This window comes from Pezoporus flaviventris, unplaced genomic scaffold (assembly GCF_033815535.1).
Source record: "Pezoporus flaviventris isolate CSIRO_AGI_PZ_B2104156 unplaced genomic scaffold, CSIRO_AGI_Pfla_v1 ptg000007l, whole genome shotgun sequence".
NCBI classification, from domain to species: domain Eukaryota; kingdom Metazoa; phylum Chordata; class Aves; order Psittaciformes; family Psittacidae; genus Pezoporus; species Pezoporus flaviventris.
In genome coordinates this window covers 86,340,866-86,411,144 of record NW_026892555.1, presented here as the reverse complement: position 1 = coordinate 86,411,144, position 70,279 = coordinate 86,340,866, and the positions used below count along the sequence as shown (strand labels likewise).

At 39.0% G+C, this 70,279-nt stretch overlaps 1 protein-coding gene and 2 long non-coding RNA genes across 6 annotated transcripts in view; 2 read left to right on the top strand and 1 right to left on the bottom strand.

Moving 5' to 3' along the window:
• Positions 1-11,232: 11,232 nt before the first annotated feature.
• PRPF4B (pre-mRNA processing factor 4B) lies at positions 11,233-36,615 on the bottom strand. 4 transcript variants are annotated; one of them, XR_009742678.1, is made up of 19 exons: positions 36,447-36,613; positions 31,442-32,635; positions 28,019-28,192; positions 27,579-27,734; positions 26,740-26,821; positions 25,473-25,683; positions 23,024-23,097; positions 21,446-21,536; positions 20,944-21,091; positions 19,253-19,390; positions 18,532-18,685; positions 17,448-17,562; positions 16,784-16,935; positions 16,242-16,328; positions 14,520-15,290; positions 13,965-14,010; positions 13,356-13,441; positions 12,483-12,528; positions 11,233-11,418 (listed from the first exon to the last, which is right to left on the bottom strand). XR_009742678.1 is itself a non-coding variant. In XM_061449373.1 (15 exons), exons 1-15 carry the CDS (start codon positions 36,482-36,484, stop codon positions 15,087-15,089), a joined length of 3,018 nt encoding a protein of 1,005 aa, XP_061305357.1. In that variant the 5' UTR covers positions 36,485-36,613; the 3' UTR covers positions 11,233-15,086. The 4 variants fall into 4 exon arrangements, 1 of the variants encoding a protein (XP_061305357.1); XR_009742679.1 differs by having other exon boundaries at positions 13,356-14,654; positions 15,013-15,290; XR_009742680.1 differs by having other exon boundaries at positions 13,356-15,290; positions 36,447-36,615.
• A 1,678-nt stretch (positions 36,616-38,293) lies between these two features.
• LOC133267241 (uncharacterized) lies at positions 38,294-62,613 on the top strand. Its single transcript, XR_009742682.1, has 3 exons — positions 38,294-38,405; positions 46,139-46,265; positions 61,917-62,613. It is a non-coding gene; the product is annotated as an uncharacterized LOC133267241 (long non-coding RNA).
• A 4,010-nt stretch (positions 62,614-66,623) lies between these two features.
• Positions 66,624-70,279, top strand: part of LOC133267243 (uncharacterized) — a 4,059-nt gene continuing 403 nt past the window's right edge. The window contains exons 1-2 of the long non-coding RNA XR_009742684.1: positions 66,624-67,451; positions 68,190-70,279. The exon at positions 68,190-70,279 is cut by the window's right edge and continues 403 nt beyond it. This is a non-coding gene — a long non-coding RNA (uncharacterized LOC133267243). The remainder of the gene's footprint in view (positions 67,452-68,189) is intronic.

Here is a 70,279-nt window from a genome sequence, read left to right as displayed (position 1 = left end):
GGATCAGAGCAAAAAGAAGGAGAAGCATGGGTATGCATCATTTAGCTATGCTACAGAGGTATTAAATATATTTAGGGTTCTCCTTTAACTCTCTGATGGGCTAACCATAACTCTGTGGTAGATGATGCTGCCATACATGATTACCAGTGAAAGCAAGTCTGCTGTCACACACGGAGGATGGCAAAAGCAGGACCAACAGAAACATGGGAGGGGTAGAGAGGTAGAGGGGAGAAAGAAGGCAAGTCTGCCAGGGAGACCTGAGACCAGCTTTAGATCTAACTGCAGGAAAGAGAGGGGAAACAAAATGATGTCTTATTATGAAACAACATGGACAAAGGGGAGGGCATGCTTCCAGCAGATGTTAAACAGCCAAGGGACAGTGGGGCTCTTCCCCCTTCCCTCCCTGTGCCCGGAGAGGGGATGTGACCCAAGCCCCTAGAGCATGGTGGTGGTAGGAAGGATGTCTCTGTGGGGTGACACACTGCAGGGTTGGTGGGACTTGAGGGATGGCTGAGGTTCAAGGGATGGTGACAGGAGTGACAATGGGAGAAGAAACTTGGGCAGAGATGTAGGGGGGAGGAAAGCACTGCTGGCAGGCGAGGGAAGCTCAGGGCCACCATGATGCCCCAGCCCTGCGTGGCAGCAGGCTCTACCATCCTACCTACGTGCACCCTGCTGTGGACGGGACAGCCATTGGGCAAGGAGCCATGCTGAGGCAGCAGGTTGGCTGGTGGGGCCACACTGGCTCTGAGCAGGCATTACCAGGGCACCCCAAGGTGTGAGGCTCGGTGCTGGCTACAAAATGGCGGCAGTTGCGTGAGGTGAGGAAGCGGCCAAGAGCTGTGGCCCTGGCACAGGGGAGCCCCTGGGCTGGGGGCAGCGCAGAGGACCGGAGAGTACAAGATGACTTTGTCTTGCCAAGGCATTTGTGGCTCTCGTGTCTTTTTGTTGGTTGTTTTTCCACACTGCTCACATGTGCCAGAACTGCTTCTGTGGGGTACTCTAGCACTGTGGCAGTGGCGTAATGGTGGCCATTGATCACATAGCCAGGGTTAAACATTTGTTTAATGTTTCATTAAACATTTGTTCAGTCTTCTTAAAACTCTTCATTAATGTTAACTTTTAGTAGATTTAGAAGCGCGTGAGCTATGTCATCAAGTGTATTTTGTATGCTTTTATATTTCTAACATTGAATGTACAGCTCAGTTGTAAATATCCCATAAAAACTGCTGTGTTAAAGTGCCCCTCCCTTGTTCCAGCTGAATGTGAATGCTTCCATGAGCATTATGTAAAAGACCTCGGATCTAAACATGGACTTCTAAAATTTTTCAAACAAGTTAGAATTTACGATGAAGAACTCTAAACCTTGGCCATTCTTAAAAGGCTTCCCACACGTACAAACTCTCATAGGTGCTTACGGTCACACGGTCATGCACATGTGTAATCTTGTAGAAACAAAACCAAATACTTCCATTCACAAAGATTTCTTGGAGCTTTAGGTTTTCTCTTTGATTTGCAAGAGAGCAACCTTTAAAATTAACTCTGTCGCCTGTAATAGGTGAAATGTAGTGTCAATATGTTTTAGCCCTAAGTAGGTGGAATAGGTAACATGTACAGTTGAAAGCAGGTTTTATAGAGTGTTTAACATGATATCACTTTAATTAGTTGCAGTGGGACACACCTGTGATAGCAGTTCAGCACCTTCTCATAGAGAAGCTTACGCAGCACAAGATGAGCACTAACAGAACTGGCAGCAAAGCCTGCAGAGCTTTGCAGAGCAATCAGTTTGGGGTTTGCAGAGGGCTGGAGCAAAAAGGCTAAGATTACTGCTGTCATATTGTCTGAAATTTGGGGATTAAAACATAAATCTGTATGACTGAAAACTCTAGCAGCTTGTCAGGTAGTACCTATTCTCTGGTTCAAAGGATGGAAGAGTCCCTCTTCTGACAGAAACACACAGGCTCTTTCCAGGCCTTCTCTCATTGCCACCCAAAGGTGATGTTGAGAGCTGGTAGGTTGCTGATGAGGACCTCATGTCTATTAGTCTGCCACAGGTGGGTATAAGTGTCATTTGAAGGAATGCCTAGCTGCGTGCAGAGGGTCAGTCATAGTGCTGCTGCAGAGGGGATGCAGTGCTGTGTTTGTCCCTGCATGAGCCCTCCAGTCATTCCTCAGGGATGCCCTGAGCTCTGCACTCTGGGCTGAGATGTGCTTTCTGGGACTTGCAAAGCTCATGAACCAGCGCTTTTCATGAGTGCAAAGTTTACATGCACCTATATTATGTTAGAGACATGTGCTGAGAATATAAGTAAGGTTTGTAGGAAGATATCCTTTGTTAGAGTGGTTACTGTAGTGTGAAAATATTATTTTTTTCCTGGCACGTAGTTCTTTCTTCATGTGTCCTCAAAACCCCACTTCTTTTCTCCAACTACTGCAGTTAGTTTTACCGGTTATTTTTCCCTATCTAAAACCCCCATCTTGTTCAAATGCAGACACAATATGTGAGGTATGTTGTTAAAAGCCAAGTTCAGCTCATTGAAACTAATAGACAGATGATTGCAACAGTTTTCTGGGAAAAGATCAAAATGAAAAACTAGGTGATAATTTCCAAGAAGTGTTTTCACATTCACTATATCCCAAATTGGTTTGTTCTTTTTGCAGAAACCTTACAGACTTCCAGTAGGCCTATTGTTAGATTTTAGGTCATCTGAAAATTAGTGTAGCACAACAGAGGTGGACTTTGTTTGCCAAATCATAGAATCATAGAATAGTTAGGGTTGGAAAGGACCTTAAGATCACCTAGTTCCAATGCCCCTGTCATGGGCAGGGACACCTCACACTAAACCATGTCACCCAAGGCTTCGTCCAACCTGGTCTTGAACACGGACAGGGATGGAGCATTCACAGCCTCCCTGGGCAACCCATTCCAGTGCCTCACCACCCTAACAGGAAAGAATTTCCTCCTTATATCCAACCTAAACTTCCCCTGTTTAAGTTTTAACCCATTACCCCTTGTCCTATCACTACAGTCCCTAATGAAGAGTCCCTCCTCAGCATCCCTATAGCCCCCCTTCAGGTACTGGAAGGCTGCTATGAGGTCTCCACGCAGCCTTCTCTTCTCCAGGCTGAACAGCCCCAATTTTGTCAGCCTATCTTCATAAATGAGGTATCCTGGTTTATTTTGTATTCCTTGCACTCATTCTAAAATATGTTTCTCATGTTTAAACAAAACTATCTTCCTTACTTTAGCAATTAAAAGTATCATTAAAGAAATAATGTTTCATGCTTGGAAAAAGACACATAGTGAAAGCAAAATTGCAGTGAGCAGGTAAAATAATGTTTTAATAATTACATCAACTTAAATTGAGTAGTTAATGTCATAGCTATCCAACCAGGCTGAACAGGTGAGGGCAATGCATGCAAAGACATGTTGTCAATCTGAATTAAATATCAACAAGTAATTATCAGCTTATATGTTTCATAACTGGAGCACTAAGAAGGCTTTTGTTAATTGATGTAAATTTGTTTTCATTAAAGTTAAGGGAGAGCACTTGGGAGGTAACAAACAGTATGTTCAAGTAAAAGCCTTTAGTCTCTTCTAGAGCATATTATTTTGAACTGTAGTTACACACCCTGAGGATGCTTGTAGGTATTCAAGTGCACAATTAATTAACTCCATTGTTAGTGAGTGCAGTGTCTTCAGCAGATTCTCTATATACTCTGTCTGATGCAGGTTTCATTATTAAAGGAGTAGTATGGTCCCTTCCAATCCAAACCATTCTACGATTTTTGTTTGGCTGGGTTTTTTTTATCAGTACTGAGCTTTCTCTTGGTGTGAACCAAATCAGTACTTTCAATTGAAACCTACTTTTCTTATACACCACCTGTTCTAATGTATAGGAAGTGTTTATGCAGATTGAAAACTGCAACCCGACCTTTGAATTATTCACTTACATACCTTCCCTAAATGTCTATGTAGGTAAACTGATAGTATCTCCAGTTTGTATCCCCCAGGATAGCATATGTTCACTTTAATTAAACTTTTGTGATGCGTAGGGTTTCATATTTTTCACTCAGTGAAATATCTATTGCAAATGTATTTTTTAACCTGGCATTTTAGATAAAAGTAGTGCGACTAATCCAACAGATATGAAATAAGCAATCCTTTACCTATTGTTATAAAAGTTAATTTAAAAACCTGGAAAAGATTTGCATGGATTAAAAAATTTACCAATTGAAGTACTTACAGAAATTTGGTGGGGTCTGTAAGAACATACCTAAAAGAAGATAACAAAGCAATCTGTAAGCTGTTACAATTTGCATTGATTAAGGGGTATTTTTGCTGTCTCACAGCACTGCTGAATATTGCTCTATTTCCTTTTGACATTTAAAGTGATTAGACTTGAGTGACATTTTAAAACCTTTTTTTAAAAAGTACCCGAGTAACAAAAGGGCAGAAGCTAACTCCTGATCATATTGTTCCATTATTCCTTATCTTCTTCTAACTTGGTGTGATTTTACCTTTCTTTTGTGGTACAAGTACAGAATGTGAAATTTTTCATCAAGGTCTACTGTTGTACAAGGAGAAATAGCAGAAGGTACAGTTAAGTACATGCAGTTAGTGAAGAGAATTTCTTGGAAGTCTCCCTGCTTTGCAATCATAAAATGGAACAAAACATAGTTTGTATATGTCAAGGACAAACAATATCTAATTTCCTTCATTAGTGTGTCTGGCTTGGTGCGTAACTGAAGAGTAGTGAATGTAATTTAAAGTTTAGTGAGGTTTTTGTGCTGTTTTGCTGTGAAGCTGCCATAAACAATTCTAGGAAATGTGATCTGGATTAAATCACAAGTGTAGAGTTATAGAATTGGCTGAAACACTGTACTAAGCAGTAGTCACCGGGTTATCAAAGTGAGAGGGCATAGGCTGGCATCTGACAGTTTATTCTGGTGTTGCTTTTGCTCAGTGTGTCCATGAATGTTTTGGACGCCAAAAGAGAGTATTGTATTATGTGGCTGACACCAAGATTTAAGAATGTCTTGGTGAGTTGGATTGTTCATGATGAACAGGCTGAATTTCAATAATGAGAAGCACCTTTCCACTCATGCTACTGCTGCTGAATCTTCTTTTGGCGATTCTACTGGTGATTACATTATCTGCTATTGATGCTGAAATTAGATACACTAAAACCTGACAGAATTGCTCTAAAATTGTCACCTCAGAGCTATTTCAATAGCAACTATTCTTTAGCAAAACCTGGAAGGTCAGCTAGAAAGAAGCAGGGAAACCCAGAAGGTGAGAGATACATAGTTTGTTACCTGTGTTTTGTGCTCTTGATTTATGTTAGTGCTCGCTTTGTTCTGCAAGTGGTGTATTGGAAAAGCAAAAATACGTACTGTGCTGTGAATCCAGTAGGAACAGCATGGGAAAGGCCCTCTCCCTGCCCCAGCCTCTCCTGGCCCTAGGAGCACAAGAAACTAAACTGGGTATGCACCTTCTTGTGGGAGTCCAGTTGGAAGTCTGTTCCTCAGGACTGGTTTCAGTCCTTGGAGCTGAACATAGCTCACGTAGACTACAAGGATGAATGTTCCCTTTGGGAACACCCATTTTCATGTAGAAGGTAAAGAGCAGAGGACTGAATTTTTTTAGATAAACCTCACATTAAGTTTTTACATTTTTTGACAATAGAGTGGATGAGTCGCACAGAAGATGGGTGATTCTATGACTCAGGTGACATTCAGCTTTTGATATTTTTAATAAAAACACCAATCTTGCATTTGTGCTTGAGTGAGGGAAGTAGAGTTGATTTTTAGTTGCTTGTAGGCATTGAAAAATAATTTGAGCAGTTAGTCCACATTTATTATATGCTTAAATCAAAATATCAGCAAATTCCAAATGAATCTTATGGAGTACTGCTTTCCCCTCTTGTGACATGGAGTATCAACAGCTGTACCCTTAGGTTACAGAGTACAATGATGGTCAAGATCTTTACTACATTCAGCAGGGCAGAACACACAGGAATGAAAGAAACTGAAGAAAATAATGCATCTCTGAAAGTGAAAAGGTAAGTGATGGTTTGCCCAAATATTTTAAAGCATGAAGTTAAAGCTGTAATCAATAGAAACTAATGGAGGATCTAATACCCAGACATGAAACCAAAATATTCCTCTTTCCTCCCTGACCCTCTATTCATTAGTCTTTACAAAAGGTAGTCTTTTTCAAAACAGGATAACCACAAGTTAGGGTTCGATCTCTCTCCAGAAGGCTCTGGAGGGACACTGTTCTCTCAGCTACAGGAAATGGAAGGAATGAAGTCTTTGACTACATTCCATGAGAAGACCAAGACCTCGCAGTTTCTCCCCCTGATGGCTGTCAGCAACATCCTATTTCTTCAAAGCCCATGCATTGCTCAGCCAGGGCTACCTCCTTCTTCCTGTCTTCAGACAGCTTTTAAGTGACAAAACTTTCCAGCTACTGTGCATGTGAGCATAGCTGTTCAAAATGTGTTCACACTCCGGAGGGATGGGCAGGTGCATAATGGAACACCCAGCACTGGCAGTTCAGCTGCAAGAGAAGTCAGAGCATCCCACAGTGCTCCCATGAGCTCTGAGACACCCACAACACAAGCCATATGCCTGTGAAGAGAATTAAACATAGCTAGAGGTATTAAAGATAACAGGAAGGGATTCTACAAGTACATAGCAAATAAAAAACAGACTAGGGAGAATGTAGGCCCCCTCCGGAAGCTCTCGGGAGAACTGGCTACACAGGATTTGGAGAAGGCTGAGGTTCTGAATGACTTCTTTGCCTCGGTCTTCACTGGCAAAGGCTCTGACCAAACCACCCAAGTCTTGGAAGGCAGATGCAGGGACTGTGAGAATGAAGACCTTGTGCCCACTGTAGGAGAGGAACTGGTTCGAGACCATCTTAAAAATCTGAATGTGCACAAGTCCATGGGTCCCGATGAGATCCATCTGTGGGTCCTGAAGGAGCTGGCAAATGAAGCTGTGAAGCCGCTGGCCATCATATTTGAGAAATCATGGCAGTCAGGTGAAGTTCCCGACGACTGGAAAAAGGGAAATATAACCCCCATTTTCAAGAAGGGGAAAATGGATGACCCGGGGAATTACAGACCAGTCAGTCTCACCTCTGTGCCTGCCAAAATCTTGGAGCAGATTCTCCTGGAAGGCATGCTAAGGCACATGAAAATCAACACGGTGCTTGGTGACAGCCAGCATGGCTTCACTAAGGGGAAATCCTGCCTGACCGATTTGGTGGCCTTCTATGATGGGGCTACAGAACTGATGGACAGGGGTAGAGCAGTTGATGTCATCTACCTGGACTTGCATAAAGCGTTCGACACTGTCCCACACGACATCCTTGTCTCTAAATTGGAGAGACATCAATTTGATGGATGGACCACTCGGTGGATAGAGCTGGCTGGATGGCAGCACACAAAGAGTTGTGGTCAATGGCTCAATGTCCGGCTGGAGACCAGTAACGAGTGGTGTCCCTCAGGGACCAGTGTTGGGACCGGTCTTGTTCAACATCTTTGTCGGTGACATGGACAGTGGGATTGAGTGCGCCCTCAGCAAGTTTGCCGATGACACCAAGCTGTGTGGTTTGGTTGATACTCTGGAGTGAAGGAATGCCATCCAGAGGGACCTTGACACGCTTGTGAGGTGGGCTGATGCCAACCTCATGAAGTTTAACCATGCCAAGTGCAAGGTCCTACACCTGGGTTGAAGCAATCCCAGGCACAGCTACAGGTTGGGCAGAGAAGAGATTCAGAGCAGCCCTGTGGAGAAGGACTTGGGGGTGTTGGTTGATGAGAAAATGAACATGAGCCGGCTTCAGTGTGCGCTTGCAGCCCAGAAAGCCAACCGTATCCTGGGCTGCATCAAAAGGAGCGTGACCAGCAGGTCACAGAAGGTGATCCTGCCCCTCTACTCTGCTCTCCTGAGACCTCACCTGGAGTATTGTGTGCAGTTCTGGTGTCCTCAACATCAAAAGGACATGGAACTGTTGGAACAAGTCCAGAGGAGGGCCACGAGGATGATCAGGGGACTGGAGCACCTCCCGTAGGAAGACAGGCTGAGGAAGTTGGGGCTGTTCAGCCTGGAGAAGAGAAGGCTGCGTGGAGACCTCATAGCAGCCTTCCAGTATCTGAAGGGGGCCTCTAAGGATGCTGGAGAGGGACTCTTCATTAGGGACTGTAGTGACAGGACAAGGGGTAACGGGTTAAAACTTAAACAGGGGAAGTTTAGATTGGATATAAGAAGGAAATTCTTTCCTGTTAGGGTGGTGAGGCACTGGAATAGGTTGCCCAGGGAGGTTGTGAATGCTCCATCCCTGGAGGTGTTCAAGGCCAGGTTGGACAGAGCCTTGGGTGATGTGATTTAGCATAAGGTGTCCCTGCCCACGGCAGGGGGGTTGGAACTAGATGATCTTAAGGTCCTTTCCAACCCTAACGATTCTATGATTCTATGACTAATTATGTGCAAATAGGAATGGACTTGGTATATCAGCTTTCATGAGCTAGCAGAGCAATTTGAGACAGTGGGTGTCTCTTTCCCATCCTGTCAGAGCACCTGGATGTTCTGTAAAAGAGGCAGGGAACTCTGCACATCAATTTGTTTTGCAGATTTATGTAATTTAAGCCTTCCAGGGGAAGAAAAGGGATAGGCATCATGCATGTTTCAGATTTAACTTAAAAACTCACCAAAAGAATGACTAAACTGCCATTTTCCTGCATGTAGGAGATCATTCAAAGGAATAGCGATTGCAGGCACTCCTTCATTCAAGAGGCTGAAGGGAAAATTGCCTTTCCTGGATTCAGCCAGCTGGCCTCATCAGTGTCCTGATGTTACAGCTGAACTCAGGACAATCAGTCTGGATAGTAAATCCAGACTAAATTTTATATAATTGTTTATGGAATTCTCTGTGTGTCACCTTTATGGATGTCTAGTAGATACACAAGCAAACATGGTATGAAGGTCAGCTTGGCTTTAGCTGAGCAGAACTTTGTTCTTTCCCATGGAAAGTCTGCAGTCCAAATGTAAAGCTGTTCTATATTAAGTACCTTCTCTGTTTTAGGATGAGCTTTATTTTAACATAGGAGATAGATCAGTAGAATATCTGAGCTACAAGTGTATTTAGATAAAGCTCCTTTTACAGGTAGCATGTGACATTCAGCTTCCTCATTTGAGAACAGGAGCAGAAAGAGAGATATTCACAGTGCTCAAAGTCATTGTCAAGAATACTTGCAGAAAAAACTCATTTTTGTCAAAAATCATGGATATTAGTCCTGCTGCTCCTGCTTGTGTTTACCACCATTCTTATGCTTTGGCACAGTTCAGCTTGAATTCAGATCACTACAGCACTGTGATTCCCAGCAGGCTACCAGCCAGCCTACCTTCTTCAGGGTGTTTTTCCTTCCGTATTACCTGCACAAGAAGCTGCACTAATCCAATTTCAGACCCCTATACACCCACCAGTAAGGATGCAAGTAAATGGCTGTATTTCCTGTTCATGCTAACTAAAACTCGCCCAACATTTAGGTGGGGAATTTCATAAGTGGCAGTTAGAAACTGTTAGAAAAGGGGATATGCAGAATGCCAAAACCTACTAACATTTATTCTTCTAGACAGCAGATGGCTTAAAGTGGTTATGACGTTCCACCAATGCAGAAATTTACCTGCATCCTCTAAGAAATTGTACTGCTACCTGTTAGGTACCAGGTTCTGTAATACATTTACCTATCCACGAGACAAGTCTGGTGTAGCTGAAGCTCTAAACAGGCTTTCAAAGGCCTGTAGAACATGTCAGTTTCACTAGCAGTCCATGGGAAGATCCACTTCCTGTAATGACACACAATTAGGGGTTCTGGCATGTTGCTGGAAACCAGAGTGCTTTTTTTTTGTGAAGAGGAAGACTGGTTTGCCCCTTGCGACTATAAAGCAAGCATGGTAGAGTACATCACAGGCTCCAGGGGCTGCCATTCCCTCCTTGCTCTTAACAGGACCTCTTACAGTGGAAACTGCAGGCACCTTGCACACACAGCTGAGGGCAGGGCAGAAGAGCCAAGAGCTTTCTTTATTTTGGCATGACTGCAGACATGTTCCTGTGCCAAACAACCTCCTTTACCAATTTTTGTGTTTCTTTTTAAAGCCATATGGACTTTGTTTACCCACAATTCTTGGTAGCAACTATAGGTCCCATTCTTTCAATAGGGTATACTTAGCTGCCTTCAGTTAACACCCACCCAGTTTCTTGTTAGGAGAACATAAAGCCACACTTGTTGCACTTTCTCTTCAAAAGTAACACTCTCAAGACTGAACCACAAACGGTAACAGAATAGACTGTGACTGTTATCAGTATTTACTTTCTGGGTTATGACCTATTTATTTCTGCCTACCCCTAAGTAGCTTTTCGTTATTTATCATAAACTGAACACTGAATCTTTGTAAATGTTCATGCGTCTTCACTATTTCACAAATTTTTAGCTCATACCTACTTTATAGAAAGATCTGGGCCATAATCATCAAAATCAGTGTTTAGGAGCAAACACTTGAGACAATCAAGAATTCAAAAGGCATATTATGGAAGCAAGGGCTGAGTTTTTAATTTAGAGAAAGTAACTATCTGTCACAAGTTTAAATTGAATTTTAGTTATTCAAGTACTTAGATGAGCAAAACTGAAATGTGGAAGTCTGGTAGTTTTGCTTCTGTACCCGCATAATAACAAATATTCTGAGATTAATAATTTGATACATCATTTGCAAGGTAAGAAAGTAAAATACACACCCCATCCCATTTTAGCATCCTGCTTCTCCCATCTGACTAGTCTCAATTTCTCTCTTATAAACATTTACCTATTAGTATCACTGGCTTCCCTTCATCACTATATAAGGTAACTCTTTCATCCCCTAACTCATCTGAGCAAGCTCTCCTTATAAAGGCTATAAAGAAAGGCATAGGGAAAATCAAAGTGAAATCCACATCAATTCTTCGGTGATGCTGGGGTGAGATGCAACTTCATGAAAGGCAACAATTCCATTTTACACATAATTCAGGAAGACTTTTTCACAGATCCTTTAACACCTCTGATACCCAAGCAGAAAACCCCCTTCAAAGAATTATACTTGGTTTTAATGCATTTTAAAATTGTTCAGACATTCAGCACCTTTGCAGTGTGACTTTTATAAACACAGCAGAAGACAGAATGCAGGTCAGTTATACAGGTACTTTATTAATTTCAAGTGATTGCCACTTCCCAACATCCTTCCACCCAAGTCACAACATTACACATACTGGAGAAGGTTGCTCGACCTCCAGCAGTGTCACAGACTGGTCTGCCTTCTGCATGCAGGTCAATACAGACACAAAGGTTCTTCAGAGGTTTAATGCCACTTACCCTATGTATGAAGATAAAGTATTATTAAAAAGGTTTTAAAGGAATCATTATTTTGATTAAAAACTCTTAAACAGTTTTAAATTATAGTAGTAGACAGCAAGGCAATAAACACACATTCTAACTGCACAGGGCTGATATCCTGTGTTTTGTGAATGCTTGGCAAACTAAACATGTTAAATATGAAGCAACTTGTCCCCATGAAGGAGAAAGAAATAGAAATTAACACAGTAGATTTAGCCAAACTTCATACCTGTAGGGCCTTGCTCAGGTGAAGATACAAATTACATCTTCATGTACTGAAGGAAAAGTTAAATTATCCTCCCTCTTAGATCAGCTGAGAAACAGTTCAACACAAACACCCTGTTTCTTGCACAGCTCTTCTATTTGCACCAAGCTGCAACCACTGGAACTATTTAGCTGACTGCAGAGGGATGAGCAGCTACTCTGCTCTCCTCACAGACCACAGGCTACTGGGATAGATACTGCCTAAAACTTAACAGTGTCAAAAAGTTCTCAATTCTGGAGGCCTTTGAAGCCAGACCTAAAGGTTTTTTATTGTTGCCCACAAGAACTATCAGCTGAAGCTGATACTGGACAGAGGACTGAAACCCATTGGTTTTGAACAACCCATCAGTTACTCCTCTGGATCAATAATAGTTTAGCAGAATTAAAATAAGTTATGAACGTGCTGAAGTTAAAGAGAAAAGGTGCATTGTCTGTTTAGATATTTGCTAGTTAACACACGGGTATTTTAACCAAATACAATGGCAGATTTTTTCTTAAAATTTCACAAGTTTTGTACTGATCATTATTCTAGCATTTAAAAAAAACTTCATTTAAACAGTAATGCTCAGTTACCTACATTTAATCACAATAAAAGAAAAGTATCTTCAACCGCAAACAAAATGAACACATCTATGTAACAAATTCTAAATCAGAAAGTATGCTTCAGGAATTATCAGTACTGCAGCAGTGTTAATCAATTCTAAATTGGAATGCTGGAAACCAAAAGATTAAGACAGAACTACATGAAGAGTATTTTTGTATCTTTTATAGGACAGAAACCTTTGTTCATGTCTTCTGGTAGCCATCATCTTCTTTTGAGCTGCACCTACAACACAAAGAACAAGTGAACGAGCAACTTTATGCTTCTCCACGATAGCTCAAAACAGTTCTGTAGGCATTAAGGGGCTTCTTTTCTACTGCTCTGTTTCACCAACTCATTTCACTGTTTTATATCCCTATTTTAAGAATAAAGTACAAAGCAACAGAGAGACTAAGCTGTTACTACATCTGTGTAAAACTGCCCTCAAAAGTGCTGCCTATCTTGTAAAAGTGCAAGCTACTTTCTGCATTTAACTAGCAAGCAACTAGTGTTTCATTAAGCATGAAAGCTAATTTATCATTTCCTGTATGAACAAATATCTTAATACATGGAATTAAGGAGAAATTTTTTTTTTTAATTAAGAATTTGACAATATAAATTGAGAAGAGACAGGCTGAAGGTTCCAAATAGGCATAAAAAAAACCACCCATCTCCTGGTTGTTTTCGTAGTTAGTTCATTACATCTCCTCGGTGGGGTATTCCCCACCAGCAGAATGACTGCTTTGTGTCATTTTTCCACTCTTGAGTGCACTAAGAGTGCATGACTGTTGCCATTATGTACCTAGACGGATACAAAAACCCTTCTTAATTCAAAGTATTGTAAAGTATGTGAAACTGGTGGGGTTTTCACAGCTTGTCCAAATATATTAATAAAAATTAAAAGATGAACATTGCCAAAGAGAACATTAAAACAGCAGTATGGACCAGGGTTTATACCACGACAACCTGCAAAGTCTGATTCTGTTTTCCTCGCCCTGCATAACCAACTCAAATGTTTCAAGACCTTCTAACTTGTTGCTAAATGTTTATCTACACATGCTGTCAGAAATAACCTTGTTAGGAAGGTGAAGTTGGTGTCTCAGCAAATCAGACCCATGGAGTAGGCGTTGAGTGGCCTGTGACTCGCTTTCCTTTTTCTCTTTCAGCACCATCAAAAGGAAAAGTGAGAAAAACAGCACAAACATTAGTTAAAGCCTGAAGTTAATCCCATGTCCTACAGGAATAATTTCATTACAATGAAAGCAGACAGACATTATCTGAAGGGGCTTTTACTTTGTTTTTCTTTAAGCAGTGATAATTATAGATCTAATTTACACAGGCTACAGCTCCCCCAAAGATCATAATGTTTAATAATCCCTTTAATTAAATCATTAATAGGAAATGCAGGGGTGGATCTTACGAATTACCTGATTTACCATCACTGAAGACAGATTCTTTTAAAAATGGCTACAAATGCCTTGTTCACAAAAGACTTTATTATCTAATGATGCATACTGAAAACATACAGAAATCTGCATGGTCCACTTTACATGCAGCAGAACAATCTTCACTTTACAATAAGTAAGTGTCAACTGTTTTATGCAAGAGACAACACTTTAAAGTCACATTTCTTAAAGAAAAGCTTCATTTACAAAAGAAATAAAAGGTAAAGAAGCAATTACCGCTTTTAAAAAGCAGCTGCTTTGTTCAAGAGTGGAAGGTTTATGCCTGTATTGAAAGACAACATGATCACAAATAATGAAAACAATGAACAAATGAAACACTTTTAGCATAAAGCAGTACACTTTCAAAATGACATACAAATAGTTAAAAATTTCCTTATGTTGTCTATCTAACCTTTAGATATAAGGTCTTTTGAACGAGATCCCAACAACTGTAATTACTAAATGAAAACTCTCCTGTGTCTGTTCTATGTCATAGTGAACTGTATTTAACAAAATGTATACAAAGTTTATAGCAAGTTGATTAAAAAAATTAAAGTAATAAGAAACAGTACACTGAAGGCGCTCTATCCATCAGGTGCGCACTCTCCAAGTCTTACATGTGATGAACAGAACAGAAGTTGTAACTATGCCACGGTTACAATGCCAGAAAAGAAAACACGGTCATTTATCAAACATGCAGGGAATTCTGCCACAATGCTATTGTCTCTCATTTGTCAGTTGTTCCAGTAAAATAACAGCTTAAACACCAGTGATGTTGATGGGTTAGCTTACCTTCAGTGTACTGAAAGTTGTACACAACCTGCTTTAAAAGAGGAGACCATCCCTGCGGGCAGGCTCAAGAAGGAACAGACCCCCTTCGGCACTGACTACACCAAGGGCATGCTGCTGTGGCCTGCACACACACACCTAGGAAAATGTGAATATAAACAGCATTTATGCTGGCCATTTTTTAAAGACAAAAATGAAGCCAAGTCTGCTAAAAACAAATCAACCACCCAGTATTACTGCTCCTTTCTTTTTTTCTTTTTTTTTTTTATAACAGATGCGTTTTTCTTTTTATAATATATACGAACTGCAACCATATACATTAGCATTGTACTTCTGTGCAGTCTTGGCAATTAAAACAGTTCTACAGTGAAAATTTTCACATAAGACACAAAACAGAATTACTCTAACATTTCTAAAAGAAATATCAGCCTTGATGTTAATTCAAATGTATCATTGCTTCCTCAACTTTGCAGGGGAAATATTTATGTTTATATACATTAATAACTGCTGTGAAATTTCTTCAGTCTTTGTATCTTAATTACTCAAACCCTTTGAACTTCTTCATCTGGTTTAAATTTTTTCCTGGATGAAGGCGTGTTGCAGAGCCTGGTTGATGCTAATCCGTTTGGCTGGGTCTAACATTAGAATCTGGTCCAACAAGTCCTTTAGCTGGTGTACTTTTTTACGCTGGTCTTCAGGGAGTCGTTGGCACCCAATCAAGTCTGCTAACAGGTCCTTGGTTGGATTAATGGTGCTCATAACAGTAACTTTCTCCTACAAATGCAAAAATGACAACCTTGTAGAAGAGAAGGCATGAAACCTCTTATCCCTTTCAGAGAGGTTTAGCAGCAGCTTTTCTGCAGGGTTATCTCATATCTGATCAGCAATGCTCTTCATCATCATACAGCTTCGTAAATCCTCATGCAGACAAAGGAAAAGAGTGGAAGCAATGCTGTCAGGGGTAGGCCAGACTGTATCTTCTGGCAACAACAGGTACACGTATGCAATTTATGTCCCAGTAAACCAAGAACATAATTTTTAGCAGGGCCTGTTGCGATAGGATGAGGGGTAATGGTTTTAAACTGAAAGAGGGGAGATTCAGGCTGGACGTGACAAAGAAATTTTTTACAGTGAGGGTGGTAAAACACTGGCCCAGGTTCCTCAGAGAAGGGGGAGTTGCGCCATCCCTGGAGACATTCAAGGCCAGGCTGGCTGGGGCTCTGAGCAACCTGTTCTAGTTGAAGTTGCTCATTGCTGGGGGTTTGGACTAGATTACCTGTCAACGTCCCTTTCAACTCAAACTATTCTATGATCAAAATTCCACATAGAAAGTTCCCATAAAGTTCTGACCACTAAATTCAGCGATTCCTGATGAATATACTACATTACAGTGTTACAGAAAGTAACAGTGACCTCCAACAACTTAAGCATATTATACTTAAGTTGAACAAACTTCTCTAAAATGAAGGCACAATTTCTTTTATTAGTAATTTAAGGACAGACTACGTGGAGATATCCTGTATACCTACCAAGACTAAAGTTAAGATTTTTCTTAAACGTACTCCTAAATTGTAGGAAAAATCCTCTGTTGCCAGTTCATAACTATGTAACCTGTCCACGCTGCTGCAAACGGACATTCAAATAGTTTTAAAAAAATCATGTTTTTAATTAAGATGTCAAGATATATTTTGAAAGACTGTAACAGTCGACATAGTAACGACTTACCCTTTCTGTCACTTTATCTACTTCTATATACATAAAGTTGAGATTTTGATCAAAGTGCTGATCTTTGAACACACCTTTTCGAATCATCTAGAAAATAAGGGAGGCAAGTTTCAGGCTAATTCTCTGTGTCACAAATTTCACAATTAACATTAATGTCTAACAACTTACTGCAACATGAATAATTTACTACTAATGAAAAATATATCAAAAAGACAGTAAGAAATGTCCAGATAGAATAAAAAAAAATACATCTCAAACCATCTGAAAGGACACTGTATCTTCCATTGACTTACGTATTCTTTTCAGGTCACTGCTTAGGTTTCTGTTTTCACCTTATATTTAGTCTATGAAAAAGAAGCTGTATACTTTCACTTCATAAGATTTCAAATCAATATAAATTATACTGTCAGAGAGATGTCTGATATTTACTTGCTGTTAGGAGATATATAAGATAAGAAAGAGAATTGAGAGAGAAAAAAAGTATATTCTACTCGTCACTACAACAGTTTCAGACAGTAAAAACATATACTTATTTTTCTTACCTTATTTGGCATCTTTCCTTTGAGATCCATGGCTAGTTTCAACATATGGTTATTGGTTTTGCCAGGAAAGAGTATTTTTCCTGTATAAAGTTCATATAATGTGCAGCCTACAGACCACATATCTATACCATAGTCATAGGTTTTTCCTATAACTGAAAGAGAGCAACTTTAGTTAACTCCATAAAGCTAGCCTCCAATTATATCACAAAAGCAGACAGATGAAAAAAAAAAATCTGATCTGTCACTATGTTGGTGCTCTTCCTCTTAGGAAGAAAAAGTTACCACAGAAGAAGGATGCAAACCTTTTACAGGATCCTTATTTCAGAAAGGGAGGTTTTTATCTAATACACAAACTAATCAGCATGAATTAAGTTAGTAGTGAGAACTCAGAACAATACCTCTAAATTAAAACGTAACTATAATAAACCAGAATGACTTCTCCCTGTCCTTACTGAGCTGACCACCAACATACACAAAGAGTCACACAAGCATGCTCTCAAAGTCTGAATTTTTGACTGCCACCATATTTCCAGAGTGATGTTTTGCTAAGACCAAACAGAGAGTAAATTCAAGTTGAATTCTTATCTGCTGGGACTGGTACATCCTGATACTGCATAGTAAATACTGCTTATGAGACATGTAGCCAATCCAAAATGAAACTTACTGATTTCTGGAGCTCGATAAAATCTACTAACTAGATACGGTGTGATGTCATTATCTGCAACATGCGAAGCTGATCCAAAGTCACAAAGCTTTAATATTGTTTTAGATTCATTCACCTGAAAGTTAAACAGAAATGTCCATTAGCACTATTTGCAGTCAGAATTGCCAACAGCACTGTGAAAGTGGCAATACATTTAAGTTGGAGATAAGCATTCAGTCTTTAAACTGGAGGTTCTTCCCGTATTTCAATCCTTCCTCTCTGTATTCTAAGGAAATCGTAAAACTTTCTTAAATTGAAAGTGACAGATTGTGTCTTCAGAGTCTACAAAACATAAAAAGGTCAGCTTCACATAGTCTCTGCCCTTATCAAAATATCCTTGGTGGAGCCAGATTTCACTCCTGATACTAAAATTCTATCAACTTAGACTTCCAACTCTGGTTTCCAGAGTACCACTCCTAAAACAGCATAATATTCACACATCTCATGCTTATATAGTAAGTTTTACTGCTGTGATGGCTAGAAGAGAACACTTTTGAGTAAAATAAAAATCTAAGTTTGTCACAGGAATGACCACCAAGAAAAACAATGGAAAAAATGTTTGATTCCTCTGATGTAGCTCTCATGGCCTGCTAACCAGAACGTTTAATGGAAACGCAAGAGGAAAAAAAGCAGTAAGGATTTTTCCCCATTATCTCGTTCACATAAACAAAATCTCCATCCACAGTCAACCGCCTTCCATTTTGCAGAAAGCATGAACATTCTTCAATTATTGATTGGAAAAGGTCCCAAGATTTCTCCTAAGAAAGGATACTGTCTTAGTTCAGAAGATCTGCTTTCTACAGGATACAAGTGGATGCAGGTTTTTCTGAGAAACATTATACAAAATAGAAGATTTTCTTTAGATGCTGTATTATATTTCTTACTATTTATACCACAACAGCATTTTATGTCAACGGTAAACCCTTAACGTTTTCAGTTATAGTAAATTTTGACTTCACCTAAACTAACGGAATATTGTTAATTTCAAATACTTCATTTCACACTACAGACTGTGCAAAATAAGTTTCAATTATTCATTACTTACCAAAATATTATCTGGTTTAATATCTGCATGTAGGATATTGCATCGTTTAAGAAGTTTTAAAGCCAGGAACAACTGCTGGCTGTAGGAACGCACAGCTTTAATATGGAGCCCAACATCTTTCCCGTACTTCTTCAACACCTCTCGTAAATTCATACTATTAAAAGAAAGAATGCGAGAAAGAATAGAGAAAAGCTTAAAAAAGAAAACTAGTTGCCTCCTAAAACTGTAAGATAAACTTCAACAAACCAGTTTCAACAAACCACAAAAACAGCTGTAGCTGTTTTTAGAGAAAAGCAGCATTCAACATACATACCCCTCTGTTAGCTATAGTAACAAAACAAAAATACTCAACCAGATCTATCCTATATTGTATAATTACTTAGTAGACTAAGCTTACTTATTTCAGAACACATTTAGAATCAAGATCAATTTGAGAGGACTTATTTGCACATGAACAACATTTTCTTAACAACTGTAAAGCCTCTGTCCTTGTTTTCTTCAGAAATAAGTAACGAAGTAAGATACAAGTTGAGGAGGGGATTTTTTGGCAAGTTCAACAGCAGATAAAAAGATAACAATTCCAGGACAAAACTAAGCTCCCTGCATTCTTGAATCCTGTCAACAGAACAAGTATCAAAACAATAGTAAAAAACCAGAAAGGCAGTGATCACTCAAAAGTACTTTACTTTTTTACAGAGAACCCCAACATTTGACATTTTACCTGAGTGGCTCAAATACCAGACAGAGATGTTGTTTGTGGTAGAAATGTCTGAACAACCGTAGACAATGAAACTTGTCATCAGGATCTGCATCATTGAGCTTCTTCAAAAATTCCAGTTCTTTTAGACCAGTTTTTTGCCTGTAAAAAGAAGAAATGGTGGTAAAACAAAATCAGTGAAATCTTAATAACTTTTTTTAAATCTAGACATTCACTCGCATGGTTGTAACTATCCAGAAATGAAAAAGTGTCCTGTCATTACTTAATGTACCACGGCTTAAAACGAAACATCACAACAGTGGTTTGTTGTCAGTATCCACACACTGGGAAAGTTTATTTAATTCTTGTTCTTCAGTGTGCCTTTGTAAACACCTCATCCTTTCGCCTCCCTCCCGGCTGCATATAGAGCTATAATTAGATTTCCTCCTGTAATGTGACACTTCAGTTTCAAAGAGCACTCAGGAAGTTCACTTTAAAAAAAAAAAACAAACCACCAATGAACAAAAAACCCCACAACAAAAAACCCCAGAAAGTATTTAAACACATAAGCTATTAAAATTTTCTAAGCTAAACTATGTATCTAGACTGACTGATAACTGCCTTCTTACACTGGTAACATACCAAGCTGAAATAGTTATCAACCCCCCTTGAAAAAAAAAACAAACCACCACACAAAAAACTTTCCTAGACACCTATTCATATAACTCAAAAGAACCCAGTTACACACACAGCAAGACATCTTTTAGAACTTCCAAGGTAAAATGCATGGAGAAGATTTTCATTTGTCTTTAATGCAAGAGGACATACTATGTGACTGTAGAAATACTGCAGCAGGTACCCAAAATGAGTGTTAAAGACAAGTCCTCACACAACACAGTTTCATAGATCATACTTTTCACTCATGTTCACTCATTCTGAAAGACCTAATTTTTTTTTGTATTTCAACAGGGAGACTCCTACCCTCTTTCTATATCCTACATACATGGAAACATGGAAGTTGCAGATGATCAATTAGGAATCAACTCATAACCTGCCAACTCAATTTGGTCCATCCAAACAAAGTTTTCATAGAATCATGGAAAGGTTTGGGTTGGAAGGGACCCTAAAGATAATCTAGTTCCAACCCCCTGCCATGGGCAGGGACACCTCACCATAGACCAGCCTGCTCAAAGCCCCATCCAGCCTGGCCTTGAACACTGCCAGGGATGGGGCATTCACAACTTCTCTTGGCAACCTGTGCCAGCATCTCACCACCCTGATAATAAAGAATTTCTTCCTAACGTCTACTCTAAATATACCCTCTTTCAGTTTAAAACCATTCCCCCTTGACCCTGTAAAAAGTCCCTCTCCATTTTTACATTTTAGAGTCCATAACTCCCATCTCAAAAATTTTAGGGCTGGACAGGCTTCATAATTAACTGTAGCTTTGTTCCTTGCTACCACTGTTGCCTGCAGTTTTGCAAATGAGAAAGTGCCTGATGAAAATCAAGTACCCTTCTTCCTGTGATAGCTGTAAAGTGTGGATACATAGTCCTCAAGCGCTTCCCATTATCTGGCTCATATTAGCAGAAAAGGCAGGAATCACAGCTGTAATCTGTTACTTCACTTGAAACAAAGGGAGATTCAAATCACACCATGAAACACTTGCAACTGTTACATATGCTTTGTTATTATCAAGCAAAAACATTACTTACATAAGTTCGTTGTTCCTGATGATTTTAACTGCTACTTCTTGGTTTGCTCTTGCCATGTCCCTGGCTCGCACTACGTTACTGAAGACTCCCTGACCAGTGTAACCATAGACATTGTAACGTTTATCTAGAACTTCACCTATATTAACACCTGAAGGATAAAACCAAGCAATTTAAAGTTATGAGTGACACACATAATGGATCTTTGTATGAAAAGTAAACCATGCTGTATAAAATTCAAGGAAACAGGATAAATCAGTTTCACAGCATATAATGTTTTTATCACCTAGCTTTGTGGAAATCATGGGGAACAAACTGTGATTCTGTATGCCTGGAGTTTTTCAGTAACTGAGGTTAAAACTTGCATGCTCATTTCATCTATCACATTACACACTTAATGAGGTACAATGACATGAGAATAACAGTTCAGCAGTGTTACATGAGGATCTTTTCCATTCAGCACCCTTGCTCTACCTGTCCTTGCAAATCAACAAATACAACTTACGGTAATAGCCCTCTGCATCAGTCCAGTTATCCCTGAGATTAGGGTTTTCTTTGAAGTCTTTTCCAAACCCAGCAGCCCTTAGACGAGCGCTCTGAAGAAAGAAAAAAACCAAACACATCTTTGCTTCCATGCTCTTTGTCCATGATGTTTACTTACCAAAAGTCCTATCGAAACACTGTTCCTTTCCACAGTACAAACACACTTGTAGGAGAGAAACTACTGAACGCAAAATGCTTTGAATACAAAATTTACATACCAGTATCTAAAGACTGATGCCAGGAAAGAGGATGAGATCAGCAAACAGAACTATCATCAGACAGAAATGGGCAGTTTCAATTAATACCCATAAGGAATTTATACAACTCATGTGAGATGTACAATTTGGACCATCTGAATAAGATTTTACTTACAGTATGCTTATAGTGAAAAAGCTTAGCAATTTGTAAGGAAAATGTAATTGCTTAAGCCTTGAATTTCTGTTTATTTGATGCCACTTCACAGATTTGATACTATTTATTTGCGATCATAAAACTAGTACAATTGCTGATATCTCTTAAGAGATCTGGCCATCACAAACTCAAATCTATGAGTAGTAAAGTCTATCTTCAATTGAACATCAGTTTTTGGAAGGGGAAACTGCTCACTTACAAGCCATATTAAACCCCTACTTGTAACATTCAAGTTTTTAAAAATACATCCACAGACACTATCCTTCAAGTATTTCTATTTTTCCAGGTTCAAGGTGTTTTGAATTTTTAAATTTTATTATTATTACCAATATTACTAGAGTAAGACCATGGCAGCCTTCTGTCACCAATGCTTCTGTTGTAACTAACTGATTACATCTATCATAAACCAAAATTAACTAGAGAATTTCTAAGTTGAGAAGAAAGTTGTCTTGCCTTATACCTCAGCGTTATGCATCAGCAACAATGTGGTATATTTACAGAGAATGGCAAGTAAAGTCTCAAAATCAGTCACTGGGCTATCAATATTTGCAGGACACTTAAACACACTTAGAGAAAAGCTGCTAGAATTGTATAAAACTAAAACCAGGAATTATATCTCTTTATCCAAATCAAACCATCCAACCAAAAAAAACAACCCACAACCAACCAACCAACCCACCCCTCCCACTCCCCAAACAAACCACCACATCACTCCACAATAGCATCATCAGCAAATTAAAATATCTTACACAGATCCTTTTTAGTTAACCATACGTGAAGCTCTGAAAAACAGCTCATAATTAGAACAGTGCAGCACAGTAACATTAACATAAAGCTTAATGTAATAGGTTTGTTACCGTGCGCTGTTATAAGTCCTATTCAAACAGGAAGTGAATTCCCCAATTGCTAACTCTGGTAAAACTAATTTCAGCAGGCTTTCTTTCAAGTGAAATACTAATCAAGAACTACTTTGTCTGCTTTGGCTGATCAAAAGAGTCAGAGCATGCTATCCAGTCAGTTACACATGCTTTTACAAATCAAAGTTCCCACAAACCTCAAGTGACAGTATTCTCTAACAAAAAACAAGCAAAACAGTAAATCATGTATTTCAACTCCAAGAATTACCTACATCAAAGTATGCAGCGAACATATCATCTGATTCTGTGAACATGTCAGGAGCTAGCAGTTTCTTCTGAGCTGAACCTTAAAATGAAATTTAGATTACTCAATGTGAAAAAAAAAAAGGCAAACTAGTAACTCGATCACCAGTATAACTCATTATGTGCTACATATCACGATATAACCTAAGATCAGTATGTTGGCAAACAGGTTGCTCTACTGTTTCTAGCAAATACTGGTTTACATTGTAGAAGTACAAAACTCATATTGCTTCAGTTCTTCAAAGCACTCAAAAATTTATACCTCCTTGAAAAATTAAGTATAATAGCTTTCAAATAATTCACACAGCAGAAAGAAGTACACACGTAAGTGATTCCCTACAGATAATGACTACAGATAAATGTATAAAAAGAAATTTAAAATGACCATGTATATACATAAAACAATTACAGATGCATTTTCAATACCTAAGTTCAGGCTTTTCTGCTAACTAGAAACCAAAGTTGTAAAGCCCAGAATTCGTTTCTTTGAAAATTTGTTTTCTTCAACCCCGTGAAAAGGACCTCATGTGCAGCTTTTAGCCGAAGAAAGCCTTAACTATTATGCTTAGGAGAAACACTTTTAATGTGGGCAAGATTATCCATTTCTCAGCTTTTAATCATCTTTAAAGTCCCAAAGATATTTTACTTGGTTGACAAGATAAAAGCAAAGAAGTATAAATTAAGAAAATGTTAGTGAAGGCAAGGAAACTTCAAACTATTCTGTAACACACATTACAGTAGCATCCCTTCATGACCATAGTAAATCAGACACTCGCTTTAAGGTATAAACCAATGAAGAAAAATAAATGGTTAAGCTCAGTTGCTTCAGGTCTCATGATGCATATATGCAAACACTTCCATACAGAATAACTGCACTGGAATCTTCTGACAGCATCAAAACCTCTCATCCATCATGTTGACACCATTGTTCCAAGGTACAGACCTGTCATCTACCACTATGGGGAGACAGGTTATGCCGCTGTTCCAAGACACAAGCCCTTCCAGTAACTTTCTCAAATTTTCTTTTTAGTTCCAGTTATTCACTGGGCTACAATGAGTTGTAACTACTTCCTCAGCAACTTACTATCCGGGCCCTGTATGAGGTCAGTATACAAATGAAAAATGGCTCTTAAAAAAAAAAAAAGATGATCTACTGCTTCCATCTGTTGTTATAGCCACCTCCAACCCAGAACTCCACCAATATATGAAAATTCTCAGATTTGAGTGTAACTGATCTGTTTAAAAAAAAACCAAAAACAACCACCAAACACAACTCTTCTTTTGTATTTTGAAAACACCTGTGTAGTTAAGTTATATTTTCATACACTTTAGTAGACAAAATCAGAAAGGAGTACACGCCTCAACAAAAAAGGAAGAAGATGTCTGTTACACACAAGACGACTAAACCTAAACTTGCAGTATGCAAATAAAGAAAAAGTGCATAGACTGCTCCTTCCACCTACATTGCAGAAGAACAATCTGAAAACATATTGCTCAAGGAAACAGCAGGACAAGCTACAGAGGAGTGCACCAGTGCCAGAGGGGCAGCTTTATTACTTCAAGGAGAAATGCCTGCTAGAAGATAGCATATTTAGACCCCAAGGACACATCTAGCACATGATATGAAATACAAGTTAACAGTCCAACAATTTCCTGGAGGGGCTGGGCAGGTTTCATAGCCCTTGTTAAACAGTGTGCTGTAGCAATTAAAAGAACTAGCTCAAGTACAACCACACAGCAACTAGACACACCTTTGACTAGTTGGAAGACTGTCAACATTACAGGGTATGCTGGAAGATGCTCCACGTTCCTTTTGCCGCAGCAGGCACAAGGCAGGTTTTATATCACAACTTATTCCATTTCAATATTGCTGTATAAGAGATTATGCGCAGGGAGGAAGAGGATGAAACAGCCATTTCTTCAGCAAGAAGTTATGCTGTGAAAATGCCCCGACTTGCAATGACTCTCGAAAGTCTTAATCATTCTAAATGACTACAAGACCCAACTATATACTGACACAGTGGCTCTGACAAAAGACAACAGCTACAAAGGGGCGTGGTATCCAACCCAACCCAAAATAAAGACTAGGACTGTATTAAGTTTCTACAAAAACAACATGCAAAAGTGGAAAGAAAAATGTGGAAGTTAAAAAGGAAGTTAACAATAAAGACAGAAATTATTATTTGCTTTTCCAAATGTATGGTATAAATTATGTTGAGAGTTACTAGAAATATATCATTCATGCGTATAATCTTCCTCAATGAGAAAGGTTTACTTTAATGTTGAGTACCATGACATTTGTGGAAACACTCAAGTTCTGACCAGAAAAAGTCAGCCTACTTCCAAGTCTGCAAGTATATAAGAAAACCAAGCAAAATGTCTGGTCTTTCAAAACTGTAGTAAGGTTTTAATTCTTACCATTGTTCTGTTCAACTGTCATGAGGTTGTGCTTGGCCTTTACTGATGCCTCAAATGTGTCCACGTTTTCCCGTTCGTACTCCTTGACATCAGCAGCTACTCTTTCTAGGATGTCATCAGGCGAATTTGAGCGACTGCGTGTACTGCTCTGTGGACTGCTTGGTTCAGATGGTACAGATATATTACTGTCTTCTGTCTGGCCTTTGTATTTCTATAAAGAAATTTAATTATTAATCTCACCATCTCAACTTATCATGACTCAACCTTCCAAGGGCTTGTGCTAAAACTTTCATAATTGCCTAAAGGCAACAGATTATTTGCAGAATGTGATATACCTTTTGAAAACTCATTCCACACAAGGCACCAGAGCCCAGACTGTAAAATAAGACTGAAAAAAAAAATCATGTGTGCCTACAGCAATTTTTATTGGAGATTAACTATTTAGCTGTGTGCAACAAAATGTTAGTAGCTAGAGATTCATTACTAAAGCATTCCGGCACACAAGTATTAAAACAAAGTCTTTAAGGAAAAAGTAATGATTTTGTATTTTACATCCTAGAAACTTTTCTATTTCTATTAGTATTATGGTACGGAAAAGTAGTTTTTAGATTCAGGTTTTTTATTTGAATTGGAAATCCTGTTTATTCATTTGTTCCTGTTGAAAGATTTCAGAAGCATTAAAAAATGTTGAAGATAGCACCTTAGAAATTATTTCTTTAACTTACATAGTATGACATAATGCAAATGTGTAAGTTCAAAATCCCCAAAAGTTCAAAATCAGAATGAACAAATGTTGCTACCACTCAGTTACCAAGGTGAAACCATTCAGCAATACAAGCAGAGGTTTTCCATTTAGGGAATGAAACTCCGGAAATTTGCTTCCTGCATGGACCAACAACAGCTATAAAAAGCCTTTAAAAATAATTTATTTTATATGGCTTTGCTCAGTCACACTTCTGAAGGATTTTACAACGGGCTTTGCATAAAAGCTAAACCAAATATAGCGCTGCTTAGACTGTCAGAGAACGTTTAAACTGTGGCACAACAATGATTTACAGAAGAGTTGTTCCAGTCTTAAAAGCAATGCTGTTGCAACAGAGGTGTCAGGTTTACCAGAGACTAATATTTACAATGAATTAATTGGAAAAAATATAATAATAATTACCATAATGTAGTAATAGTCTAAGGGCCTTCCTTTAACACAACATTTTACGCTAAAAACGTAAGATTAGTTTCTGTAACCCACATGATAATATAAACCATGTACCTGAACAATTGCTTGCCGCTGTAATCTTCTTTGCCTTATCTCTGCCTCTTCATCCTCTTCTTCCAAATCAAAGTCTTCAAGACTATAAATACATAATTAGTTTTTATATATCATCATAAACATAGTATTATCTATGGAGTTTTACCAAATGCAGTTCTTTGGTATAGAAAGCACACAATGTATTTAACAATAGCTGTTCAACTGACTCAGAAAGCAAAGGTGCATTAAATCCCAGTGTGTATATTTACATCTCCTTACAGAGAAAATTTATCTTTTGGTATCTCATTAGGTCTTGGTGTGTTTCATTTAACTGCAAACAATTAACAGTGACTGCTTTTAAAGAGAAAAACAGCAACAACAAAAAAAACCCAAACCTTTGTCCTTTTCATTCCAGCATCATTCTTCCTTAATAATCTGGTTAAGAATGCACACTCTCGTGCAATTGGATTAAGTAGATATCCATTAAATATAAAAACAATTTGCAGATAGCAGTTCATCCTTTCAGCTATTACACTTTTTCCTCAAGCAATGAGCTTGAGAAAACAGACCAAGTACTTTCACAAGATACCGATCAAGTTGAATTTAGAAACCTGACAAGATATCATCCCCTCAGGTCTGCCCACTAGCCAACAGGTCTTGATATTTCTTGCATACTCCAAAGTTTTTCAGATCATCCCAACAGCAATCTGACAAGACCACAAATAAATACTATAAAACATGACTGTGGTTTTACATGACAACTCAAAAACTACACTACGAAGACAAAATGTCAGCTCATTCTCCGTATCAATGGATCTCTATTTTTAGATAACCAGCGCAAGTTAGAAATTCATCCTTACTTTTCATCTGATGAAGACTCCTGTTCAGCTTTCATACCCTCAGAAAGGCTACCTTTGAATTTGTCTTCTTTAGCTTTGCTTCTGCTTCTACGCCTATGGCCACCACGTGACCTGGACCTCCTTCGAAGGCGAGATCTACTTCTTCGGCCTCTGTCCCTGGTAACAGTGAGAGCAGTTTGGGGTTTGTTTAGTTTTGTTTTGTCTTTTTTTTTTTTCCCCAAGAAAAGGAAGAAAATCTATTCATAAAACATAAAGGTACATAAGGACTCCAAATAATAAAGCAAATTAACTGATGGAGGACAATCTGAATTCAGCTATGCTAGCATACATAAACATGGACAAAAAATGAATTGCCTATTTATACAAAACAGCAATCCTTATTTGTTTAGTATTACTGTATTTTACAAACCACATTAAAAAAAAATGCAGTGTGTCTTTACCTCCTGCGAGGAGACCTACTCCGCCTTCTTGGAGATCGGCTACGTCGAAGGGGTGAACGAGACCTTCTTCTAATGGGGGACCGGGATCTTCTTCTGGATGGGGACCATCTACTGGGTGGGCTAACATCTTTTGATCTTTCTCGTCTGGACAAAATATCATCTCTGGTCCGTGTTCTTAAAACAGAGGAAGAGAATGGTAGTCAAAACTGGAGCAAGCTGAAAAAAAAAATCACAGCTCCCTCTGAAAGCTCACTTTAAAATCCTGCTGCAGGTGAGGGACCACCAGATGGGCTTCTGAGGGAGGGATGGACGCATACGCTGCAGAGGTGGCTGCCCTTCCTACGTGTCTCTCCCCACCCTGGGAAACACGTGCCCATACCTAGGTCTTGTTTAGGACAACTGGAAACAGAGCTTGCTAACTGCTACCACAAAGCTAAGAGGGGTTTTAAAGCAAAGCTTGTGTTTAGGTCTTACATAAATAGTGACCTATATTCATCTTTATCAGAAGCAGTATTTAAACAATAAACAAAGCCCCAGAACTAATCCTTGAGAATTTTCCCAGCAACTTCAAAACACAGTATCGAAATTCAGGACAATGCTACTTCACAGCAATGACCCTGATGTCTTCTTCAATCTGTGCACTAGAACTGGACAGCTTCAACATTTCACACAACAGCTGAATACTAAAACTCTCAATGTAAACCAACCCTTGGCAAAAAATAATTCAGGTTTGACTCTATGTACTATTCAAAATTTGTTCATTCTTGTCTATACAGATCCACAATTATTCAAGGAAAAAAAAAACAAAACCCTGACGGGGGAACTACATTAAAAGGCTTCACTGTATTCCATAACAGCAAGACTTTGAGCAAAAACTGGAAAGGACAGAAGCTAAAAATATTTAACCACCATTCTAATGTGGCTCCAACAGAAAATATTTCTGGAGAGTAGTGATGGAAAATATTTGCACACCATTGTTCAAAGAAAATGTTGCTATTCTAGTTCTTTTTACTATCCTTTTTTTTTTTGTTGGGGCTTTTATTTATTTAGTTATTTATTAATCAGACTGGGACAAGTTATTTCATTAATGAACAAAAATCTGTTGGGTCTGAGACACTCTGTAACTTCGTTTTTGTTTGAGACTGCTGTATCAGCTTCCATTAACGTAGCTACTTATAATGACCAGGCATAAACACCGATGCAAAATACCAAACAGTGGGACAGAAGGCAAATTTATGCACATGCAGAAGTAACGACAGTTTCTACAAGCAATTTCTGTAGACTCAAGTGCTGGAGCAGGCATTTTAACTAATTTAATTTACATTACGTGCTTGTGAACGATATTGGAAAAAAAGTCATAGGATGAACTGACAGTTCCAGGTTTCCTGGCTAACAAAGTGGTGGTACTGCCAAAACCCAACCAAAATAGCTGTGAAAAACGTAAATCAATTCAGGGACTAAAGGTATGAGATAAAAAGTAGAAACAGATTAAGATTCAAAGTAACATCATATGATGAGTAATTTCACTCAAAGGCCTAAGAAGCGTCTTACGTGATTAGAACATTACACGAAACAAACATGAAAAATAAAATTACTGGGAATTTTTTGTTAAAACTGTTCATTAAAACTCCTGAAATTTTCTGGCAGCCTGAGTAATTACAGGTAGTTAAAACTCCAACATAGCTGGAGCTGGTTCGGAAGCTACAGAAGAAGAGTCAAACACTTTGTCAAAGAAACCTAGTGGTTATGTGCCGATACATTCCTGACTCACCAGAAAGCAGTCAAAGAAACTGCTAGCTTACAGTACTTGCTTAACCTGGTTAGCACCACTGGGGCCATCCTACAAAGCACCTGCAGTACTGCCAAGCAGCAGTACAGACAAACAATTTCCTTCTGTGGAAGGAAGATTATTCCTGCTGATTTGCAAACACTTCCAGCAGCAAATATTTCTTAGTATTCCTCCACTCACATGCTGTTCACCATGGTGCTACAGAAGTATGAATTTGATAGCAAAATTCTAGACACATGCATCACTTGAAATTGTGTCTAGACAGCTAATCCAAACTGGCTGCAACACAAGCTGTCATAAAAAATGAAAGATGCAAAATGCTACAGAAGAAGAGTCAAACACTTTGTCAAAGAAACCTAGTGGTTATGTGCCGATACATTCCTGACTCACCAGAAAGCAGTCAAAGAAACTGCTAGCTTACAGTACTTGCTTAACCTGGTTAGCACCACTGGGGCCATCCTACAAAGCACCTGCAGTACTGCCAAGCAGCAGTACAGACAAACAAGCTGATAAAGCACCCATGAGAAGATATCCCACACTGAAAACCACAACAACCCTCAGTGATGCAGGCAGAAAAGCTTTCACATTTATGAGGTGCTTATTTACTGAGCTAGATTTTTGTGGTTCCAATACATGGTTTTAAATTAATAATTTCTTGTTCTTAATTCTTGGGAGTGGATGAAGCTAAAGCCCATAATAACAAGTTTTAAATTACTCATTATTTAAAATAATGCTAAACCCTTGCCTGTTGAGCTTGTTACATTTAATGAATTACTTCCAAAAGAGCATACACTTATATTATTTTCTGCTTGGGAACTTACATTCAGGCCTTCTCATCTTCAGAGAAGATGATAGTAATTACTGTCTCATGATTTATGATAAATTTCAAGGTAACTGCTTTCATAGGCTAAATTTTCTTTTAAAAACATGCCAAGACAAAAAAAAAAAAAAAAATTGAAAAGTCTTTCTCCTTTGCGTGTATGCAAAATATGGCAATGATATACAACAGAGCAATAATGAAGCAACACTACTGTACCTCCAGCAAATGAAAAATACGAAATACTTTAAAGGAAAAAACAAAAAACAACAAAACCCCCAAAACAAAAAAAAACCTACAACTGTGAGAAAGGCATCTTGAAGTAAAAGATTTGCTTACACTCACAGATACTGACTCTATCGCTAGGGTGTTTGGGTTTGCGTTTTTTTTTTAAGGGGAAAAAGGGGCTAATTATCCACTTTTGCCCAACACTGACATGTAACAGAAGGGACTCTCACCCCCAAAAAATTCCTGAAAGCAACAGAACTATTAACTAACAAATAAAAGATAAGCTACATTCTGAATCCAACTGAGCATCAAAAAGGAGAACCTGAGCTATAAAACTTGTTCCCACTAATGGTGTGAGTGCAAATAACTCGGCACTTTATCAGCCAAAGCTGAATTTGCATGTCTGACAGCTGGGGGAAGTGTTTTTTAAAAACTGAATACATACAAAGTCAGCTCATAATATAATGCACAACCTGATTACCTTTTTTCATAGCTATTTTCAGAATAAAACAAAGAGATAAACACTGAACTAGTAGATCTTTCATCCTGTAAAGTGTTTTTGAGATTGGTCACGCCACCTTTAAGTTACCTGGGAGAAGACAGACGCCTCCTTTCTGATTCTCTTCTTTTCCTTTCTGCAGATCTACTCCTCACTCTTCTAACTGGAGACCGGGTTCGGGAGGGGGATTTACTCTGTTTAGATCTGCGATCATTAAAGAGAGGGGATCTGCTTCTTCTCGACTTTTCACGCTGCTTGGGAGATAAGCTTCTTCCTTTTGGGCTACGGCCAGGTCGTCTAGGGGACCTGTTTTCTTTCCCTGAAGAAGCATCTTTAGAAGGAGATTTAATTGGCTTTTTTTCTTTGTCAGTCTCTGATCTCCTAGGTTTTCTATCTTTGGACCGTGATCTTCTATCTTTGGATTTGCTTCTTAGATCTGTAGGAGACTTAGATTTTCTGCCACGATCTCTGCTTTTGTTTTCATTTACAACTGGGGACTTCCTGCGATCTCTTGATTTACTTTTATCATCAGCCTTATTTCTATCTTCTGGCGGGGATTTAGACTTTCTGTTTTTCTCCTGGGATCGCCTTTTAAGCGTTGGAGACCTAGACTTCCTTGTCTGATCTTGAGACTTACTTCTCTTATAAGGGCTTTTGGATTTCCTCCTTTCTTTTGACTTGCTTCTAGTTGTCTTGTCTTTGATTCCATCAACTCCTGCCTTGCCTTTCTTCTTGTCAGATCTGTGCCTAGTCCTTTCTTTTGATTCACTCTTACTTCCTTTCTTGGAACTGGTTTTATTGTCCACAGGTTCTAATTTCCCCTTAGTGTTTGACTTAACTGCAGGCCTTGTCCCATTCCGTGCTTTTTCATTTATCTCCCCCTCTTCTTCAGATCCTGACTCATAACCTTGTAGTATTAATCCCATTCCAGACTGGACTTTTCCTTCCATTAATTCATTTTCAAGTTCAGCTTTCAATAATGCTCTTTGTTTCTCCAAGTCTTCCAGAGGAGCTAAAAAATCAATTTTAGTTCTTTTAGCTGGTCCATCTTCTTTGTCAGAGGCATCAGCAACCTCTTTCCATTTATGTTTCTTGTGTTTGTGCCTGTGCTTATGTTTTTTGTCTTTATCTTCTTCTGAAGAATGTTTGTGTTTCTTGTGTTTACTTCGGTGTTTGTGTTTCTTTTTTTTGTGTCGGCTGTGCTTGTTCTGTGGTTGGTCTGCCTCTGATACTTCCCCATTTTCTTCATTTACACTTTTCTCGGATGCATCAGCATCTTCAACCCTGCAAAAAATAAAAAACACAGATCAGTACTATCAACTCACTGCAGTCCTTAATCCTGTGTTTAAGTTGACAGTCTTTTTTTGTGAGAGAAACTAAGTGGCATTTAATTACCTACCTTTGGGAGAACTGAAAGTGTACAACTAACATAACTAAATTCTAACAGCAGATACACTTCTTCATGAACAGACAGTTATGACTGCAAAAAAGAAACACTACAGAAGGTAGCTACAGCAAATACACTAATAAAACACTATGTGTGTGTGAAATCAATGCTTATGCTTTTAGGTTCAATACCGATGATCTGTTAACAGTGTAGAACAGTGCTGTGTATTTAGGCCTGTCAGTTTATCATTACTTTGCTGCTCCACTCCGATGCCTAACCCAAGCTACACCTTTTAAAAGTGTTTTCAAATGGCAGAACACAGCTGTGCTCCAAAGATCAACACTTATTTCAAGGGATGATGCTGACCACCTAATGAAACCTTCTTGCAAAACCTCACAGTTGACCAGTTCTCTTAACTGCAATTTCCTTCTCTAAGTGTACATATATGCTAAAAAACAAACAAACCAACCAAAAAAACCCCAAACTCAAGAACTGTTCTTACTGTGCACTTGTATTATTTATGCAATATGAGAAACAGGATAAATTAAGGAAGTCTAAATTCAGAAAAAGCCTTATGATAGTATACTGAAGACTATCAGCTTCCCCCCCCCCCCCCCCCCAAATCTATAAGCTTTAGACCTGTAAAATGGCATTGGCCAAAAAGGCTGAACACAGGTTTACAGCAGGTTATTAAAGTAACAATAACATACAGCGTTTTTTCTAAAATGAACAAATCAGTTTGCTAGTCCCAGCAACAAGCAAATTAAGTAGTGGGTGTACTTAATAACTTTAAAAAATTATCAAATTGAGCCCTGATCTTATGCATTCATTTCTAATATCCTTAGATGCCGAAACTGGCTTACCAGTCAGTTTTTTTTTATACTGTTTAGCAAATACCTACTGATCTCCTTCAGAATATCAATGAAGTTACTATTTGTGGCAAGACAAGACTTTCGCCTTTTGAAATCTGTGACTGATTACAGGTGCCTGAGTTCACTTTTCTATAAACTCACCCCGTTTAAACTACAGATTTTAAATTTACTAGCTAACACTTTAATAACTTAAATATAGCCCTTTCAGTATCCAAAGCCTCATTCCTTGAAAAGAAATCCCCTAACATGATGGTTAGGAGCGGTGCGGGGATGTACACAGAAATGTAGAAGTATCTTCCAAACTCTACTAGTTTCATACAACAGTTGTTTATAAAGAATACAATCAATGATCCGATACATGTATCAGAGATATTCTAAGCCAGGCCTAAAGAATGGCACTTCATTATAAATGCAATTAATGTCTTCCTAACTAAGGCTAGGATAGTCAAACAGTGCACTACTACAGATTCTCTCCTGCTAGAGTTAATGCAGATTCTAGTACTAGTAAATAATCCAGACTTCTGCAACATACACTAAAATTATTTGCTAAAACCATTGACACTTTAATGCTCTGAAATGAGCAACTTCCAAGAGGAACAGGCAGCTTGAGCTATAAATACGCAATATTTACAGACTTAAGTCAGAAGGCTGTATACCTTTTTACATCTTTAACGCTACTTCTGCTTACTCATAACATTTAGGAAAAAAAGTGTTTTTCTTAATTGCTTCCTCCTGACACTCCACACCATTATGACAACAGAATACCAGAAAGCAGACAAATTGCCTTAAAATGAGTTTGCTCTATGTTACATTTGGTACAAAATACAGGAAAAATAAAGAACAAGTATTAAATGCACAACTTTTTCAACCTGGATTTGCAATCCAGAGCAAGTATGTCAGTGACATAAGTTTGCTAAAGGGCAGAAAAACACCACAAGGCAAACTTTAAGGAAACTATACATCTTTCAAGATTTTTTTTGTTAGATACAGGATGATGTATAAGTCCCAGAGTACCAAACTGATGGTACTTCAGCATTATGAGAACATTACAGAACAACAAAAATCACATCTGTTCAAGTCACTTCTGGTAAGTCTTCCTTATTTTAATAGCAGAAAGTGTCGCTGAAGGAAGTTGTTTTATTATTGTATGTATTTTAATGCTATGTAATAATCCTGTCTTGTATTCTGTAAAAGCAAGCTGGCAGTGGAGACACCAGGAGAGATGCACCACCACGACCACTACAGACAGCTGCCATCTTTTTTTTGCATTTATTCCTCACCTATAAAATTGCTAACTTCATTAACACGCATGAGATAGCCCATGAATGATTTTGAGTAATTCCATCAGAACATGGATAAATTTTTGTTTCATTTCAGTGCTTAACAGGCATAATGACATGAAGGAGAATCCTTTTAAAGATTTCAGAGGGTGATGAGGCCATTAACATGTTTAGGTGCTAACAGCATTAAACAGAGAGGAATTATGCCATAAACTGTCCCACTTTCTTTTATTTTTAAATTTAAATAGAATGATAGGAAGTTCAGGAAGACTGACAAAGAGATTTCACCCATCTTTTCCTACATCCAGACATCATCAGTTAGTACTTTCTTACTCTCAGTTACGTTTCCCCATGTAACACTAAACTTTGTTCGTTGTGTGCTCACGTGTTTTATATGGTCCACATGTACTTCTACTGCTTTTCCTCACCTGTTTCACACCCACGATTAACAAACAAAAAGCTCAAATCGCAACTTTTCAAAGCAGAAAAAAAAACCAGCAGGTTACATGGCTAAAATATTTGTATAGTGAAGAGAAGCAATAAAGTCAGCACTAGCTTGTCAACTCCGGGCAAAAGTTCCAGAGGAGAAAGTGTTAGTGAGCTTGTGAGTGCCGACAAATCTAAACCTCACGGCGCTAACCGGGCTGCCAGGCAAACGCAGCCCCGGTACGAAGGGGAGGCGGCTACTCGATTTTCGCTTCCCAACGGGAGCCGGGAGTTGCCAGTCATTTCGAGGGCTGGAAGGAGGGGCCGGCGGCAACAAATCGGTTTTTGCTTCCACCACCACAGGCACTGTTCATAACGCGAGAGCGCCCGGGACCCGGGGGAAGTGGGCTCACCGAGGGGCGGGCAGCGGCTCGGCGGCGGGCGGAAGGGCAACCCCGGCCGCAGCACCCGCTGTCCCGGATTCCCATCCCGCTCCTCCGGCGGGAGGCCTCGCTCAGATAACGAGCCGTGGGGCGAAGGGGAACTCCGGGGAGCGGCAGCCCAGCTTCGCCTCGGGGATGCCCGAACCCTGAGCGCCAGCGGGCACCCGCCGGCCCGCGCGGGCTGCGGCCTCCCATCCACGCGGAGGAAGGGCTCGCCCGCCCCGCTTTCCCAGGGAGAGGAGGGGCGGGCGGAGCGGGGACCGAAGCGAGTAGCGCCGCAGCCCCTCAGCTCTCCCCCCCCCCCCCCCTCACTGAGGCGGGAAGGCGCACGCAGGGCGGAGGACACGCGCCCGCAGGTCCTGGCTCCGCTTCCCCTCCCCCATGCCCCCAGCGGGCCAGCTCGCGCGCGCCCGGCCCCTGAAGCGCTTCCCGGTCCTCCCTCCAACACACCCCGGGCCCCAGCCGGCGGAAGGCGGCTCCTGCGTCCCGGGCCGCCAGCCACGGGGCGAGCGGCCCCCAGAGCACCCCCTCTTCCCCGGAGCAGCCACTGCCCCATATCCCTCCTCCTGCCTTCACCACCTCCACCTGAGCCGCCCCTCGTCCTCCTCCCCACACTCCCCTCGCCTGCACTTCTCCTTCCGCCTCCCTAACGCGCCACGGCAAGGAGACTCCCAGCCGATCTCTTACTCGGGCGGTCGCTGCTCGGGCTCCGCCGCGGCGGCCATTTTGAACTTCCAAACTCCTTCGCTGCCGCTGGGGAGACGCGGGGCCGCGGCGCACGCGCACAGAGGCACCGCGGTGGGTGGAGGCGTGCGGGGTGAGGTGGTGGTACAGCCGGCCGCCGGAAGTGAACCCCGCGCTCTGCGTAGCGAGCGGGCCGGAAGCTCCGCCCCCGGGGCGGTGCTCTGCGCGCGGCGGGAGCAGCCTGGAGGTGGGGGTGATGGTGGCGGGGGTGGGGAGAGTTGTGGCGGGTGTTTGGCTGCGACACCTGCGTCTGTGGTGGTGTCTCCTCAGGGAGCTTCGCTGGGAGAGGGGTGCCGCTTAAGTTCGGAGAGGGTCTGGCGATGGAAGGGGCTGCAGCCCAGGAGTGGTCTTCAGGGCGGGCTCTCCAGAGGCGGCTGGCGCGCCTTGTGAGGAGGTTGTTCCGCTTGGTTTGTTCTCTCAGATTCCGTCTGACTGTACCGGGTTGCGCGGGAAGGGCGGGCGGGGTGCTGGGTGGTACCTGGGGGTGCGATGGGGCGTGGTGGATGGGTTGGAGGCCTCCGGGTGTCAGCGGCGCTGGTCTCTCCCTAGTGTATTCCGCTTTGAGGTTAACACAGCCCGCCTGTTGACAGCAAGTGTTATAAACTGAACATGCAAATGCCGTGGTACTGTTAACCTGTAGTTCGTTTTTAAATTCGACAGATGATTTGGGTAATCACTTGTGGCATCGTTTTGCTAATGATCAAACCCCTCACTTCTTTCAGGTAGTCTTAAAATCTACACGTACCGCTTGGACTGGAATCTGAATCTAGATTTTATAGAGACTTAGAGTTCTTAATAATTTATGAAGTAGATTTTAACTGCTTTGTTTATTGTTATTTGTAGATTTATCTACCACTAACTATGGAGTATAATTTAAATACAAATATTGACATATTCTGTCAATGAACCTGCATCGCTCTGAGGAAATCTTACCATCCCAGTTGTATGCTACTGTGCTTTAGGGTTTTGAAGCCCAGATTGCCAGCCTGGTGAAGATGTTTCTGGTGGAGGTATATAGGTATAAGCTCTGCCAGTTCACAAGCAGCATCAAAAGTACAATCAGGACATACCTGGCTTATACGTGTGAAACTGATACAGCATCAAATTCTAAGCTGTCCTAAAATTGACCAAAATGAAAATGAATCATATAGCATGGGAGATTAAGCTAACCGAGAAAATAAGAAAAATGAAGAAAATTTTGCAAGAAATGGCTCTTATTGCCTGTGTGTCAGATGCTTCAAAATGAGTCCTCACTGTTGCGACATGAGCCCAAGTGGTCAGAGCAGTAACTCTTATGCTTCTCACTTTTGTGAACACCTTGTTTGGAGCAACAGCGCTTTATTTGCACCTTGAGGAGCCCTCTTCTGCACTGCCAACTGCTATTTCAAATGCCCAGTCTGTGCATCTTGGCCTCTGTTGTGTTTCCAGTGTTACAACTTGGACCTTAGCTGGGGAGATAAAAACCTCTAAAGCTGAAGCAAGGTGTAAAAAATGTCAAAAATCAGAAGAAAGCTGGATGTGGCGGTAAAGGGGTAGCTCATTCTGTGAAAGATGTTTGAGCTTTAAAGTTGGGTTCTGAAAGAAGGCAGCGTTTCTACAGTGTGCAACATAGTCAAAAGATGCTCAGAAAGTCCATGAAGATGTTCATGATGCCGATTGTGGCTTTAAGTGTATTTATTGTTGCATGGCTGAGGGGGGCTTAATGGAGAATCATTTAAAATCACCAAAGGGATATAAGAAACCTGAGTGCCTCATCAGTGGAAGTGTTCTTATGTCACAGAGTGCCTCATCTCTTCAGGCGCACAATATGTTCATCATCTTTTGAAACTGAGCAAGTAAGAAAGCCTTATGTAGTTTGCCTTTATCAGGATGTGTTTAAATGTCTGTACAGTGATTTTACCAGTAAGTCAAATTTTATTCTCATACAGTTGCCTCAGCTACACATGTGTCTGTGCACTTAACTTTATTTGCTCAGTGCCAAATTTACTAGAGAGTTTCAGCATGAGCTGTAAATGCTATCAGTTAAGTATCTTTATACTGGTTTAAACAAAGAAAATATGAAAATGGCAAAAATTCTAATAAATGTTGTTCATTTTTTGGTGATGTTAATTCTGCAAAATCCTGTCTCATTTTATATTGAGGATTCAGACTATTTCTAGGAGTAGTTGACCATCATATTCTAATAATTTCAATATTATTAGCTTTTTAATGGCTCTGTAACATTACTGTGAAGGTACTTCTATCACGGTTAATGTTTTTTATCTCTTAAGTTTTGTGACACTGCTAATAGCTAAATATTGCCTCCATTTATAAATGAGGGTCCTTGGCAAAGTAACACAATCTGTGTCTCTCAGATTACAAAAGGACATAATTCCAGTGCTGTTCTCCTTTGCATTGACTACAAATATTGGGTTTGAACCAATTATACTTTATTTAAGCAAGGAGGAAATACCATTAAAATGTTTCTCATACTGATTGCAACTGTTTTGTCTTTGGTAAAGACATGCATTTAGTGCTTACCTTTAAGACTGGTTAAAATCTTGAAAGGTGTGTGTACAAAGGTAGCCTGGGCATTTTTCTGTTGAACCAGACAGTGTTTTAGGTGATTGCAGTGACTGATTGATTTTGGTAAGGTTTCCATGGTTGCTACTGCTCATACAGACCAGTCTTGTTTTCTGGGCTTGAGCTATTTCTTCGGTTCTGATTGCTCAGTAAAGCCGGTGCAAAGCCAGGTGATTTATGTGAAATAAGATGGTGGCTCACAGGAGCACTCTGGAGTTTGTGACAGAGCTCAGATAAGAAAACAGGCAATGTTAGGAGTGTTAGGAATGTGGAATTACAGGGCTTCCTGTGATTGTAGCCAGGCTGGGCATTGCATCTGTGTTGCAGTGTAGGTTTTGAAGGGTTTAGATTAGATTGTACTGTGCAGTCTAATTTTAAAATCTTTGGGATAGGTGGGGTTCTGAGCTTTTACTGTTCAAAAGGGCAGGAAATAAAATTTTCATAGGTTATTGCAGAAATTCTGCAGGGAAAGGAACCAAAGAAAGGGTCAGTTTTAGAACAACGACATACAGTGTCTCCGCTTCATTGCATACGACTGTAAGCTGGCAACAAGCCTGTAGTCCAGTCTTAACTTTTTTTCTAAGAGGTTGGGAAGCAGAGCACATAAAAAGACAGCTGAAATTCACACAGTTTCAAACTAGAGATGACCACAACAGTGAAAAAGGTTTATGAATGCTTATACAAACGATGTTTTCTTAAGTGAAAGGGAAAGCATTTTGTATTGGCAAATTATAACTCGTGTCTGGAATTAATAATTTGTTTCCTTTTTTTTGAGGGGGAGGGGGTGTGAGGGAGATCAAGAATCTATTTCCCCTTATAACTGTAGTGAGAAAGTCTGGGATGAGGTTTTCTGGGATCCTCTTTTGATAATTTTCATTATGTCTGGGTACTGTGAATTTTTGAAGATTATAATTTACTGGTCGCTGTTAGGTTAACACATTCAGAAAGGTTGCTTAATTTTAGTTTCCTATTGAAAAGTATAGTAGGTTCAATACTTAATAGCTTTTTAAATTATTGGTAGTATGATGGAATTGTGAATGTTTTATATTTGGTTTTAATATTTGCATTTTTGCAATAAATGTGAACAAAGGAAGCCCTTCTAAATGTCTGTTTAACATTGTGTTAATTTCTGTGCATTTCTGAGGTGGAGAAGAAACATGAAAGAAATTGAGTAGTCTTCAGCTTGCTAGTATTTTTCAGGTGTTTTATTCCTTTAAAGGGTGTTTTACCATAGCATTACAAAGAACTGTTCTCTGCCAATTTATTATACTTTTGAAGCTGACCCAATGGGTATGGGAGCCTTCCTGCTTGCTATGGGAATAGTTTTGGAAATAAGTTTTAACTGCATATTCCTTAGCACCAAGCTTGTGTTTAATTTAGTTTCAAGTTTTAGCTGTAATTGCTAACATTATTTGCAACAATGTGCTTTATAACTTTGAACCTACATGAAAACCTGACCTGCTCAGTGAGGAAAAGTGCAAATTGCTCAAATACTTTGGAGTACATTGAAGTTTCGTCTTAATTTCTTATGTAGGACAAAGATACTGATCTGTCATGCTGAGAGCTTCTTGTATGCAGTTATGCAATGTTATCTGTTGTTTACTTGTATAAATTAAAGCAGTTGTTGATATTTCTGTAGACTGCATAGTGACTATTTACCATCTGCATCAGGGATAAAGAGGCAAAAGGTCTGAAAGACTGATCATGCTGCCTGTCATTATTTTTGGCCTTTGAATCTTAAACCTTAAACAGTCCAGAAGTTGCTATAAAGTTATTTTATTTTAAAACCTTTACAGGAAAGAGATAGTGATCTTGATTTCCATTTAACAGAAATCCTTTATGCAAAACCTGCAAAACCTGCAGCCAGTACTTTCTCCAGACCAAATTTAGACAGATTTACTGTCTAATTTAGGATATGTACTTAGAAGAAAATGTGCAACTGAAGCGTATCTCATCTCACCAGTAAATCCTTTAAAGCTTGGGTATTTTGATGTTTCCCAGTTGTCCTTTCAATATTCTTCATAGGTTCTATAATTCATACCAAAATAATTCTACTGCAAGTATGTATTTTGTGAGCTCATTTTAAATTCTGGTTTGAAGTCTTTGAGAACTGCTCACTATCCTTTTTTTTGTGCTGTTTTGACACTGGGGGATCATCCTTAGAGCTGAGCTAACCTTGGTTTTGGTCAAACTGCCTCTTCAATTAATAGTTGCTCTTTTTTTCTGAAATACTGTGTATTTCAGCCAAATGCAGCCTCATATTACTTAAATAAGCACAAAACACTTTAAAACTACACAGGAGTTAAGTATGAATGTTTAGTAATTGTTTAAAATGTGGAATTGTCTTGGTCTTTGTAATAAATTAGGACCACAACGGATCATAATCCAATTGAAATTTTATTAATTATAGCAAGTAGAATATGAGCAAAGACAGCGCTGGGCGACAGGGGAGTCTATGTTCCACCAACTGCCGCACCGAACAGTTCTAACAGTCCCTTTTTATCAGTCCTCCAGTTCCGCATTCGTATCTTCAACGGAGTACTCTGCGCATGCCCCAGTTGTTGTTAGGGGTTCTTTTTTCTGCCTCCTGGTGGTCCTTGAGGCTGAAGGCTTGAAGTCCTCCTCGGTTACCTTTAGATATCCTTTTCCATATATGGTCTTCGACTTGCTGTGCAATAATTTTTAGAATTGTTTTGCAAAAGCCCTTAGTAAGCGTCCTGCGGTTTGTAAGTAATTTTGGTGTCAACTTATGCAAGTAAAGCACTTAAGCAAAGCAATAGTTGCCCCCACCCATATGTCTGCCAGTTTTTTTAGAACATCTTGCAGATATTTCCTCAAAACTTGCAGATATTTCCTCAAAACTTGCGCAAGCGGTGTCTGGTTTAGTCTGCACAAGCGACCACGGTTATCTTTTCTTTTGTTGTCTAATCTTTACATCAGGCTTAGCATAAATCTTAATAAACAATACCATAGTCCCTAGTTTTTCACAGTCTTAATGGATTTAATTTGATTTTAACCCATTATATTAAACTCTGTGACTTTTTATACAGCTAAGGAATGAATCAAAGTCTACAGGTATCTGTACAGCCATGGTTACAATTTCAAACCGTATCCATGCACTGAATATGAGAGATGAGATGTTTTTTCCAAAGAGGTGTATTTTTGGCTGTTGTGTTGTTTTGGGTTGTTTTGGTTTTTTTTTTGTTTTGTTTTGTTTTTTTTTAATTCCCCTTTCTCCTTCAACAGGTGTTGGCATTTTGGTTTGGTGGGGTTTTGGTTTTTTTTTTTTTTGGTTTTTTTTTTGTGAGAGGGTTGACTGCTTAGTTTATGAAGTGTAACAAATGCTTTGTAAATGCTAAAAGCATATGCAGGACTTCTGATTAAACATTTTGCTTCTGTCTGCTTTTATCAAGTGAAGGTGAATTTCCCAGTGCTAAATATTTGGGTAATGCAAGTCTATGTACTGGTAGATTTAATTGGTGGAAGAAGGCTTTAAAATTTATTAAGCTAAAGTAAAACTGTGTTTTGAAGGGGGGGAAGAGGATACGGGACTTACAGTTTGCTTGTTACAGTTTGCACTAAACAAGAATCCCTGTCTTCAAAGGCTAATGGTAGCAGTGAGATGTAGCAGCTGCATTGAGCTGGCAGCTCAACAGCTATTAACTAGGTAGAGGAGAGAAGACAGCAAGTACACTTAGTGCAGGAAACCAGATGCATGACAGCATGCTTGGGGCTTGGATCCTTTTTATGTTTGAGTTTCTGATGGACTTACTTTGGCAACTGATAATTGCTTGGTTGGCTAACAAGTTGCCTGGTAGTTTAAGAAGAAATTCTTCTTTGTTAAGTTAGTAGCAGCAAGTTTATTTTCCTTCACCAGTCTTGCTCCATTTTACTCAATGACAGCTTTATTTTTATCTGCTATAGCAGAGATTCTTGCTTCTTACAAGGAAGACTCTGTTACCTCACAGATCTATTGGGTTTTTGTTATTAAACTACTGGGCCCTTCACTTGGAAGGAGGAGGGAGGAATACTGTACTGCATAAAACATTAAACTGAAGGATGTTTCTTGTCTGAAACTTTTCTGACTTTAGCTTTATGTCAGTGTTACTGGAATAACACTGAAAGTGTGATACTCTGAATGATGGCAAGCCAGGTTCAGTCTACAACTTAGATCTTTTTTTGACCAAGAGTTTGGTTTCTTTCTGATTCCTTTGTGGACATTTAAAAATGTCAAAAATACATGTTGCAGTTCATGCTGTTAGCAGTCCCAATTCCTGTGACCTTGACCTACAAAGTGCTAGACTTGTGGTTAGAGCAGAGCTATGTGGAGGGACTTGTCTCTGCATCTCTGATTTCTATCTGCTGTCTTCAGTTAATCTCATTAACTGAAGCAGGCTGAATATCACAGGGAAGTATGTAGCAGCCTATCAATATATTTACTTTAGTGCCATCACATAAGCAATACTTAGGCTAATTTAAATACTTTTACAATCCTGAAGCAACTTTCAAAGGACCCTATCCAGCTTTGTATCTTGCAGAGTGAACAAAGGAGGGGAGCTGTGCATTTTTATACCATCAAATTTGATTTTTTGTAACTTAGCTTTTAATAGTGGTAGAGGCTATGCGTCTCTAGCAGCAGTTCTACTTCATGCTGATATATGCTTTCCCCAAGACTTGTTAAAGGAGACCCCTTCTTCTGAAAATGGAAATTAAATTTATTTGTGACGTATGCCTGCATTTCTCATGCTTCCTCTATGTTTTAACAGCTTACTTCATATTTAGTGTTATAAAACCATACTGCCTTTTTTTTTCACTAACCTAGATGCTCTCTTTGTTACTAATATTGTTTGTTTAAATATGCAGTTTTCACTTGCTCTTCTGTCTTGCTTTTCTGTTTTTGTTTAAACTGCAATTTCTCATGTTTCTTTGCCTCCAACTGATGCTTGTTTAAGAACAGATCAAGCAAAATGATTCAACCAGTTTTCTAGAATGCATATGGGGGAAAACTGTCTGTTCCTAATGTTTTGAATTAGAGCTGGTAAGACCATGGATACCTTTTATTTAAGAAGGCATAATAGTCCATGGCTTGCAGGAAAGACCTAGGCATTTTTTGTATGGTGTCTTCTCTTAGAATAGATAAAAGGCACACTCCTCATGTAAAAGTCTGTGGAGATTTGGCCTTTTCACAGCCTCCAAAAAATGCAATGAGCAGTGAAGATAACTTACTGCAGGAAGCTAATTGTGACAAATTACAAATCGCAAGATTTGGGCCAGAGCAACCCCATGCAGTGCCACAGGCTTGGGCCAGAACAGCACCATGCAGTGCTACAGGCTTGGAGAAGAGTGGCTGGAAAGCTGCTCTGTGGAGAAGAACCTGGGGGTGCTGACTGACAGCTGAACATGAGCAGCTTGTGCCCCAGCAGCCAGGAAGGCCACAGCATCCTGGCCTGTATCAGCACCAGTGTGGCCAGCAGGGCCACAGCAGTGGTTATCCCCCTGTACTGGGTACTGGTGAGGCCACATCTCAAATCCTGTGTTCCGTTCTGTGCCCTCACTACAAGAAAGACATTGAGGTGCTGGAGCGGGTCCAGAGAAGGGCAACGGAACTCGTGAAGGGTCTGGAGAGCAAGTCTTATTAGGAGCATCTGGGGGAACTGGGGTTGTTTAGTCTGGAGAAGAGAAGGCTCAGCAGGGACCTTATCACTGTCTACAACTACCTCAGAGGAGGTTGTAGTGAGGTGAGTATTGGTCCCTTCTCCCAAGTAACAAGTGATAGGACAAAAGATAGGGGCCTCAAGCTGCACTAGGGAAGGTTCAGATTGGGTATTAGGAAAAATTTCTTTACAGCGAGAGTAATCAAGTATTGGAACAGGCTGCCCAGAGTAGTGGTGGAATCACTGTCCCTGCTCCCTCAAAAACCGTGTAGATGAGGCCCTTAGTAACGTGGTCTTGGCAGTCCTGGGGTAATGGTTGGACTTAATGATCTTAAAGGTCTTTTCCAGCCAGCTGATTCTATGATTTTAAGGGAGGCAGGGACAGGAATTAAGAAAACTTGCCAGTTTTCTTTGGTACCTGGCTGCAAAAGTTCTTGACTTTTATTTTTTTTAAAGTTGGATATTGGATACTAAAGGTTATTGTGGCTGGAAAACTTGTGAGAAGTTGCTGGAGGACATGATGAGGAAATGAACTCGAGCAGAATTTGGCATGGTAAGAAAAATGCTAGTGGACAGGCCATAATCAGCAGTGAAGAAAATAGTGAGAAGTCTCAGAGAATTAAAATAACTTGGGGAAAAGTGTGGCCTGAAGTGGACAGAAAGGATCTAGAGCCTCAGGCACGTGAACCAGAATTAAAATAATAGGGTACACAATAACTTCTATGTGCTATTACTGTCATTATTCAGATGGGAATTAATTCAAGCATCAGAGGTTTCTGCAAAGGTTTCAGCAATGCCAGTTACCCAAATATAATTCCCCATTATGAAATCTGGAAAGCATATTTTAACTTCTTATGTACTTTGTTTCAAAGAAATGAAGCCTAAACCCCCAACCAAACAAAGAGAAAACCCAACAAACCAAACACCCACAGAAATTCAAGATAACTCCCAATAAAGGATGCAAAGTCACTTGTCATCTGCGTGGGCATATACACTTGCAAAATCTTCAGTTGCTTGACTTGACTGTATATGCATATTCTTTCCCCCACATGATCCTTCTAAAATACAGTGTGTAGAATGGGTAGTGCTTCATTAGCCTTGGTTTATTGTTAAGTGAGCATAGAGTATATACACAAAAAACAATGGAATAAATGTTACCAAGGCAACTTTAATTTTGGCAATTACTAGTTTTTATGTCTTGCCTTAGGAACCTTAATGAGCTGGAATTTTGTTTTGTTTCTTAATACAGGATTTATTTTGTGGTTGTGAGAAGTATATTGGGGATCTACATTAACATACTAAAATAAATTGCTGAAAATGACATAATTATACAGCAGTATGTGCTGTATGCATTTAGTGGCTAGGCTGTGAGACCATACAATGCATTGGTATTTGTAAGTTCACCTATTTCTTCTTTAGGTCCTGGGACATCTAGACCGACTGGCTTCAGCTCCATTGTACCATCCTGACATACATTGTGTTGGTGGTGACTTACTGACCATTGAACAATGCTGTAGAAGCTGGTGTACACTGTATAGAGGGTTAGGTAAGTATTTGTTTATTCACAATGCTATCTTGAATGTACCATCTCAAAAAGCTGCAAGACGCTTAGGTTTGTTTTTTTCTTTTTTAATCTGTAAATGGTCTTAAAATTGGCAGTTATCCTCCCTTTTCCCCCAGTCACTGGAGGCTCCATAAGCCAGCAGCATTTGTAATCTTGACACTGTGCTATCATATTAAAAAGAATCGGCAATTTAATAAATCAGTCGTGGTGACTCTGGGTAAAGAAAAAATCTTTATTTTTTTTCTTCTTGTAAATGACAGTGTGCTGAAACGTCTTACATTAACAAGTTCTTGTGGGGAGCATTTGATACATACTGCTTAAGTTGATGGATTTTACAAGTTATCTGCAGAGTTGGTGCAACTGATCGATTCATTTATATAACAATTAACATCAGTTTTAGGGAGTGTGGGGTGGAAAAGAGGGTTCTTGGTGCTTTGTTGCTGAAATAATTACCTCATAAAAAAGCAATAATATCCAAACTCTGTCAGGACCAAAAAGATTGAGTCAAGTTAAGTGATTCCGTGCAAATGATATTTTCAATAGATATAGAAGTATTCTACTTACTCTGACACAAATGCTAGCTATCTTCTCAGTCATCTAATGGGCTTACTTAATTTTTCCTAATCTTGCCAAGCGTGCTATATATTTAAATGTGTATGCAGCGCTGTGGGTTTTTCAAAGCTTATGTTTTACATTGGAAATGATTATCATTTCTTGGTATTAGTCTTAACAATGTAATTAGAATCTTATGCTATTTTTACAACAGAATGAGAAAGGAAACTTATTAGGTCAGGAATATCCAAATATTAAAAATTAATCAATTCCTTGCAACGTAATAGCTATATTATGCAAATATGTTGCTTGATCTTCATCTACATGTACAATGGTCATAGGAAGCTCAGGAAACTTAGAAAAGACAACTATTTAAAATGTGGATTGTTAGATAAAGCTTTTGTATGATAAAATCATTGTAATCTGATGAAACCAGTGGGTTCAGGGCAACTGAAAATCGTATTTCTCCTTCCTACTTTGTCACTTTTAAGAAACAGGGATATTCATTGTGGCAGCAAGTGTGTCAAACACAGGAGCGATTTTCCAAATGCTGCCATTTTTATCATTATAATCTGTGCTTATTTAATTTTGTTTTTCTTTGTGCTGGGCAGCACTGCGGCAATTTTATGACAAAAGTGTGCATCTAAGAATGATAATCTGTTCTAGGGTGTGTGTGAATGGCAGCTAAACATTGCAGTATGTGATATACCTGTTCATTGTATTTTCATGTCCAAAAGTAAAATAGAGTAGTTCTTTCTTCAGCATTACCTGTATGTAATAATTTGTATCTAATTCTGCACTGTAGTTATAAAAACCAAAACTAAACCACACAACCAAAACCAACCAAAACAAACTCCAACCCAAATAAATGGCTTGTCTAGCTCTTTTGAGAAGCTGTTGTTTTGCCCTTGGTGTGTGTTTCACATAACACAGGATGATCAACAAGGCTTTTTTTCCTCTGTTAGTGGACTGAATTATACGGGTTACGCTATTTTGAAAGCCCCTTTACAACTTTGTCTTTCACCTGAAAGTATCTTATCTCGAATTCTGAAGTCTTTCAGTCACTGATGGTAATGTAAAATACTGGGCAATACAGTATTTTGGATTTCTTGTTGAATTAATTTACTTTCTTAATTGGCCATCAAGAGAAGACTTGAAAGAGCATATGGAAAATTGCTAAACTTCTACAGCCTTTCTGTCTTCCTTTTGGGATCAGGTATTCAAAACCAGATGTCAGATGAGTGGTCAACACAAATAAATCCATCAGAAAACCTCAACAAAAAAATGAAAGAGAGGAAAGAAGGCTGAAGATAATTCTGTGTGCTTCAACACAAAAACAACTAGAAGGATTTTGGTTAATGTACATGCATTGCCTACAGTAGGGTATGACCTATACATGGCAAAAGTTGCCATTTTGCTTGTTATACTCCAAGTACCTCTGTAGCTGTTCATTGCAGAACAATTGATAATGTGGCACATGTATATTTATTACTTATTTTCTACTAGAAAGCTGCCCACAGATAGCCTGAACAAAAATGAGCTTCCCTATTCGAAGAAGTGTCTTCTTCTTGGTTTGTGAAAGTTCCAGTCTTTTGAATAAAGTAAGCTGATCAAAAGGTGCTTCTAAAGGCTTTCTCTTAAGTTTTGTTACAAGCAGTGATAAAGGAGAGCCACCGAGATGTGCTCTTTGAGGAGCCAAGAGGTGCGCTGTGAGGCTTCTTGAAATTCTGTATGTAGACTAAATGAAAGAACTGTGACAGGGTACAGCTTCCTTTGCACTCGTGGCTGCATTTGTAAGAGGTGTATTTATTGAAGCACCAATCTTACCAGTTAATGCAGAATTCTACTTACCTGTAGATGTAAGAGTTAACACTAAGACTTTGTCTGACCTCAGTTGCATCCTCTCTTCCAAAGAAAACTTGAGATGACATTTGATGCTTTCCTGTTATTCAGAAAAGTGGGTTTATTTTCCTTTGAGAAAGAAGATAGAAATCTCTGGTAGCCACCCATTCACAACTGGACATCATACAATATTCTAATGATAGCTTTTTTAGTATTTAGGTAGAGAAGTTGGTGTGCATTCTGTTTTTCTCGGTTTCTTCCAAGTATCTGAGTTTGGTTTTGGGCATTTTCTTTCTTAGTTGTTATTTATGGCCATGCATATATGTGTTACATTATGAGAAAACATTTTCACAATAGACACCTTCAGTTTAAGTAATCGCTTTCTGACTTTTACAGTTGTGTATAATTAATTAATTCAAATTGTCAGAGTTTTTTTCCCCAAGTATCTTCTTTACCCTGCTGTTTTCTAAGAATGAAGTAATTGTCTATATTGAATCTAGATTTCCTGGTTTGTAGTTGTAATTGCTCATGTGGAAGGAAGTAAATACATGTTTTAGTAGCTTGCTGAAATTGCTGTAATAAAGAAAAAAAAAGGATAGTCAAAGGCCTGATCACTGATAAGTGAACTAGCAGCTTGGCAAGTAAAGTAGGGAGTAGACCGACATGCTGATGGTGCACGTAGGCAGCTGGTTTTTGTTTTGTATTGAATTGTCAGTTAACAAGCCTTGTCATAGTCAAAGCACAGTTCAGTCATTACAGATTCACAAAGCAGGTAGACAAGTTGCTTCCATGTTCACAGTGAGGTATTTTGAAATAACTTGTCTCAGTTTTAAAGAAATTGAAGAACAAGATTAAGCATTTTACATCTTTTTATCATTGCAACAGTTATTTTAAAATCAGTGAAGTGTGGCGATCCAAATTTAGTCTGAGGTTATATATGAAATGTGTCATTATCTGATGAATGTGTTACCTCTGTGTTTCAGAAGCGTTTATGGACTAGTTCTCTGAGAGCTCTCCCTGGAATGATGCTTGTAAATTACTGCAAAGATTAAAAACTTACTTCAACTTTTCATACCTAGTTCTGACTTGAGTTTTGCTGTGCTGTCTGTATAGCAAAGCAAACCTCATGTTAACATTGTTTCTTTTTTCTAGCCTCTTCAAAGGGCAAACTAATGAAAGTAGCAGTTAGCCATAATACCATCCTGTGGCTTTTATTTCTTCCCACTAAAGGTCCTAACCCTGTGGCAGAACAGAATCTGCTGCAAATTGTAGCCAGTTCAGTGTTGTGTCCTACAGCTTAGGCTAATAGCTGATGGCAGAACAGCATGAAGAGAATGTTGTTGTGTTGACTCTGAGTGCAGAGTCTGTGCTGCTGTACAGGACTTCAGAATGCCAAAGTAAGAAGCCTCAGTTTCTTTCCTCCAGAAATTTCTCCAATTATGCTTAGATTAACAGACTCATTTGGGAAATATATTTTAAAGTCTATTGATCTTTAAAATTAAAACTTTTTTTAAAAAAAGCCTTTAAACGGAAAAAGATCTGCTGTCACAAGGATGAGTTATCAGAGAAGCATAGGTAATGATACGCGGGGAACAATTTCTTGGCTGTCTTGTGATGCTTTTACTGTTTGCTTTGGCTTTCCCCAGGAGGGGGCAGCAAATGAACAACGTCGCGCTGGCTTTTACTTTTCAAATGCCTTTTCAGTGTTCCTCTTTGATTATAACCTGCAGCGTACTGATCTAAAAAGTTTAAAATGATGATTTCTACCTAATTTGTTTGCTATAAGGGTAGCTGAAATGTATAGATTGGAAGTATTCATCATTTTCAGTATTAGGCAGTAGAATTTATTTAGTGAAATCAAGTTCAAGTTTATAAAGAAGGTAGTTCTAAATGAATGCTTAAGATTCTTATGACTATGGCATTAGGTGTGTATGTATTTTAAAGGATAAAATAGCCAAACAGTTGGATCCCATGACAGTTATTAGTTAGTGGCACCCAAGTCTTGCTTAACATCTTTCAAATGCTTATTTTCTATATTTCAATTTACATTAATATAATATTCCAATTCAAAATAATGTTGTCATAACCATTTTTGTCCCATCAGAAAATAAAACTGAGAATACAGTAATTATAGTGATGGGTTTAATTCACATATGATTACACATATAATACACATATAAATACAATGTACAAGGATGGCTTGTGCACTCTGCTGACAGTGCATGCACATTAAAGGCCTCAGTTCACAGAGAGTAGTAGTAATACTAAACAATATAACCAATTTTTATTCTTATTTCAGCAGCAAAGTGCAGTTCTATAAACTAAAACTTTATGGAGGCATACCATATTACCGATTGAGCGTATGGGATGTTTTTTTCATGACTGTATGGGAAAATGCTGATTTACATCTCATTCTGAATTTCTTGAAAGTGTGTGGCCATAATTTTGTCAGTTACAGATCAAGTAGTTAGCAAGAAGCGACTGAGAGGGGGCAGTCTAACCTTTTCATTCACTGAGTTTTAACCAGTATAAAGTTCATATAAATATAAAGTTCATATAAAGAAGGGAAAATCATAGAGGCATCTGAATATCAGCTGTCTATAATCTATGTGCAAAAGTGAACTGTGAAGAATGAAGCTGATTCCTGATTAAAGTGATTTATTGATAGTCTTATCCAGTTGCTTCATTAAAATCATAAGTGTTACAATGCATGTGGGACCTTCATGGAGCCTAAAAGTTGATCAAGAGCATGCAAGACACTTTGGGTTTAGCAGGTCATAATTTCCCACTGTCTCAGATGCACCTTACTTATATCTGAAGAATGGAAGGTTAAACTATCAATATTACAAATTCCAGGCTCCTTTGGACTTCAGCTTCTTAACCTTAGAAGATTGAAGCAAGCCTCCTAGTTACAGAATATTCTTTCTTTTCTCGTTAAAGAAAAAAGAATGCATCAGTATTTGTGAGGAGTTTGCACCAAAGGCACTACATAAGATAGGCACTGCTGGCAACCATTTCAAAATTCTGAAATTTGCATCTAAAGCAAAGTTAAATGTGCTGGAAACAGGCAGCTGTGCTCACACTTTTCTATAAAGTAGTAATTCAAGTAGATAAAAAATACAAATAGCTCTACTTTTCTACAAAGCGTTTAAACCTCTAACGAAGGAAATTGTGAAAGACATCTCCTGTAAATGCATAAAAAAGTAGAGTTTTAATTCTGATTTCAATGAGCAGAAATGGTAACAATTTTCCTAGACTGTGAATTGGTATGTTATACCTTTGAACTGCTGTACTTGTATTGGATTCACAAAGATATTACAGAAATTAGCCTTTGCATTTTCAGTCTCTCCTAGCTCTGAAAAAGTTCTGTCTGTCATGTAGGAGTTTACAATCTAGATTTCTGACAATTTTATTTTTTTTAATGTGTTTTTCCTCTTGAAAGAGCAAAATGTTTAGGAAAGAGGGAAGAAAGTACTACAAGGAGTTATTCAGAGAGGCACAACTTGCCTTTCAGAGTTGGCTTTCATCTTGAAGCTTGCTGTTAAAATCTAGATTTTTCCATATAGGCCCTTGGTTATACAGAGATCACTGTTTCAGCTTTCACACTTTCTGTGCATCCAACAAGTCAACAACTCCCCTGTCTACCTAAGTTCCCTCATGTAAATTAAGGGCTTTTATTCTTTGAGCAATGTAAGCTCTACTGCAAGAAAATGTTAATCCACACAAATATCCGAGGGTTACATCCCTTTTTCATCTTCCTTGTTTTGAATACTGTTGCATAAATTAACAGCTGTATAATTCACTCTTAATTTAGAATTAGCAAGAATACTTTTGCCAGTAGAAGTCTTGGGCATAATAAAAACTAATTTCATTGCTTTCTGAAATACTTTGTTTCCAAAATATCAGAACTTTAATTACCTTCATAGCATGCGATGAAAATAGCTGTGTTTTCATTACAGAATGTTTAAAGAACGATTAATCCTGTTTGTTACATCTAACATGTGAATGTAGTGCATGTATTTGGAAATAGTATTTACTTAGTAATTAATTATTTACAGGTATGACTCAAAATGACATTGTTTCCTTTTGCTGAGCGCTGATCAATAATCTGGGTAGAGAGCTAAGCACCTTTTAAATCTGCTATAGTTGACTTCCACAGGACAAAGATTTTAATGTTCTCTGATGCTTACATTTCTACCTTTGAAGTTACTGTGTGTTGAAGATGTGACTTTACAGTATTAGACTTGTGTTTGAATTTGTGAACAGCCAGTGCTTGCTATGTTGTTTCTGAGTTGTGAGGAGCTTTAAGTGCTTAAGACATAGAATAACTCAAAACCATTTAACTCTAAGCATGGTGTGGGGAAGAATCTGGAAAATCAAGGAACTTGGAACAGCAGATCTGTGATCTGTGTAGTACTTATCAAATGCTTTACAGTTGTGTTCCCTAGGAATCCTCTCTTTGTATATAAGCACACATCATTTTCATACACATTATTTTTAATTTTAAATAAATTCCACTTGCAGGCCGGAAAGAGTAGCAGGTCACACAGTGGAGAAGATAGAATCTGTCTTTTTTAATTCAGACGAAGAAAATCTAGGAAACATAGATGGACCATTCAAGCATCAAGATACAATAATCGAGTATGATTGTCTTGCATTGTGCAATACTGGTTGCTAGTAAATTGCTTTAACACAGCAAAGTATGTAATTCTGGGAATGTAAATAAATAATTAAAAGATAATAAAATAGTAACTGAAGTATTTGATCGTAGACAGGTCTGATAGGAATCTTTGTGCTGTCATTTCTCCCTAGTGATATCAATCTTTCCTAACTAACTGCCTTAAATACTCATAATAAAAGGCATTAAAAGCTTTAATTAACGCATTAACTGAGAAATGTCATCCCTTAGACCACTTTACACAGGAGGAATAGATGGTGATTTTCTAGATGTGACAAGGTTCATTTCCTTTCTGACAGGAAGTGTTCTTACAGTTAGTCCTGTCGAAACACGTGGGAATGCATCCTGGCCTCAAAGCCTTTCACTGCCAGCACTGTGAGTACAAAACAAGGCTAAAGACCTTTCTGATACAGCAGATGCAGGTCGATTGCATGTATGTCTTCCTTATATTACCACTCAGGAGGGGAAAAAAAATACTATCGAGTTGGAATATTGAATACTGTGTAGGAGTGATTCTTTTGTGACATGAAAAGGATTTCTACAGAAAAGGGGTATTTTTTACCTATAGGTAGTTCTCCCTCTCACACTGAATATGCAAATATCAAACATGTGATCTGATTTAAGAAAACAGGCTGTTTTTTAACTGAAGTGGGTTTTTTTTATGGCATTCAGAGATGTTGGTCTTTAAGGATATGTTTGACCCTGGTTCGAGATTTATATTCAGAAGACACCTATGTAAAGGTGTAGATACTTCAAAGACAAGGACACCTTATGCCCATGGCTCATTAACAAGAAAAGATGAATTTGCTAGTTCAGAGGGATGTAGACTTCAACCAGTTTGTAAGTTCTATTTTTGTACTGCTGCTCTGTGGCCAGGAAAGAATGGGAATGTCTTCTCAAAACTTTTTAAATCAACTTGCACACATTGGCATGTTTCATGGTTTTTAATATAATACATTGTTGTTTGTCCAGTTTGGCTACATTCCATTTCATTTTCTGGAAAGCTTCCTGCTTCATGTTTCTGTTTTAAAGTTGAATGTTGAACCTCTATCAAAGGGCCAGCCTGTCTGTGACTGATGCTCTGGGGTTCTTTCTGTCTCAGTCAAGTGATCTGTTTATATAGACTTTGCATTGCCATAGTTTTATTAAGTCCATCGTTCCGCCAAGAAAGCAACTTGTATAAGAAATTCTGAATTATACAGGGGAATGTACTTTGTAGCTTGGAACTGTTGAATCTGCTCCGTCTTGTTGGTATTTAAAAAGTAAAGCTTTCTCCTGTCTTCTGAGCATTTTACAGGAATAGAAAATAAGTTTAACTGAATAAATAGGATGGGAATGTGCTGTGTTGCCTTAATGGCCTTCAGAAACCCGCTACTTGATGCGTTCAGTGAGTGGGTGGACGGGACAGTAGGGAGTCAATTAGATGCTTATGATAATACTTAAATAAATAAATCGTGGAGATCCTCCTGTAGGATCTGGCAGCAGTGAATAGGGAATATCCACCTTTGTCCACGCTGGCAAAATTAGCTTTTCAGCGAGTTGAAGAAATTAAGTACGCTTGCAGTGGTTTGGCAGGAGGGTAGCGCTCTGACACTTGAGTGATATGGGTGGTGCTCCATCCTGCAGCACTGGAGCCATGGCATCACACATGGCAGCAGAGGAGGGTAGGCAGATGTCTGGCAGGAAACATAGGTGTGAAGGGGGCTGATAGACATCTTACGCTACTGAGACAGATGGCTCTCAATCCCTGTAGCAGCAAGTATGCCATGTCTTCAAAGACAGACATTTGCTCTATTAAATATTCTTAGCTGATGGAGAAGGCGACTGACAGGGCTTCAAAAGGTACAGGAAAAGGAGAGTGAGAGCCAAAGAAGAGAGAACCAACTTTTCCTAGGGGGCTGGCTAGGTAGTGTGTATGGGCACTGATAATGATGTTCAGGTACATAAGTAGACAAGTGACTAAAACTTTGCAAAATAAATTAAACTTTTGCAAAAAAATGAAGGCAATAAGTCACTGTCTAGAAGAAGGATTGCAAATCCAGAACTATCTCCTATTCCTTGCTCTGCTGCTGATCTGCTACATAACCTACTGCAAACACATGTAATGAGTTTTAGAAAGCTGCTTATTACTGGTGAAAATGTGATTTATTATCTAGCTATCAAACCATCAATAACTGCTCCTGAAAATCTCATCAGCCTCTTCCTGTTTGCTTCCCCACTGACAACTGGGAGTGCACAGAAAAAGTGCTTTGATTTCCACATCATGCTGACTATGCAGTGGTCACTCAATGTGATATCCCCTGCATAATTCTTAAAAGATAACACTAATAAAACCATAGCTGGAGATGTAGTAGTGTTGGCATGAAATACTGCCTTGAAAAGAATTATTTCTGTTCCAGGGTTGGTGTTAAGATTTAGTTTCCTAAAATATGTTCTCTAAAATGTACTTACTTGTTGGTTTTGAGTTTTATTTTTGGCTGCAAAAATGAAAATAGGTTTGCCTATTTGGGAGTCTGACTATATGACCTCCCAAGATCCCATTCAGCCTTAACTATTTTGTGATTCTGTTTCATTTTTTTTTAGCTTGTGGTTTCTTTCTAGTTAGGTTCCTCCCAGGTTCTTCACTGTAAGGCTAATACTTCATAATTTTCATGCATCAGAAAAATATGAAGATAAATATTTGTCACGGTTTAAAACCAGGCAGGCAGATCGTTCACTCACTCCCCCCCTTCTTGCCCTCCCCGTACTCCTGGAGGGATGGAGAGGAGAATCGAGAAGAATGCAACTCCCACAGGTTAAGAATAGTTTAGTAACTAAGGTATAACACAAATCACTACTGCTACTACCAATAATAATAATGAGAAGAGAAACAACAAGGGAGGAGAATACAACACCTCACCACCCACCGACCAATAATTCACCCCCCCAGCCCAACCAAGCACCAACCCATACCTCGTCCAGCCCCACAGTCCTCTAGCCCTTCTGGGTAACTCTCAGTTACATCCTGGGCATGACGTGCTGTGGTATGGAATAGCTCTTTGGTCAGTTTGGGTCAGCCTCTGCTTCCTCCCAGCTTCTCCTCCTCCCTGGCAGAGCATGAGGCTCAGAAAGTCCTTGGCCAGACTAAACCATTTGAGCGGTAACTAAAAACATCAGTGTTATCAGCTCTGTTCCCAGGCCGAAAGTCAAAAACACAGCACTGCACCAGCTACTAAGAAGGAGAAAAATGCCTGCTACTGCTGAACCCAGGACGATATTGTAAGTTAGAAATCATCAGTGGGCATGTAGGTGAAAGGGGAGACTAGTCCTTTTAAGAATGTACCTCTTGTTGCTTTTGTTATTGGAGGTCATTGTTTTCCTTTGTTATTGTTATCCTTGTTGTCTTCACGAAAAATTCTTTGGGTGTTTTCTTCATTAAGTTAAAATTACTTTCCTTTAGCGTTATTCCGTTGCTGCTTGGAAATTTCCTGTTCTACATTTCCCCATTCTGGGGGATTTTTTTGTTTGTTTTTTACTGGTGACATAGGGCGTGCTGAAAGTTGCCCCTCTGAACTTCAATTCAGGAAAAAAAAAATCAAAACTAAATTTGGAAATGGTTCTGGCTGTTTTTTCTTGATTAGACTTCTGATGGAAGCCAAATTTATATGCAGTAGGTCTCCTACTGGTAAAACAGACTGGCATTTAACTGCCTAGACCATTATCTGAGATCATGCTTCTTTAGCAACAATATCATGGGAAAGGTGAGTTGTGGCTTGGGGGATGTGCTGTAAATACGAATCCACTAATATTTTTGAATTTCCCACTCATACTTTATATTCCCATGGAAGATACTATATCCTTAATATTTGCTTTCTATTTCTTGGTAGGTGAGAAGGCTTTCAAGTGTGAGATTTGCTCTTATACCTTCATTGATGCAAGCTCCCTGCAGCAGTGTTTCTGAACATGCTCTGGTGAGAGGCCCTGCAAATGCTGACTCTGTTCATATAGTCGGTAAGTGTCAATAATCCCCCTGTCAGGCAAATTCTGTAAATCTGATGGCTTTTAAAAAGCAACAGTAAAACCCTCACCCTAAATTCACACATTTAAATATATTCCTATTGGGAGCTTGTCTCTAAGAAGGCTTTTTTATTTAAAGGGATTGCTTTCTGTCCCCTCTTTACAACTCAGTCTGTATATAACTACTGCAAAGACTGTCCTAGAAGATGTATGGAACACTAATGTGGAACACAGTTGGGGCTGTTCAGCCTGGAGAAGAGAAGGCTGCGTGGAGACCTCGTAGCAGCCTTCCAGTATCTGAAGGGGGGCTATAGGGATGCTGGGGATGGACTATCCATTAGGGACTGTAGTGACAAGACAAGGGGTAATGGGTTAAAACTTAAACAGGGGATGTTTAGATTGGATATAAGGAAGAAGTTCTTTACTGTAAGGGTGGTGAGGCACTGGAATGGGTTGCCCAGGGAGGCTGTCAATGCTCCATCCCTGGCAGTGTTTAAGGCCACGTTGGACGAAGCCTTGGGTGGCATGGTTTAATGTGGACAGTCCCTGCCCATGACAGGGGGGTTGGAACTAGATGATCTTAAGGTCCTTTCCAACCCTAACTATTCTATGATTCTATAAATACAAAAATACACAGTAGAAGGCAGTGATATATCTGTGTCTGTGTGTGCAGGGGTACTGGGACAAATAGTAGTGACTTGCATAAAAGCAAAAATGTGTTCATTCACTAACTGTATGTCCTAATTTGCTGTATAAGGGGCACCATGCTGCTTTTTCACAGTGATTCTGTTGTAGTGTTTTGATTCCACCTTCCTGCTCCTGCCAACTGAGGAAATGCTTGCATTTCTGACACTGCTAATACTTTTCATTTTGCAGTGTTGGCAGCATGTGTCATGTGATGAGTGGGAGCATTAGCTAGTCTTAGTAAAGCCTAAGTACATGTTGAAAGTATGTACTTAGCAGCCTTAGAGGCTGTTTAAATGTTAAATTCTTATGTCTTTAAACTCTGTACACTGAATGATGTACTGTTTGCTTTGGGGTTTTTTAAACTCAGAAGGTTTAAACTAAGATAAACTAATGTTCACAAGTCACTTCTTTAGGTTTCTTTTCATTGAGAATTTTTCAGTGTGCAGTATTGGAATAACAGGAAAAAATAATTTTTCCTAATTTTGGTTGCAGATGTGTAAAAATTCAGAATTGTAAACATTATCCAAATGCTGTAACAAATGAGGGAAGTTTGTAAAATTGAATGGTTGTTTATTAGAAAGACAAATATTTGTTTGCAGATATTTACTTCTAAGAAGTATCAAAAATGTCCTAATTCATGAGCAGAAGAAAATAGTGGTTGAAGAACTTGAGGGGTATGATAGCAGTGAACTCCACAGAGTAGACAGTGGAACAGTGATAGCCTATTACTCTTTATGCATTACTGTAGTAGGCGTAGGAAATACAGTTTTAGTTATAGGATACAGCTAAGCCTGATAGGGGCTGTAATTCAGCAAGTTCTGTACTGCTAAAAATCTGTTTTTTAATAGACCATTCTAATACCTGTCACAGTATTTTATCTCTTTCTGCAGTATTACTTTACAAACATTTTTCATTTACTTGTGATAAGCCAGCCCTTCTTGCAGGGATCAAAGATTTTGTTGCTTGCAAATTACCAATGTGCCTTCTTTGGACAGGCTTCTTCGGAGCCTGCTTTGCTCCCTTAGATGCACGTTAGCTATCATAATGTAAACACTTGCACATTTAACTTTTGCGGTGGAACTAATTCCATTTGAAGTTCATAAAACTGTTCATTAATAAATTAAAAAAGAGAGTCCTATGAGATCAGGAAGTGAATGCTTTAACAAATGTCTGAAACTACTGGTTTCTTGTATCTCTACTTACAAAACATTTAGTTGCTGTGTGCATAATGGTCCATACATAAATAGTTTGGTTGTTTGAGATTACTACTTGTGAAACAGTTTGCCTGAACTGGGTAAATACAGTTCAGTTTGGTTTTTTTTTCTTAAGTAATCTATTTCAGGTCTGTACCAGATTTTTTTAAGCACGCTGGAATATAACACACTCTGTTTCAGAATTGTATCAAAAATACAACAGAATGTAAGAATTCTTCCTAAAGAAGAAGAGGACAGAAAAAGACCCAACCCTTTTCCAGTCCCTAAGCACGTACTTCACACTCACACAGAACTCCTTGACTGATTCAGTGGGCTGTATTCAAAAGTGAGGTGTAAAGGGTAGAAATCACATGCAGACCTGAGTGTAAACAAGACTAAGGATGGCATAACTGCAGTGGTGAAATATACAGAAAAGTGTAATCTCTGAACTTTCCCAGTATTCTTATTTAGTTTGTGAATAAATACATATTGTTTGCTGTTATTCAGTTAGAAAAAAGTTTATTCAGGCTCTCACCTTGTGCTTTACATTCATCAGATATATTGAGTGAAAAAATACAGTGAACTCTCCAGTGGAAACTGATCATCAAAATTCAGGATTACAGTGAAATTTTAATTTTAAAGTGCATCCCTCTGTATCAATATGTGTATATATTTGTGTGTATATGTATAATGAGCTGAAGACTTAAAATGTGTATGTAACTATGCTGTTCACAGCGGTCTTTTTACTTTAAGGCTTTGTCTTATCAAGAGCTTAGAGCTATGTAGAAAAAGAAACCTAAATTTGCTTGGGATATCTGTCTTGCTTAGTGACATGGAAGAGTCAGATAACTCCTTTTGATGGTGCAGAATCCGACAGGCTCACAGTTTTGGTAGTTTTGCTGTCAAAGACTACAAGAGGATTTCCTTAAAGTTGGTGTTCCTGATTATGACAGGGAGAGTTCTGTGCTGCTTTAATAAGAATATATGGGAAAATATTTCATCATTTGTGTAAATTTTACCTTGAAAACACAAGTTTTTCTATGTCTGTGTAGTAAAATAGTTTTGTACATGCCAGATAGCAAAAAATGTAATTGGTTTAGGTGTAAGGGGAAAGGAGGGTTAGGGTATCCTTTTCTGATGTAGTGTACTTTAAGAAGGTCTAGAGTCTTCTGCTTGTTGCATTCATACAAATACCACCATCACGTGAGTACTACAACCCTGAATACAGGAAACCCATGAATATTTGCAGCACCAACCTTGAGGTTTTTAAGCTGGTATGGTATATGCATTGTGAAGTCTAAGAACTAATTTTAGCCAACTTAGTTGTGTAATCTGACCTCTTTGTGGACCCCCTTCTATACTCAGTGGAGAATGGTGGGCATTCCCACAAGACATCTTAATTTCATATGAGACATTAGTTAAATGTGTGGGCTAATTCACCCCCGTTAGGGTTACTTACTGCCTGCCTACAGTTAACTTTACAGAGGAAATCTAGAGTAGACACCCGTTGGCAACATTATGCAGGATGAATCCTCTTGTAGGTGGTGGTTTTAATTTCCTAGCTCATAGGGCTGCAAACAGTTGTTGCCAAAATAAACAGATCCTCAGTATCTGTTTAAGGAAAGCCTTACATTCAAGGAAGCTACCATTACAAATTGGTAAGTTTTGAAATATGATTGTTTGATGTTAGTGATGTTAGGTAACAAGTGCTGAGACTAACCCACAAGTCTCAGTTCTCTTGCAGCCTGTATACAGCTGTATTCTAGGTTGGCCTTGTATGAGGGAACTGCCAAAATCTAAAGATTTAGGTTCTATATTTGCTATTCCCTTGAATTTGAAAGAACTGAGGTTTTGGATCAGGTGATAATTCCACTATCTCAGGGCAGAATTTAGACCCATAGTATGGAGCAGACCTCACATTTTAATGTAGAATGAATCATGGACAGTATTGCTGTTATGGTTACTTTCTTTATTTTGAAGTATGTCCGTGTCATAACGTGAACTAAGTGGGTTGAAATGACAAATGAAAGGTAGAACTTTTTTGTATATTCAGACTGGTTTGCAGCTTTCATGACATTGAGCTGGAATTATATGCAGATACACATGCACACACAAATGTGTGCGTATCTGGTGTGCGTGGCTGCATGCTGGTGCAATGCCAGCATACTTACATTAAGGATGTAAATGCATATAAGGTCCTGTTAAAAGGTAAATTGGGGCACTTGGCCTTATAGGAGTTTAGGTACCTATTGCATGTATGAAGGTTTTATTTTTGAAGAGTAGATATATCCACATTTGCACAACTGAAAGTGAAGTAGAAACACTGCTGGAAGCATGGTGCAGGCTCCACTAATTTACTCCAGTGGCTGGAAAAAGAACAGTGAAAGGTGTTACCTTGCTTGAGATGACAAAGAGACATATTTTAGGTCTAGAAACCCTCAGTTGGGCATACAGCTAGCTGTAAGTGAAATCATTGAGCTATGGCTCAGGAGGGCTGTGTTCTGATCTAGCTTTTGCCATTAAGACAGAGCCACAAGATCTTGCTAGGGATGACTCATACCCTCACCTCTTGTTTGGCTATTTTAGATTTCTGAACACTCCAAATACAAACTGCCAGGCTGTGCTTGTGCAGTGCTCACTGCTACTGATAGTACTAATGACTGATACATTTTTAATTTATTACAGCATTCAGAAGAAGAGCTTGGACCTTCACATATGCTGACATCACACTGGTGAGGTGTGGTTTTTGCTGCTATTCTTCTGAGAAACAGCTTCTCCAAAAACACATTAAGAAAAATCACCTAGGTTCAAGAAGTTTCTTAACCAGCTCCCAGCTCACTTTTACCCTCAGATCACTTCCTGTAAAAAATTAGGTTCTTCATGCTTGAACTACCACCAGAGCATCCCTGCGAATAAGGAAGCTGTTGGCGTTGTCACACTTCTGTGCTGAAAGCCAAGGGTTATCTGGAAGAAGAGAAGAAACAGTCCCTATGCGGCAATTAAAAGCACTTAGAATGGTCTTCCCGAAAGCCTTCTGTGTATTTTGGGGCAGGTGGAAACTCCAGTGTGCTGAGAGGAGTGTGAAGATTTGTGTTGCACAAAGGTGGACATGTTGATTTTTTGTTCTGGTTACCTCTTGCTGATATATTCTGCTTACTTACAAATGAAGAGTTTGACATTTGAAGGCAGAATCTGTTGAAATGTACCAAAGCTGACAGTGAACACTACTGGTTGTTTCTGTACTACATCTCTTATTTTTGATACGGGTCTCTACATAAATTATATATATATATTTAAATATATATATAAACATATATACAAGTAAATTATTAAAAAAAAAATCTACTGATGCTGTAGGACTCAATGTGGTAAAAAAAAAATCCTGAAATGCCTTCGTATTTATTTTGTAACAAAATGTGTCTATTATCATAAGCTGACCCATTGTTGAAGTAAAAATATAAACTATTGAAATGTGACATCACATAAACTGTACCCTATTCAGCCAAATAGATATTGCTCACTTTAGAAGATCAAATTAGAAGAATGATATACTTTCTAATTTTAGGCTGTTAGAGGACTGATTTTACTCCATGACTGCACATTTGTTCTTTGACTATGGTGGTTTTGTAGAGTCTGTTATCAGCTGTAAATGTTTCTCAGAAAATGTAACTGTTGCTAAAAATAAAAAAGCTAATATCACAACTTCCTACCAGACAGAAGCAAATAGTGACTGAAGTGCATGTACACTGTTCTCTTAAACACAATTGTAAAGAATACACTGCTTCAACAGGATGAAAGTTTCCCTTCCAGGTAAGTTGTAGATTTCTTGATTTACGGGAAAATGTTATTAAAAGAGTTATGTGGAGAGTAGCTACTGGCAAATTGTAGGTAGAATCTTTATTAAAAAATTGAAGATAAATTAATTTTCAGAGAAGAAAATTCTTACACTGTTAGAAACTGATGGTCATCATAGACCTCATTTTCCTGTTACACAGTTGGAAGAGGAGAGGTTAGAAATGCATACCTAAACAGAAACACTTGGTGCTTCTTCATCGGAAGTATAATAGTTGGACATTTACAACCGAGGATATACATAGCTACTAATGGGTAATATTTTCTTTCCTTAATGCAATTTACATTGCAGCATTTTAACTTGTTTGTACAACAAGTGTGATGGTTATTTAACTTGAAATGGCTTGAATGGTTCTTATTTACATCAACAGCAGTACTTTACTTTGAAGGATTCCAGCAGCTTTTCATTAACTTTGCACTGGGAGAATACTTTGACCCTTGTTGATAGGCCCAGAGGATGATGAGTTAATGTGTTGGTTGTTTAATAGCATTTAGCAGTAGCATAAGATGTGAAGTACAAGGGGATGTAGGTATGTGGAATTTAATTAACCAAACTGGAATTCGGCCGAAACTGAATCAGATCAATGGCCCCAATCTTGCAAAAAGCACGAGGGGGCTTGTAATAGTTGGTAAGTGACCTGAGCTTTCATTTTGATGTCACCTTGACAACTGTGGTGTAAGCAATATAGAACCTACTTTTCTAGGGAATTTATTCAGTAATGTCGTGAAGGATGGTCTGTACCACTTACTAAATTACTAAAGATTACTTCTGGCAGCATTCTGTCCTGTTTTTACGTCTTTCATATAAGCTCAACCTTAGCGTTTGAGAACAGGCAAGAGTACAGCATGGAGTCGCAGAGCTGCAGGCACAGCATGGTGCAGTTGCGTGCCCACTAGAATTTATAATGTGCTGGGTCTTGCTTTTTATTTCCCATTTTTTTCTCCCCACTGTTGTTGTGCCGGCTGTATGACAGGTTTAATAAGTTAATTAGAAATAGGATCTTGAATACAAAATAGGTGCTTTTTTTTTTATATATTTATTAGCCCATTATAAAGGGGCAGGAATATTCAGCATTAGCCAATTTACTGAAAAGACTGATGTGGCAGGTTTTGTATGTGTAAGGTAGGATTTACAGAGCCAAATTCTAATCTGTTCTTTATACCAGCCTCAGGCAGTACAGTTTTTCTGCAGTAAAGTGAAAGATTTTGGTATGTCCTTGTAAGTGATCTTTCAGTATGGATATGACACAGTCTGTCATTGCTCTCTAGAAAATGTCTAGTCCTTCCTTGCTCTCTGGAAAAGGAATGAAATTTAGTTAGAAATTTAGACAGAACCTAATAATCTTGACATGTTTCTCTTTCGTTGTGTTAAGACATCCTGGAATACTTAGCTTTTGATAAAAAGTCTACTCACCCTGGTCATTCAGGAGTAGCTATTAATGAAACACTTATGTGGCTATCATGTAAAACTATATTAATATAAAATATTAATTATATAGTTATATAACTATATAAATATAGTTAGATCAGTAAGAAATTAATTTCTGGTTCCACTGCCATATATATTAGAGATCTTTCAAGCCTGCTTCCAACTCCAAGCAGAATTTTTTAGAATATCTAAGTTAGTATGCTTTGCTTTCTTTCTGTGTAAACCAGCAAACAGTGATGGTGGATGTGAGTGTGTTTGAATGTCAACTTATGTGAGTCCACAGGGAAACTGAGGTGGGCTTTTTGTGTGGCTGTTAAAAAGCCATTAACTGTGTTTCCTCTTGACCAGACTGTCCCTTGCATTCCCTTTCCTTCTCACTTCCCTTTGCTGTCAGGAAACACCTTTCACAGAGCAGTAGTTCGACATAGTGCAGCCACAGCATTGGTATGGGGCTGTAACAAAGTTGACAGAGGACTCTCTGTCTTGTTATATTCAGGCAAATGTTTTACTGTTATAAATAATGCATGTTTTAATTGGAAACTGCAAATGGAAACATCAGTCTCTACAGGCTTGTTGATTGCCATATAATCTGTTAGGGGCAGATTCTGGTTACATGCAGAACACACAACACATTCTCCAGATTTGTGATTGGTTGTTTTTAATAGTAATACCTGTGCTAATGAGTCCCTTCCTATAAATTAAGACAAATGTCATCTTGATAGTCATCTGCCATATATTATTAAAGTTGCCTGAAACTATTAGAAGACTGGGTACCCACTGATGTTCTAGGTTCTATTTCCCTTCCCTTGGTTTTGAAGGTACATTTAACTATTAATAGGGGATGATTTTAAAAGCAGATAATAAGCATAGTCATTTCTTGCCAGATTTCCCTGGGATTAATCACACTGTGCCTGATGTTAGCCACAGGTTTAGGCCTGAATGAATAGTTACTGTGGCTAAACTGATACTTGGCTGGAACACTAAGCACATCTATCAGGATGAGCACAACTTTTTGTGCTATTTTAATTAAATTTGTTAAAACACATATAAGCTTCTTCTAAACATAACATCCTACCAGCTTCAGTAAAGGTGTCCAACAGTTACCTAAGTGGTGCATAAGTGTGTAAATGCAAATCTGTGTGAAGTCTATTAGTTAACTTTAGGCTAGGTTGATTTTTGCTTCAGTGTGGATCATTTCTGTTTGCATGCATTCACCAGTCTTGTTTGAAACTCATTTAACAGTATCAAGATGAATTTTGCAAATTTCTTAGTAGTTCATAGGTATTAAAATAGTAAATACTGTGCCACCCCCCCCAACTTGCAGAACTGTTATAAAAAGGGGAAACAGATTAGGATGGCACAGTGTAATTTTATTGCTGTTTGGTTTGGGTACCCTAATGTCCAAATGTTTGTTGGGAAAGGCTGAGTGAGCACTTATAGCTGGAATGCTTCTAAGAATTAGAATTTAGAAATAAAATAGGATTTAAATGTGTGGAACTCATAACTGACTTGGAATCCTTCCAGAAGTGTCTGAATCCTGACTTGAGAAACTGCTGTAGGAACACTGGACCTCAAGCTTTGCGTGTCTAGAGCAAGCCAGTGTCTCAGCATAGTTATGCATTGAGTTACAAGTGAGCTAGGTGCCTCAGAATCCAATCCAGAAGATTCTGACATTCAGCAGTGATCCTTTAAGTTAATAGGCAAGGCTGAAAGTAGGATTGAGTTTTACCCTTAATCTTCAGACTTGGGTACCTCTGGCTGGTCATGATTCACTCATGAACTCTTCCCTCCTTCTTTGATGGTTGGAGTCTGCTCTGACAAAACACACCCAGGGAAAGTCCTGGTTTAATTTGTTTGCCTGTATGAGTTTATCACATGGATATTCAGATCACTCCTTTGCACAGGAGGTCAGGATTTCATAGTCTCAGTTTCCCAAGGGAGTGCAGAAAGGTAAAACCCTTTGGAAATGGGGTTTATCAAGTGCTTCTATGAAATTTATGCACTAGGAGACTAGGCTTCTAAATTCTGTTCCATAGAGTATTTAGATCTGTGTTAAATGGAACAGAGATTAAGTCTCATCATGCCATGTAGCATGACTTAAATGACTTAAATGCTATGTTGTGTAGATATTCTCTTTTTTTTTTTCTGTTGGCTAATAATGTCTGGATTAATCTGTGTGCATAGCAGTAGTTCCAGGTGTTCTCAGAGCAATATGATCAGGACCCTTTCTTTAGGGCTGGTGGGCATATTATCAGGCAGAAGAGGGTTTTTTAAATTTTTCCTTCACTGAGGTTGCAGAGCAAGTCATGGGAAGAAGTTAGGGAAGGAAAGAGAGTTGTATGCATCAGTCTCTTCAAATATACCAGTTCTTTTTAGGACAGTGGTAAAAATAAGAAAGAATGATAACTTCTTTCCCTTCTTCCACTAGAAGATTCATTTTGAAAACAAATTTAGGATAGCTAATTAAACTAAAAAGGTAGGAAAGAGAAGTGTGACTTGGATAATATTGCTCAAACCTGATTTTTGTTGTAGGACCAATAGTTAAATTAACTGTACATTCTGCAAGGCAGTAGTATGTGATTCTTGATCATAACTAAACAGGACTTGGTGATATACATGATGTACATTCTTGGATTGCATTGCGTGAAAGCATCTCAATTTTTCAAGTTTATTGAAAACTTAAATCAGTGTTTCTAACTTGACATTCCTCTTCTTAAAGGTGATTCTGCATATAGCAGGAAATGTAAAAGGCCAACAGGAATAAACTGGCTACAAACAGAGCAGCAGTGTTAGCAGAAACTGTCTCAAAAACTTTTATGGGTTATATTTCCTCTTTTACTGTGTATTGATTATTTTCACAATAAGCGGCTGCCTGCAGACTTAGATACAGAAAACATACGCCAAGAGATGGCATGTGAAGATGAGCCAACAGACGTGGGGTGGGTGAATGTTCCACGCTGTAAAGTGATATTCAGCATTCTTTGGGGTCATTGCCTTGATAACTCCGCACCCAGTGAGTAATATGGTCATATGACAATGGCAGGCCACTGTAGCCTAGGGAGAAGGAAGCTCTTTTTGTGTTCCTAACCAGGCATATTCAAAGGTATGCCCATAAGCTGTTGCTGAGAGTGCTGACTGCATCTAATTGGTGTTAATTTATTCTGGTCTGGATTGTACTGATTAATAGCTGTCAGCCGGAGTAGAGGAATTTTTCTCTTTATAGGTGGGGCTCAGAGCCTTGTCGATTCAAGTCTTTCTGGAGAACAGACTGTCCTGCTATAATTATTAGTAATGCTTATCCCTGGGGAAAGGAAGCTTTTTCATTCCTCTTTTATGTCATAAGGAATACTTTGGCCAGAATTTTATTCTTCTTGCCAGGATGAGTTGGCAAGAAATCATACCTCTGGTCCCATCTGTTTCTCCTGTGGCCCTGCCATTGGGGTTATGTACACTAGCAGCTCTTGTCCAGAATGAGGCTGCTTAGGAGGAATTGTTCTCAGATCTTTGCTACTGTCGCACTTGCTGCTTTAGCTTATATTTTTTGGGGGTGGGAGTGGCCAGTGTTATGAAATGCCATGCAATGGTAAATAGCTGCAGTACTGTTTATTATCGTTATTCTTTGTTCGTGCTCAAATACAAGGAAACAACAACCTAATAAAATCTTTTTGCTTACTGAGAAAGCCACGCTTCCTCAGCAATCATTGGTGCGACTGGCTGAAGGCGTTTGATTGTTGTCTGAATTTCGGAAATGATGCCTTGGTGATTGGAATGTCTTTTCTTCGCTTGCCAGCTGCTGCATGGAGATGCAGCAGTTCCATTTTCATATGGCAGCTTTAATTTCTGTCTTCTGAGCAGAAAGTGAGCAATGCAGCACACCTTTCACAGGATGCAATTAAACCTGCCTTAGTCACTGCTGGAGGAACAGGCAGAAGCAAGTCATTTAATAGAAATGTCTCTAATAAAGCTGAGACAAACACACCCTATTAAAGATTTGGGGAAATCTCTTCTGGCAAAAAACCTTCTGCCTAAGGATGGACTTTGCGTGGCCTTCCTTCTATTGTACTTTCCTTCCTGTAGATGACAGATATGGTTAAATGCTAGCACCAGTCATGTTGTTCAAAATTAACCCCGGTTTTCCTGCACCATGTGTGCAGGCAATGGCTTTACTCCCCACCCTGCTAAAAAGGGTCACCCTGGCTGCTACTGAATCTTCCCAACATGATCTTGCATTAATTTTGAACTCTCCTGGAGCCAGATTGTGATTGATCTTGCCAAACTTTAGTAGATAGAAGTCATGCACTCTGTCTAAAATAAGGTATTTGGATTCCTTCAGAGCCAATGGGGGCAGTGTTTATTTCCTAGGAGTAATTAATCCCAACCCGACTGGGGGCAGTGGGGTAGCAGAGTGATTGCTTCCTAGATGTAGCCACAGCAGGAAGTGTTCTAACAGCTGGCACCTCTGTTCTCTGCAAACCTAACATTGAAACAGGATCTGTCGAGGGATCAGATTTTCCGTAAAACAAAATGCTGTCAATAGTCAAACGGGTTATTAGAACTCCTTTCTGGGATGCGTCTGAAAATTTCAATAGTTTTTAAGATTTCCCTATTCAGCACTATTTTTAATACTAAAATTTTGTTTAAAATAGTGATGAATGGGGAATTCAGATGAATAAGAAAAACAGTATCGCACATCATGTTTTTCTCTGCTATGTTTTAGAGAGCTCCTCAGACTAAGATTAGTGAAAGACCTCTACTATATGACAGATTTGAAGAAAAAGTAACACACTGGTACAGATTTTCAAGGCCAAAAGAGATCATCAGGTTAGTGTCCCTCAAATGGCATACCAGGCCATGTTTAGCTCAGAAGATACTCTTAGTAGCCATAGCACAGAACTGCTTTTCTACTATTCTCACTTAAGCAATTTAATGAACAGCAAAACTAAAGAAGGCTCATTTCCATGTGTATGTGTGTCTCACCTCCTTCTATGCCCTCTTTAGGACAAGAGGAAACAGCCTCAGGCTATGCCAGGGGAGGTTTAAATTGGATATTAGAAAAAGTCTCTTCACAGAGAGGATGGTCAGGTGTTGGAACAGGCTGCCCAGGGAAGTGGTGGAATCACCGTCCCTGGAAGCATTCAGAAGATTTGTAGATGAGCCCCTCAGTGATAGTGTTTAGCGGTGAACTTGGCAGTCCTCGGGTAACTGTTGGACTTTATGATTTTTAAAGGTCTTTTCCAACTTAATTGATTCTGCGTTTTTCTGGTGTCTAATGCTGTGGCTAGTTCTTCTGTGGGGAATTTGAGATTCTCTCTTTTGTGTATTTCCACAAAGTATTTTAGGGTTAGTATTTTAGAAACCCCTACTTTTCTGCTGAAGTTGGTTAAAATTTGCCACTGGGTTCCAGAATGAGTAAGAGGCAGTGGACAGACTATGTAGACAGTCTATATAGGGCAAAAAAACATGCGTTTTACTTTTACAGGAAACTTGGCAACAAACATACGGGTGTGGTGATTTGTTGAGAGTATTGAGAAGTGACTGATTTCAAAGTGTGCTTGGCCCCAAAAAAGTATGCAAAGATGCCTGTGTCAGGTCTACCTTGCCTGTTCTCTGTAGCCAAGTCACAGCATTTGTATACTAGCTTTTGCCAAACAAGAGCTGGCTTGTGTTTTATGAAAATACTGTATCATTTGAAACTGATAAAGAAGTCTACTGCTGCTGTTCAGAATCTCAGCAGTGTCACAGTTAAAATGTTGCTTATTTTATTTCT

Excerpts from the sequence above, each read along its gene's own strand:
- PRPF4B (XM_061449373.1), bottom strand. The coding sequence starts at position 36,484 with ATGGCCGCCGCGGCGGAGCCCGAGCAGCGACCGCCCGA. Across the intron at positions 32,636-36,446 it reads CCCGAGCAGCGACCGCCCGA|GGTTGAAGATGCTGATGCAT; the intron begins GTAAGAGATCGG and ends TATTTTTTGCAG. Across the intron at positions 18,686-19,252 it reads CTGGTATTTGAGCCACTCAG|TATGAATTTACGAGAGGTGT; the intron begins GTAAAATGTCAA and ends TTCTTTTAATAG.